We start from the raw sequence: 72,089 nt of genomic DNA, 5'->3' as shown, positions 1-72,089 counted from the left end.
CATCAAAGGAAACAGTCAACAAAACAAAGAGGCAACCCATGGAATGGGAGATGTTTGGAAATGACATATCATATACAGGGCTGGTATCCCAGGTCTATAAAGAACTTTCCAAACTCGGGGCGCCTGGGTGGCTCAGTGGGTTAAGCCGCTGCCTTCGGCTCAGGTCATGATCTCAGGGTCCTGGGATCGAGTCCCGCATCGGGCTCTCTGCTCAGCAGGGAGCCTGCTTCCTTCTCTCTCTCTCTGCCTGCCTCTCTGTGTACTTGTAATTTCTCTCTGTCAAATAAATAAATAAAATCTTTAAAAAAAAAAAAAAAAAAGAACTTTCCAAACTCAACACCCAAAAAAGAAATAATGGCTAACAGATACATGGTAACACGTTCAACACCACTTGCCATCAGGAAAATACAAAACAAAACCACAATGAGATACAACTTTACACCGGTCAGAAAGGCCCAAATTAACAAGTCACGAAATGACAGATGTTGGCGAGGCTGTGGAGAAAGGGGAACCCTCCTTCACTATTGGTGGGAAGGCAAGCTGATGCAGCCACTCTGGAAAACAGTATGGAGGTTCCTCAAGATGTTAAAAATAGAACTACTCTACCACCTAGCAATTTCACTACTGGGTATTTAACTCTAAGATACATAGTGAAAAGAAGGGCACGTGCACCCCAATGTTTACAGCAGCAATGTCCACAATAGCCAAACTGTAGAAGGAGCTGAGATGACCTTCAATACATCAATGGATAAAGAAGATGTGGCTCATATATACAATGGAATATTCCTCAACCATCAGAAAGGATGAATACCATCTGCATTAATATGGATGGAACTGGAGGGGATTATGCTGAAGGAAATAAGACAGGCAGAGAAGAACAATCTCCATATGGCTTCACTCATATGCGGAACGTGAGGAATAGTGTGGAGGACCACAGGCAAAGGGAGGGAAAACTGAATGGGAAGAAATCAGAGAGGAAGACAACCTATGAGAGACTCTGGACTCTGGGAACCAAACTGAGGGTTACAGAGGGGAGGGGAATGGGGTGACAGGGTGAAAGGTATTAAGGAGGACACACGTTGTGATGAGCACTGGATATTACATGCAACTGATGAATCATTGAACACTACATCAAAGACTAATGTTGTACTGTATGACGGCTCACTGAACATAAATAAATAAATATGCTTTCTACATGAAAAACATAAAACAATGGGAACAGAATTTCAGATTTGTATGATGAAATATTCTCAAGATATTTGTCACAGCAGTGTAAATATACTTAACACTATTGGGCTTTATACTGAAAATGTTAAAAATGGCCAAATCAATGCTAGGATTTTTTATAATTTTTTAAAAGTACATTCTGTAAGATTCCCTTTCTTATAAAGATTTTATTAATTTATTTTAGAGAGTGAGAGAGAGCACGGCATGAGAGTGGTGAGAGAGGCAGAAGGGGGAAAAGAGAATCGTGAGCCCACACTGCACTGAATACAGACCCTACATGGAGCTTGATCCCACACTGTGAGATCACATCCTGAGCCAAAATCGAGTCAGCAGCTTAACCGACTGAGCCACTATCCATCTCCTTGGGCATTAGTATTGGTGCACTCCCTGCTCTCTCCACCACCACTGTACTGAACACTCCTGAAAATGTATCTGTGAAAAATCATGCCAGAATTTCCTGGGGTGAGTCTGAGTACAAGCACTGCTAGGTGATGGGGGCACCTGCGGCCTGGGAGGGGTGCTGCTCATTGTTTTCTCAGACAGGTGTACCTGTCACTCTTCTCTCCAGGAGACTCCCATGTCCCCAGGCACCTGAAGGCCACTTGGCCCAGGAATTCACCTTCTCTAGAAGAGGAGAGATGGGACTTCTTCCTCTGGCCAGGACTACGAACCCTGATCCTGGGAAAGGAGAGCCCTCCTGGGACTCCTGGCCCAGCAAGGCAGCTGTGGTCACTGTGCATGTAACAGCGCCACAGAGGCTGGGCCTTTTAGGGAATGAGTGCTTTAAACCAGCCTTGCATGGGGCATGTGAGAGCAGCAGCCCCTGCTTCTTGGGGAGCAGTGATGTGTGCAGAAGGAGGGAGGCAGGGGTGGAGCCTTCTAAGCCACACCACAATCTCTCTCTTGGTCCTGAAACCAGCAGGAAGGATGCTCTAAGGACAGAGACTCCAGATTTCCCATCCAGGGAAAAGGGGCCCTCTGGAGGGCACTGAAGCTGCCAGCCCTGCCAGCCGCAGGCCATTTGCACAGGATCGCCTCCAGTGCTTCCTTAGCACATTGTCCTTGTTCATGTTTGGACAGTGATTGACCCACTCAGTGCTGATTCACTTTTAGAGGTGGACTAGAACCCTTTCAGGGCCTGCTCGTGGGTCAGAGGACCCCACCCAGAGAAGCAGAAGATGTCTCTCTTCCTCCAACTCTGGGGAAGGCAGCCACCATCCTGGGGCAGGACCTGGGCCAGGCGTGTGTTGTTTCTGAAGTCCCTGTGTTCAATGGGCATTGCGTGCCTGAGTAAGGACCCCTCAGCCCCAGAGTCAGGAGTCATGAGGGGCTGTCTCCCATCCTGGCCCACGAGGTTTGCTTTGGGGGTGAGAGCCCCTCAGATCCCCAGAGAAAGCTACCCACCCCATGCCATGTGGGGACATGACCTTGAGCATCCTCAGACAGGTAGAGGAATGTGCACCTACGCACACCACCACCACTCTGACTGCCCAGACCGGGGTCAGAAGGGGCAGAAACCCTGGGAGTGAGGTGGGTGACAAGGGGGAAAGAAGAAGAGGTCAGAGATATCTGGGCAATGGTGCGGGGGCCTCAGGACCCCAGGTCCATAGCATGGGGACAAAAGACAGGCCAGACTGATGGTCAGGGGTCCCCAGGGACCCAGGAGGGTTTCCAGTTTATTGGGAGAGGGCAGGGTCTGGGGTCTGGGGTCCATCACCATCCTGATCTACTGGAAGTAGGAAGAGATACCCACCCACCCCCAAGTCCAGATAGGGCTACAGCACAAAAGGCCTCACCTTACTTGTCTGTCAATTGGATTGTAGAGCCCCACACAGGCTTGTAGCAAAGTCTGTTGGCCTTGGATCTTCACCCCGACCCACCGTGCTCCGAGTCATGGGAAAATGGTTTGTTCTCCCTCAGTCTTTCTGAGCAGAGGACAGCCTGGGGGCTTGTGGGGCTGCTCTATGCCACGGATGTGTGACCAGGATTCAGGAATGCCAGGAACCACTGTGGGGACTGCCCAGCACATGGGCACAGACGAGGCCCTGGGACCTGGGCCCAAAACTAATGGGAGCCCCTGGAAGTCTGTGTGACAAGAGGACAAGGTCAGAATCAGTTCACTGCAACCTTCCCACAGGGGCCGGGAGACACGCAGAAGGCGGATGGCTTTGGCTGGACCCCAGAGCAGACCCAGGCCCCTCCAAGCAGTGTTCTATGCCCCGCCCAGCCCCCCACTTGCATTGCCACATGCGTGTCCCAGCCTCCTGTGATAACAGGAACATATGTAGGGGTCCTATCCCTGATGGTGTCCCTAGAAGTAGAAGCAGAAGACCCCACTGTGCAGATGGGGAGCCTGGGAGGCCCTGAGAGGCACACAGTCTGTCCAGAGTCACAGTCCTGGGCAGGAGCAAGAGCCCGGCCTGAAGCCAGCTCTGTGCCCTCCCAGCGGGGACATCGTCCACACCCAGGCCTTGTGGGGGCCGTGGGGGGGCTGTGTGGATGTCACCATATGGACAGGGCATGAGGTAGAGGGTGAGCACTGAGCAGCTGGGGAAGGGGAGCCCTCAGGGGGCTCTGGTGTGGGGAGGAAGTCAGGTAAGGCATCCCCAGGCAGTGGTGACCTCACTTCCCTGACAACAGAGCCTAACAGAATTTGGAACCCGGGTAACCAGGCATCCACATTCCAGACACAGCCCCCTGCCCAGCTCATTTCCTTAGAGATCCTCAAAAGAAGAACATGTTTGCGTGTTGCATCCCAAACTCCAGAAGCTGCAGGCAGAGGAAAGCACACCTTGCAAATACAATCCCTCGTGGGGGATGTCATATCAGGGCTCCCCGACATCTCTGCTCATTTGGCCAGAAGTATAGAAAGGTGACACCATGAGGCCCAGAGCCAGCCCCAAGTCCCATATGCTCTGATCCGACTGTGCAGTCCCAGGTCCCCTCCCCATGTCTGTGTGTGTGTGTGTGTGTGTGTGTGTGTGTGTGTGTGTGTAAGAAGACTCATGTGGTGTGCACCCCCCCACACTCAAGAGCAGGTGGATGAGGGGTCAGATGCCTGGTGGTCAGGTCACACTCACACCCCAGGTCAAGGCTGGCTGGGTGAGACAGGATGTGGGGGGCTGTGAGCTTCTCCCCAGGGTTTATCTTGGGTCCTGCAGGTATAGATCCCTGTCCCAGGCATGGGACTGTGCACGCACAGGTCTGTGTGATTTGGGAGCAGCAGAGGGACTGGGCAGGAGGGCGGTGAAGATGGCCGGGCAGGGCCATGATGCATCCGGGTGGCTACTGGTCTCTGTCTTTGCAGAACACCAGCGATCATCATCGGAGGAAGGAGGCTGGCAGATACCTGCTCCATTTCCCTGACACAGGGAGTGACCGTAGGGGGCTCTCCAGGAGCAGGGACCGGGGACTGCCTGGGAAGGCCTCTGACACTGCCCAGGCCACTGTCCCTGGTGGTACCACACCGGACTGTGGTCTAGGACCCGGAGCCCATGGAGGCCGAGCCCGAGGGTGAGAAGGCCAGAGCTGGGTGTATGTGGGTGTCTGGGGATGGGCTGGTGCTGGGCCCCACAGGCAGGAGCCCCCAGAGGCTGGTGTGTGACCAAGAGCAAGGACTGGGCTCAGAACATCCAGTTGGAGGATTGCAGTTGGGGAGACGTCCCGGTGAGGCTTCCTTCCTGGCTGTAGCTTCTCTGGGAGGCCCTGGGCTAAGCTCTATCTCCGCAAAGGAACACAAACATGTTCTTCATTCCAGGATCTCCAACAAAATGAGCTGGGCAGGGAGCTGTCTCTGGAATGTGGGGGCCTGGGTACCTCGGTCTAGCTCTGAAGAGCCAGAGCTGGCCCCAACTTCCCCTGCAGCTCCAGATGGGGGGCTGCTGCCTGGGGAGACTTCAGCAGGAGACCAGGAGCCAGCAGGGGACAAGGCACCTGCCTACAGAGAGCCTGATGCTGTCGCTGTCCCAGAGGAGCTGGGGCCTGGGCCTGGGCCTGGGCCTGGGCCTGGGCCTGTCCCTGCCCCTGTCCCTGCCCCTGTCCCTCCACCAGCCCCTGCCCCCGCTCCTGCTCCTGCTATGGTTCTGCTCCTGTCCCTGCCCCTTCCCCTGCCTCTACCAGAGCAGTGCCCCCTTCCCTTGCCCCAGCCTGTGCTACTGCTCTTGCATCTGTCCAGACTCCTGTCCCTGTTCCTATTCCAACCCCTGCCCCTACTCCTGCTCCTGTGGGACTCCCAGAGCCACATCCAGAGCCCACAGCCCTGCTCCTCATACAATTATCACTGTTATCCCCTCCCCGACGGCCTGCAGGAGTGTTTCGTCCCATACCAGTATATCCTTTCTCTCTGGTACATACTGTTATTTTATCTTTCCATGTTCTGTGTACTGTTTATTGTTTGTTTTACATAAAATTACTTGTTGCCACTTGAACACATCATGAGCCTGAAGTACATTCTCAACGCTGTGCCACCACACCACAGAACATCGCGGCAGGATATTTCCCTCCCCAAAGGAGACCCTGAGCCCAAGCCCTCCCTGCCCATTGCTCCTCAGCCTGGCAAGCTGCTTTCTCTTTCTGTTCCTGCACGTGTTCTGGAGGTTTCTGGAAGTGGAATCCCTCAATAGGCGCCTTTGTGTCCGCCCACCTATTTTCAAAGGGGACTCGGCTTTCTGTGTTTATGTGAACTAGAATTTCCCTTATTCGAAATTGATACTCCCCGATGGATTAGAGATGAGATGTAATCATAGAGGCCCCTTTAGGCATTATGGGCACAACCTCAGGTTCGAGACCTGTGTTCCTGCTGGGACACCACAGCCGGACCCCAGACAGGACACAGCTGGTTTCTCCTGTGGCCCACACAGAAACCAGGGAAATGCAGAAATCTGGAAGACACACCACAGAGGGCAAGCACATCAGTCACAACCCAAGGCCAGAGAAAAGTTTCACCTGACTCTTCTCCAAACAGGCTCCAAGTCACAGTGTTCGCAGGGACTAGACCAAACACGTGCAAGTCCAGGAGGGAGGAGAGGCGCACGGGGAGCATGTGTGCGTCTCTGGATGCGGGCGCTCCCAGGGAAGGATGCTGGCAAAGGAAACTTTACGAAGGCCGCGCTGGGCACCCCCAGAGAGGCAGGGGTCTGATCTGGGGACCAGAAGCCCTGGGGAGAATGTGAAGAACCAGAGGTCTAATGCAGGTCCCCTGGAGAGAAAGGTGTCGGGTACCTTTGTCTGGGACAATAGTCAGCAATGCCCAGCCCAGGCCGCTGGGGCTCCCCTCAGCTAGCAGCGCTCGGCCTCAGACTCCGCTCCAGAAACTCCGGCGTGCCGTTTCACAGATGTGTTGTCAGGAGTGTGAGGCACAGCGGCCGGGGAGACAGCAGGGAATGGAACAGCGTTCGTGCCCAAGAAGATGCAGGGGATCCACAGTCCCAGTCCTCGTGACACAGTGTCCTGTAGTTACTGTCCCAATGTCATCTGGGCACAGGACCCAGGAGCCCCTCCTGCCACCCTGCTCCTGGGAACATTCAGGATAGTTTGAGGAGGTGGAGGGGATCCAGGGTCCCAGCGGGGCCAGGGGAAAAGGTCAGCACGGGGAGGACAGATGGGCGTGCCCTGAGCTGTGGTGCCCTCGGAACTCACCCCAAATGATGACTCCGGATGTAGGGACCAGACTTGTGCTCTTCCACTGCCTCCTCCTACTTCATTTATTCACTCTCTCCTTCCCTCCACTCTTCCCCGCCCTCCCCCTCCCTCCTCCCCCCTTCTCCTCACTTCCCCTCTCTCCCTCCCTCCCGCCTTCTCCTCCCTGCCTGCCTCCCAGCCCCCCTCACTCCCTCCCTGCCTCACGCCCTCTTCCCTTCCGCAGGAGATTTGGGGTCCCTGTTCTGTACTGAGCACTGGGGTTTCATCAGTGACCACTTCCCCCAACACACATGGTCATGTCCACTGTGGGAGGTGACAGGGGGCAGTCCTCAGGGCTAGCAGTGGTGATGAGCACCAGGAATCTACTCCTGAAAACAGAGCCCGGTTGCACAGAGAAAAGAATGGAGAGGGACACCTGGGTGGCTCAGTGGGTTAAGCCTCTGCCTTCAGCTCAGGTCATGATCTCAGGGTCCTGGGATTGAGTCCCGCATCGAGCTCACTGCTTAGCAGGGAGCCTGCTTCTCTCTCTCTCTCTCTCTGCCTGCCTCTCTGCCTAGTTGTGAACTCTGTCTGTCAAAAAAATTTTAAAAAAGAATGGAGAGACCCATACTTAGCACTTCCTTAGCACCTCCTCTAGAAAAATCTAGTCCTGAAAAGGGTTGAAAAGTTAATATATCCTAGACTTCTTGCAATGTGAGTGCTAATGGCCCATATGTCCTGATTCCTAGATGCAACAAAGACTAAATCATCCCATGTCGACTGGGGGTTTGTGACACAACTTTTATGACCAAATAAAAGCATTTCAGCCAAGCTCTCCAAGGCCTCCGAGTTTTCCCAAGTGTCTCTGTGATCCCCTGACTCTTTCATCGACCTCCCTGGGAGGTTCTGTCCTATTGTCTTGTCTCCTGCCTTTTCTGCAACCCTTCTGTGGTCTCCCCTGCCCCTACCAGGGCCACCCTCACCAGGATTCCCCATGCCCCTTGGCTGGGTGCCCACACCCCACACTGGGCTCCATGGACCCTATGTTTTGTGCTCCCTCTGGGGTCATCTGGCATCCCCCTTGAAGCGGCCTGCATCTCCCTGCACTGGGTCTCCTCTGACGAATCTGTGAGGCCTGCTTGTGCCGATGTCATGGGCATGGAAGTGCGAGTCCGGAAGGTCCAGACTTGCTCCCAGTCCCAGCGTGTAGAGCCTGGGCCGAGAGTGGTCCCTGAGCAGAGGAGGAGTTGGGCCCGGGGAGGCTGAGGGAGCACGTGACACAGTGAGCCCCCAGGTGGAGAGTGAGCACCGTGGGGGACTGGCGCTCAGACCTGCTGGGAGACCATGTCCCACCTGCACTGATCTGTCCCCTGGGCTGGAGGTCGTCAGGGTACCCACCCTCCCAGGCTGGAGGCTGGCAGTGACTGGTGGGGGAGGCATGACTGGTGCCGGAGAGAGCCCTCGGGCAGGGAGGAGGGTGCAGGTGCTGCCCCCGCAGCACGTGCCCTGGGGCAGACTGGAGGGGGGGGGCACCGGCAGACAGCAGTATCTGCAGCTGGGGTCTCCACACAGGCCCCCTCCTCAGGCTCAGCACAAGCTTGTCTGGATGGCCTATGACCCCAAACACAGAGTCTGGCCCAGGGCCTCCCCTCAAGCTCCTACTCCCAGTCCTTTATACTCAGCTCAAGTGCAAGAAATGGCCTATAGCTCAGGTGGTGGTGGGTGCATAGAGACATGTGATTTTCTGGCTCACGCTGTAACATTGCTGGCATTTTAAGGATCTCAGGACTTTGATTCAAAGACCGTAGGATGCTGGAGACCCCAGACAGCTTTCTGGAAACCTGCCTCTGTGCCTTGCAGCCCTCCCATCCCATAAGCTCTGCTCAGAAGCCCTCCGGGCCACAGACCCATGGTCTAGGGTCCTCAGATGGCCCAGACGACATGCCTTCAAACAGCCATCCAGGTGGGGCAGCAGAACACGCTGCGGATTCCAGCTACACCCCCGCCCCCCAGAAAGTGAGGGTGCCGCTGGACGAGCTGTCCAAAAACAGCCAGGACAGGTTCCGGGAAAACACCACAGGCTCAGAAGTAACTGAGGAGCATCTGAAGGTCAGGTCAGGACAGTAGGAATCTCGGGTGGTTTTACCTTGGGGCAGCTCCCATCGCCCCTAAACCCTCAGTGTGATGGCTCCGCTGGGGGTGTGGGAGGGACCAAGCCTGGAAGACCTGCGGCTCCACTGTCAAAGGTCGTCAACTTGATCTGTGCACAGGTGGGAAAACCCAGCCACATCCCAAAGAATTTCTGGAAACAGTAGCCAGTGTCAGCCGACCTGGGAGGTCAATCTTCCAGCTGCCTGAGGAGGAACCGAGCCACAGACCAGCACACTAGCCAGAAATGGAAGAATGAGAACCAGTTCTTCATTTCAATAGCTTCTGAGCTACCAGTTTGTTCCTATGGTTAGTATACTGTGCAAGGCCTTGAAAATGTTCTCCTCATGTTCTCTGCTGGAGAGGACCTTGAAAAATCTCTGGTTTATAGGTAAAGTCATCCATAATTGACCTTGGTTGGCATAGCCATGCTGGAAAAAGTATGGGTTTCCCCAAAATACTAAAAATAGAAGTTCTGTATGATCCCACTACCAGGTAGACCTTTGCAGGAAATGAAGTCAGGTTCTCGAAGTACAATCTGCACACTCTCCCCAAGGAGGGGCAGCCAACCTTAGCAACAGAGCACCCATGTGGGAAGTCATAGGCAACCTTCCCCTAGAGGCAGGTGCCTCCCTGGACAAGGGACTGCCCCAGGGCTGGGCTGTCTCCACAGCAGTGCATTCAATGTCTTGGATACTAGGAGGAGACAGAGTACAGCACCAGGCCAGTGAGCATCAGGACACACTGTCCAAATATGGCACCTTGGCAAATACAAGACAGAAACTGAAAGAATTGTGCATAGAGCAGAAGCAGGAAGGTCTGTCATTCCCAGCCATCAGCCTTCTTCCCTGAAGCAGATCAGAATACTCTCATGTGGCACTTTCTCTCCCCAGACCTAAGGGAGTGATGTGGAAAACAGAAGCGGAAGAAAAATTATTAAATTTCCTTATCCACTGACAAGCCCTTAAAACAATCATTCCCAAGCATATGGCCTACAGATATACTTCTAAAGGGTCTCATGACAAAGGTTTTATTACCTTTTTTTTTTTAAGATTTTGTTTATTTATTTGACAGAGATCACAAGTAGGCAGAGTCAGGCAAAGAGAGGGAGAGAAGCAGGCTCCCTTCTGAGCAGAGAGCCTGATGCGGGGCTCGATCCCAGGACCCGAGATCATGACCTGAGCCAAAGGCAGAGGTCTCAACCCACTGAGCCACCCAGGCACCCCAGGTTTTATTACTGTTCATGAATAACACTTTTCCCAACAACAGCTAGTCCCTCAAGGTCCTGGAAACCTTGCTTCCAAAATTCCTTAGGGACTTAAAACATCCCTAACCTCCTCCCAACTTGCAAGCATATAATGGACCACTGCTCACAGCCCCGGAGCAGCAGCTCTTTCTGCCCACAGGTCCTATCCCCATGCTTTAATAAACCACCATTTTGCACCAAAGATGTCTTAAGAATTCTTTCTTGGTCATCAGCTCTGGACCTTACCCCACTGAACCTCATTTATATTCTTTTTTTTTTTAAGATTTTATTTATTTATTTGACAGAGAGAGAAAGTACAAGCAAGCAGAGAAGTAGGCAGAGAGAGGGGAGGGGAAGCAGGCTCCCCGCTGAGCAGAGAGCCCGATGTGGGGCTCGATCCCAGGATCCTGGGATTATGACCTGAGCCGAAGGCAGAGGCTTTAACACACTGAGCCACCCAGGCGCCCCATATATTCTAAGACATCATCAGGAGGACATGCAGATCACCAGAGTCAAGGAATTTAGGGCCACAAAGGCTGTAGGAAAAAACCTGGTTAAACTAACATTTGTCTTCTAGTTACTTTTTTACCATATACCAGCCTTAGCTCAAATCCATGTCTCTCAATTCTTCACACATTGATTGCTTCTTTGCCTAAAATGTGGAACTGTCGGCTCCAATCGCCTCTGCTGGTCTCCACGTTCTTGTGAGGCTCCCACCAGAAAAATCAATACACTTTGCCAGCTTTTCTCCTGTTCATCTGTCTTTGTCAAGTTCCAGACCCAGCCAGGGACCTTAAGAGGAGTCAAAGAAAAGTTCCCTCTCTTGCTGCCTTGGGCCGGGAGTTGGGGGCGGGGGCGCTGGAGGAGTCAGTAAAACCCATCCCATCTTCCTGACCTTGGTAAAAACTTCCCTCTGCTGAAAAGCAGCACAGGGCTGTGCATGGCTGGGGGAGCCCCAGAGGGAAGGTGGAACATGTAGGAAGCCACCTGACCCCCAGCCGGGGGAGGTGACCCCACTGAGAAGTCCAGGGTGTGATGCTGAATAGTATCATGGAAGCTTCCCAAATATCAGACCTTCCCCACCCCAGGCTTCATTACTGCTGCTCATTGTGGTTGCTGCTGTTGGCTTAGTGACTTTTCTGAACTTTGTCCAGTCTGTGTTCTGTGCTATGTATGGCCAGCGAAGCACTGTGCTGTTAACTTAGTGGTCAGCCCATGGCTGGGCAGAGGGGTCACCCGTGTTTCCGAGCTATGGCTACAGATTGGAGGGCCCCACAGCCTCCTCCTCAGGTTTGAATAGTCTGCTCGAGCGGCTCACGGAACTCAAGGAAACACGTTACTTACTAGATGACCCGTTCATTAAAAGGACAGAACTCAGGACCAGGCAGCTAGAAGCGATGAGCAGGGCAAGGTGTGTAGCAGAGGCTCAGAGTTCCACCGCTCTCAGAGTGAAAGAGGCCTTTACCCACCTGCACTCTGACCTTCGTCTGTTCTTCCGAACTGATGACGTCCCTCCTTCCGATTCATCTGGTAAGTCAAAGACCTGGCAGGCACCAAAACGACCCCTCAAGCAATAGCCACTGCATGACACCAGCAAGACCCTGCATGATGGACCCCAAGACAATGATTGACTGGAACTTTAATGACACCCTGCACCTGCCCACCAGCCTTTGTCCTAGATTTTCCTCCCATGAAAGCCTAGGAGTGTTTTCAGCACCTTGAGATCATGCCAGTTCTCTGCTTTCCAGTGTCGGCTGTACTGAAATACATTCCTTCTCTGTGTCACCACCACCTGACTCTCTGCCTTTGGATCTGGGACACTGTGAATACTGCAAGGTAGGCCTCCTGCCCTAGGATTCACTGCTGCTGCTCCTCTCACTGTAGTTCTGCTGTTGGCTTAGTGATGTTTCTGAACTGATTTTATCAAATCTGTATCCCTTGTCGTGTGTGGCCACAGAAGTGTATGGTCTGTGAATATAGTGATTAGCAGTCGATTGGGTGAGATTTCCTTAAATATCTGGAAACTACCCTCCTTCTGAAAAAACAAACAAACAATCAAAACCTCAGTCTTTGCAGATGGGGAGGAGGGCTCTGGGTGCGTGGGTGTCAGGATACATCTTCCGCACCAGCCAGGCCTCTTAGCACTCTGCCTTGGCCTTCACTTCCTATTTGCCGGGTCTAACAATCACCAGAGGGTGAGCCTAGGGCCTTCTTTGGTCATCCCTGAGCAGGAATCCAGCCCTCGCAAGCAGTGTCCCAGGGACTCGGGTATAGGTCAGAGCTCCCAGGCCCTTGTTCCCTAAAGCTCATCACTCAGCCTTTCTTCCCATGATTCTGCTTGGTTTCTCTTTGCCCCAACTCTTATCCATTGCCCTAGCAGAGAGTCACATATGCCCTTAAATGGTTTGGACACCGAATGTCCTCCAGTAGCCACCTCACTACTGGGAGAGTTGGTAGAAAGCAGCAAGTCACAGAGGAATCCAAGGGTCTGGACTAGGTGTTTCCCTCTCCTGAGATGGGGACATCTGTGAGAGGAACAGGTGGCCAGCTGGTGGGGCGGGGTGCAGGCACCTGATGTGGACAGTAGGTAGGTGAGGCCGAGCCCCCCAGGGTATGTTCCTGACATCTGGACTGAACTGATCGTCAAAGCTGCAGATTGGCTGGGGAACATCTTCAGGCTGAGGAGGAAAATGAGGGGCGCAGAGGGGACTGAGGAGGCTTGGCTTAGACAGGAAAGGGCTGAGCCATTCCTTTAGCGGAAAAGTGTGTCAGGTCCAGGCTCTTGAGCCCAAGTCCAAAACTTGATCCCATTGTGCTTCATGAAATAAGCCAGTCCCTCACGACTGATACTGGAGGACCCACTAGTGAGGGACAGAGAATACTCCACCTCATAGAGGTGGAAGGAGGTGCTGGGGTTGGGGAGGGGAAATGGGGGATTCAGGTCTCATGGGTAGAGGTTCAGCTTGGGATGATGAAGAAGTGGTGATAATGGACGAAGGTGGCAGGTGCAGAACAGTGAGTGTATTTATTGCCACTGAATTGGACACTGGAACATGCTTAATGGTACCAATTGTACGTCAGTTCCAGCACAATAAGAAAGAAGTGAGGCAGGAGATGGGGTAAGGCAGAAGGATGGGGCCACTGCAAGTCCCAGGAGAGCAGGGATCCTGTATCTTAGTTCTCACTCTCATGCTCTGCACCCTGTTGGAGCTCACAGCAGGCACTCAGTGAATGCTCGCTAAGATGCTGTGCAGGCAGATGAGGGCACAAGTGCAGACCCACCAGGGGGCGCTGGGGAATTCCAATGGGACGTGCATCCAGACTGAGTGAGCGCCCACATTTCACAAGCATCAGCACAAAAATAGCCATTTACAACCAAGGCAGGTGACCATAAGCTGTATTACAAAGCTGTGATCATCAAGATGGTATGGTATCAGCACAAAAACAGACGCATAGATCAATGGAACAGAATAGAGAACCCAGAAATGGACCTTCAACTTTATGGCCAACTAATCTCTGACAAAGCAGGAAAGAATATCCAATGGAAAAAAGAAAGTCTCTTCAATAAATGGTGTTGGGAACACAGGACAGCCACATGCAGAAGAATGAAACTAGACCATTTCCTTATACCATACATAAAAATAGACTCCAAATGAATGAAAGTCCTCAGCTGAGTCAGGAATTCATCCAAATCCTTGAGAAGAACAGAGGTAGCAACCTCTTTGACCTCAGCCACAGCAATTTCTTGCTAGACAGGTCTCCAAAGGCAAGGGAAACAAAAGCAAAAATAAACTGTTGGTATTTCATCAAGATAGAAAGCTTTTGCACAGCAAAGGAAACTGTCAACAAAACAAAAAGACAACCAACAGAATGAGAGAAGATATTTGGAAATGACCTATCAGATAAAGAGCTAGTATCTAAAATCTAGATAGAACCTACCTAACTCAACACCCACAGAACAAATAATCCAATCAAGAAATAAGCAGAAGAAATGAACAGATGTTTCTCCAAAGAAGACATCCAAATGGACAACAGACACATAAAAAGCCACCGTGGGTCTCACAGGTCCTCCAGGAATATCACCTTGGTGGGCTTGTGGTACCGGCGGATACCTGTTCAAGTGGCTCTTGTCACACCACACAATCTTGATCCCATTGGCCAGGTCGACCCTCATCGCCTGGTGACAGGCCGAGGTCAGTCAGTGAACCTCCACCCCCAAACCCCCAAAAAAGGTCCCTATGTAGTGAATGTCGCCCTGGTCTCTGAGGATGTGGGCCTGGGACTGTGGCCACTGCTGGTAGCTGAAGTCTTCATGGGACATCCAGGAGAAACTGGGGTGCAGGATGCCAAAGAGAAAGGACAGGATTTTCATGCCCATGTGATCACAGAACATCATGTCCACATCTGCACACAGCAAGTCATCCACCTCACGGAGGAAGTGCTGCTCACAGAAGCGGCTGACCATCACCATGTGCTGCATGGACACATCCCGCCACTGAGAGGCATGGGGATCACGATGACCACCACCCTCCAGCACTCCCGGCGGGGCACACAGGCCCGGCAGTCCACTGGCCAATGAAGACCTAGTGACCCTGTGTCCCACCATGATGGGCTTCTGTGCCCTCTGCAGGAACAGCTCCAGGAAGAGCACCTATCTACAGGGACTAGGGTCAAGGCGGGAGCAGGGTCACTGTCAGAGGCTGGAGGCAGGACCCCAAACCTGGGGCCCGTGGACATGTGCACCTTCTTCAGGGGGACAGGCCCTGGGCTGCTTTAAGCAACAGCCACTCTCCCAGTCTGTCCTGAGCAAGTCTGCTCATGGGGCCTCCCTACATTCCGCTTCCGAGATTGGGGCCATCAGCAACCCATCATGCAAAGGAGAGCTTGAGGCTTCAGAGGCGGGAAACCAACCCCACGGTCAGCATGCTGGAGCCAGGAACAGTCCCTCTGCCGAGTTCCCAGGCAAACCCTGCAGGTGCCCTCTTCTGGCAGACCCCCTGCAGCTCTGTCCCCACCTGCCAGGAGAGGAGCACCTTGCGGCACAGTCTTCCTTTCTATGGCCTACAGACTGGCTAGAATCAGCACAGCTGGCCTCCTGCCCTAGCTTGCTTGGAGTGAGCTGTTGCTGGCCCCCCTGGAGCTGTCTCTACTCCCATAGGGTCCTCCTGTGAAGGCTACAGGGCCTCTTGCTGACCAGGTCCATCAGTCAACCACTGCTATTCCTAGGAGGGTCACCCTTGAACTCCCCCAGATCAGAAATAAGGCCCAGCCCATGTGCAGGGTAGGGGAAAGAGGACTCTGGAAGAAGAGGCAGCTTGCTTAGGCCTCAGCTATGTATCCAAGAGTGGAAGCTTCCAGGTCCAGGTCTCCATCTCCCCAACCCCAAGAAGTTGGAAGTTTTGTCTCTCTGAGGGGACTGCCTGTGGGGAAAGCAGGTTCCCCATTATCAGCAAGGGTGGCGAGCCCCTCTGAGACTGATTATTTTTAAGGTTTTATTTATTTGTTTGACAGAGAGAGAGAGACAGCTAGAGAGGGAACACAAGCAGGGTGAGTAGGAGAGGGAGAAGCATGCTCCCCGCTGAGCAGGGAGCCCAAAACTGTGGGATTTGATCTGAGGACCCCAGGATCACAACCTGAGCCAAAGGCAGATGCTTAATGACTGAGCTACCCAGGCACCTTGAGACTGATTTTTCACACAGGCACTAAGGTTACTTCCCTGTGCCTGCCCCATACCTGGCAGGTTAGTAAACTGCTCACACAGACAAAGTAGGGCACAACATTTAAATAGGGATAAGGCCACACACACCCCGCAGACATGAGTTAGGTCAACAAGGGGCAAGTCCAGGTCCAGCCAATGGTGGAACACCCAGACATGAAGCAGAGGGAGAAAAAAGTGCCCCTGGCAGCGGACAGAGAGAATGTAAAGGCTTGGAATCACATCCGAGGCACATGTACGATGACCACACGCCTAGGAGGCCCGGGGGGTGGGGATATGGTGGGAGAGGTGAGGCTGGAGAGGACAGGCAACTGGGGAGTGGATCACAGAGAGTCTCCAAGGTTATGTTCTGAAAAGATCGCTCTGGTTAATTGAGAAGAATGGGCTCTGTACAGGGAGACACTAACCCTAAGCCCTAACCCTAACCCCATCCTAACCCTAACCAAACATCATGCTCAATTCTGAGGACTGATAGCTCTACTCTGAAATCACAAACAAGTCCATTATGCTGGCTTTCACTCCTTGCTCAGTATTGTACTGAAAGTTCTACCCAGAACAAGAAGGCAGAAATAAGGAACCCACATGTGAAAGGAAACAGTAGAACTAGGTCTATTCAGAGAGCAGAGACAGCATCATCTTATACAGAGAGCTTCCTAAAGAATCAACAAAAAATGATTACAGCCAGTTCCCTAATTCTGCAAAGTTATAGGACAAAATATCAATACACAAAAATCTCTCTTATTTGTATACACTAGAAAGGAATCATCCAAAAAGGAATTTAAGAAAACAATTCCATTTTAGGGAACATCAACATTGACCAAATACTTAGGAATAGATGTAATCAAGGTGTACATCTTGTACACCAAAAATTATAAACCATTGCTGAAAGAAAGTAAGGGAACCCTAAATAAACCTGAGGACCCCCCATGGTGATAAAAGGACATACTATTGATAAGATGACAACAGTACACAATACAGTGTGGAAATTGAATGTGTTCCCAAGGAGTTTCACAAAGGCCTTTGGGAAGAAATGCACAAACTAATCGTAACAGTCATATGGAATTTTAAGGAACCACAAGATAACCAAAACCATTTTGAAAAAAAAAAAAAAAAAACAAAGGTGAAAGGTCACACTTCCAAAGTTTAAATCTTAATATGAAGCAACAGCAAATAAAACATTGTGATACTGTCATAAAGGTATGCCCACACCCTGAAACAAGTAATACATTATATGCTAATTAATTGAATTTCAATTTTAAAAAATTTAAATAAATAAAATGTTTTAAGTATACATACCAATTAGTGGGATTTAACTGAGAGCCCAGAAGTAAAACCCTTCATCTATGGTCCTCTGAATTTTGACAAGTGGACAACATTACACTGGGGGACAGTATGGTCTTTTCAACAAAGGGTGCTAGACAATTGGCTACCCATGTACAGAGGAATGGAACGGGACCCTTACCTCACACCACATATAAATATTAACTCAAAATAAGTTAAAGGCTTAAATGCAAGCAGGAAAATGATAAACTCTAGAGGAAACAAATGGGGATCAGTCTTCATAACCTTGGATCAAGCAATGCTTCTAGATCTGACACCAAAGCGTAAGAAGGGAAAGAAAAAAACAGATAAAATAATATCCTCAAAATTAAATAACTGTCCTGGAAGCCTGAGTGGTTCAGTTGGTTAATGGTCTAACTCTTAATTTTGGGTCACATCTGATCTCAGAGTCATGAGACTGAGCCCATCAGGCTCCACACTGAGTGTGGGACCTGCTTAAGAGTCTTTCCTTCTCTCTCTGCCCCTGTCCACTTGCACACTCTCTCCCACTCACTCTTTAAAAAGCAATGTAAAAAACATTAAAAATATTTGTACATCAGAAGATACTATCCAGAAAGTGAAAAGACAGCCCAGAATGGAAGGAAATATTTGTACATTATTTATCTAATAAGAGACTGTTGCCCAGAATATGTAAAGAGCTTTAACACCTCCTCAACAAAAAGACAACCCCATTTTTTAAATGGACGAAGGACTTGGATAGACCCTTCTCCAGGGAAATCATACAAATGGTGAATAGCACATGAATAGATGTTAAACATCATTAGTCTTTATGGAAAGGAAGATTCAAACCAGTTAGATTTCCTTTAACACAAGTAGAGTCACTATGATCAATAAAACTAAAAATAATAAAATGATGTTGAGAAACTAAAACCCTTAAACCTCGCTTGTGAAAAATGCTGCAATCTATAATCCATATAAAAATGATGCAATGTATAAAACGGTTTGTGGGGCGCCTGAGTGGCTCAGTCGCTGGGGGCCTGCCTTCAGCTCAGGTAATGATCTCAGGGTCCTGGGATAGAGCCCTGCATCGGGCTCTCTGCTCTGCAGGCCTGCTTCCCCCTCTCTCTCTGCCTGCCTCTCTGCCTACTTGTGATCTCTCTCTCTCTCTCTCTGTCAAATGAATAAATAAAATCTTTAAGAAAAAACGGTTTTTAATTTACTCAAATAGATCAAAGCAGAATTACCAGATGGTTCAACAATTGCACTCCTAGATGTATACCCCCAATATTGAAAACACTGGTTCAAACAAAAATGTACAGGAATATTTGTAGCAGTGGTGTTCACAATGGGCAAAACCCAGAAACTATGGAAATGTTCATCCATGGGGAAAAGGATAAACAAAATGAGGTAGATTCATAAATGGCTGTCTTGTTCTGTCCTATGAAGGAATGAAGTAAAATGGTTCATTTGGCGGGGGGGGGGGGGGATATGGTGATTTCTTAAAATATTAAACACAGAATTCCACTGCAGCCTATATGGCCCCCAAAATTGAAAGTAGAAGTACCCTCACAACAGCCAAAAGGTGGAAGCCACCCAAGTGTCCACTGACAGATGAACGGTTGAACAAACGGTGCATTATGTACCATGGAACATGATTCATCCTTTAAAACGAAGGGATTCTGACACAGGCTACAACACAGGTTGAATCTGGAAGTCATCATGCTGAGTGGAATCAGCCAGTCATGGCAGGGCAGATCTTGTATGATCCCACTTAACGGAGGTGTCTGGGGTGCAAAGCTGGATGTGGCTGCAGGGGCCGAGGGGAAAGGACGATGGGGAGTTGGTGTTTCATGCACGCAGACTCCCTCGTGGAGAATGAGAAAGTTCTGGAGAATGATGTACAACCGTGGGAACTCAGCTAAGGCCAGAGAACTGTGTAACTGAAATGTTTTAAGGGGTCAACGTTCTTATGTTCAGTCACTGTGGAAAAAGTAGAAAAGTGAATGAAAGTCACCGTGGAAAAGTGAATGAAGGACTGATGCACGTCACAGCAAGGGCAGACGCTGAAGCCAGCCCCTGCAACATAAGCGATATAGAAATAGCCCTTAGGGGGCGCCTGGGTGGCTCAGTGGGTTAAGCCTCTGCCTTCAGCTCAGGTCAAGGTCCCAGGGTCCTGGGATCGAGTCCCGCATCAGGCTCTCTGCTTGGCAGGGAGCCTGCTTCCTCCTCTCTCTCTGCCTGCCTCTCTGCTGCTTGTGATCTCTGTCTGTCAAATAAATGAATAAAATCTTAAAAAAAAAAAAAAGGAAAATAAATAGCCCTCAGATTGGAGCCATCTGTGCTCCTTAAATCCATCAGGGTTACCCAAATAAGGGAAAGTCCTGGAAAAAGTTCCAGGAGAAAAACACTGAATCCAAATGGAGAAGACATTTCAGACCATCAGGCAGGGGGTGACAGCTGAAGCGGGCCTGTGGTCTGGGTTCAAACATGGGAACCATCATGATGTCCTCATGTGGGGTTACATGGTGGTTCTATGGGACAGTGTCCCTGTTTTGGGCAAAATACACCGAAGTAACCCACAAGACATGGCAAACATGGTAAAGAAATGACAGGTGGGGAGTCTGCGTGTGGAGACCAAGTGTATTTGGGCTGTGACAAGTTACTGCGGATCTGAAATCACTGCAGAGTAAATGACTCCTCCAAACATCCACATTCGCACCACATCACAGAAGCAGAGAGGACATCAGACTTCGGGATGGAGACCGAGCCCTCCCAGATCCAGGTCACACACTGTGGAGAGGCTACTTGCCCTTGGGAGAGGCCATATGTTAGCAAGAGACTCGTGGGAGGGTTAAATCAGGGGCCCCCATGTCTCGGGTGCTGTAGAAGCAGGAGGGTTTGGGTTCCATTTTCCATAATGCTCCCCCACAACCTGGTTAGAACTATGCAGAAGCAGGAAGGGAGGCCTCAGTAAAGTGGACTGGGGACGCCAGAAGGGGGGGCTGGAAGGGGGCGCTTGGTGCTCAGTGTGCATTAGAGACCCCACATTACAATCCCCCACAGGAGAGACTTATCTGTTCCAGGCCCCACAGGGGAAGCTGGAGGTTCATCTCCTACAAGAAATCACCATCCCCACAGCTCAGCCAGTGAGAATCCTCTGTCACCCCATACCCCTGCCTTTCTCCAGGGGACTTTCCTTCCCAGCACCCCTCCCAGCTTCTTTCTCCTTCTCCATGAAGTAACGGTCCTCCTTTTTTTCTTGCACGTGCCTATGACAGGACCGTAGCTTGCTCAGCCAGATCGTCATTCTCTGCTCTTCCCAAATAAACCCATGTTGCTGGTCAAATATACTGGTCAAAAATGCAGTTTGAGTTTAAGGCGAACGGAACTAATAAACTCAAGAAACTTGCAAGGAAAAACTCAATATACACAAATCAATGACATTTCTACATGCTTAGAAGGAACCTTCAGAAAGAGACTATGGAGAACAATTTCATTTTCTTGCTCCAAAAGAACAAGACTCCTAGGAGTCCCCTGAACCCAGGAGGTGACAGACCTGTCTCTTAACAGCCTTGCGACACTGATGACAGACATGGAGGGAGACAAACAGAGACAGGGAGACACTCTGTGCTCAGGGAAGAACCGGCACCAGGAAAATACCTCCTGTCCCCACAGCCATCTACAGAGTCTGCGCTGTTGCTCCCTAACTCCCAGACTCTGGACTAGCCCTGGAGCAGGGGTGGACGCAGGAAGAACCCTGCAGGGTAGGGAGAGGCGGGGAGCATGAGCCCCAAGGGAAGCAGCCGCTCCCTGACTGCAGACCATCTGAGGAGCCCCAGGAACTCAGTCTGCGAGTGCACAGACACAAACATGGGACCGGGGTGCATCCGAGCTCAGAAAGAAGGGACCCCACAGCCCTGCACACTGCCCAGCGGGAGGCCACGTCACTGCACACAAAACCACGGAAGCCCAGTGTCTACATGGTGCACCCTTCCTCCGTGCGGTCCTGAGAACACTCACCCCCTCACCAGTCCCTGCTCAGGCGGCTTCTCCTCACCTTCTCCTCCAGTAGCAGGTCCTGAGGGGGCGAGACTGCTGTCAGTGTGGACGCGTCCCCACACCCTCCACAGTGGGTTCTGTCAGTGTGGATGCAGACCCACGTCCTCCCCAGCTTGTCCTGTTAGCGTGGGAGCAGCCCCACGTCCTCCAGAAATCTCCAGAGTGTGTCCAAAGGAGGCCAGGCTCCTGTCCCAGCTGCAGCTGCGCAGGCCACACTCAGGCAGCAGCTGGGGTCTAGTGCCTTCTGCAGGCTGTGGAACCAGTGCAGGACTCGGGGAGCTCACCCTTCAAAGGGAGCACCCAGCTCCCTTTTCATTCATTCAGAATTTTCATTCTGGAAATCAAAACTGCATGGAGCCCGATATCCCCCAATGTCTCCAAAAATAGCTAAGGAACAATGAATTCGAAATAATATGGAATGACAACAGTCCCTGACCCAGACGGTGGCACTGAACATGACCCTGGCTCTGATGCACACCCACACACTGACCTCAACTTGCTCTCAAGCCTGGCCCTGACCTAATCCAAGACCCTAACCCTAGCCCCCAACAGTGTTCACAAGAATCAAAAGGTAGAAACTACAAACATCCATCAGTGGTGAACGCATAAACAAAATGCAGTGAAGGGTTTGAATTTAGGTTCAGGGTCAGGCTTCAGTCAGAGTTCTAGATCAGGCTTTCAGTGTAGGATCAGGGTGAGTATTTAGAGTGAGGGGCAAGGGAACAGTTAGAGATCAGGACTTTAGTTTACAATTTAGGGTTTAAGACACAGGGCTTCTGGGCCAAAGTTCAAGGTCAAATTTGGGATTTCGCTTCATGCTGGGATTATCTTCAGGGTTAATGACTCAGAGTTCTGGTTTATGGTTTGGGTTGGTGGTTCAAGGCTTGGATCCAGGGCTCAGGTTCAGAGTCCAGGCTTCAGGTTCAATTTCAAGTCTGGGATTCAGGGTTCCAGGTTGGGCTTTAAGGTCAAGTTAGGTTTCAGTGTTAAAGTTAAGGATTAAAGTTAGGTTTAGGGATGACACATTTTCTTCAGTGGTCATCATGGACACAAAATTTCTATTGGAAGTTTCTAAATCTGAAATGTATTTCGTCTGGTATCAGGAGCTGGTTTAGAATTTAAGATCACAGTAACTCCCTACCGACAGCATTCCGATCCTAGGGTCTCCCAGTCACCCAGGATTCACTTTTGTCTTGGCTCAAACATACCCTTGGCAGAGAAGGGCGAGCTGCTGCCGAATTTGGGATGACTTCACAATGGTAGTGGTGGGAAACCAAATATTGGGGAAATGTTTATGGAAAATGAAACAAGAGACAAATAATTGGTCGACTCTTGATTCTTCCACAATAACAGAGACCAAGTTTCCAACAGAATCTGATAATGTTCCCTAGGAAGGCCTACGGCGCTCATTACCAGTACGGAAGGAGGGCTCCCTCCCCTGCTTTAAACTAGGAATCACAGCAGGATATTTCCTATTTTGTGCCAAAAATAAAATTTTATTATTTGGTTGTTCCAGTGTACATTTGTGGAAGCACTGACATGTTCCTTTCTCAAATCCTCATCAACACAAGAGTAAAATACAGACAATGTTGAAATGCACTGCTCATTGGAATACCAAGTACAAGGAGGACTATTAGTAGTAATAAAAAGATATCAAATATGAAACTCAGAAAAAGCTCCCTTTATGGGCACTTAAGGAGGATCTCTAACCATAAGATCTAACATCTCATCCTATGGAATTTACCCATAAAAATCATCAATAACAATAGCCTGCTGACCGCTGTAACCACCTCACCATTGACCTCGAAGCTTATAATACACACTCCAGCCACTAGGGACACAACTTCTCAGCAGCAGAACAGGACTTGTTCACTCCCAGTGGACCAGCAATTACAGTGAAGCCAAAAAAAATCCCACTCCTTGGAAATCCCACCCATTAGGAAAAAGTCACAAAAAGCACACCCAGAACTCAATAAAGGACAGACATCTCATGAAGCAGAGGCTGCAGATCACGACCACTCCCACAACGTAACTCTACAGTGGACACCAGGTCTGTCCCCTTCTGGGATCACATGGGGCACCTCATTCTTCCAAGACTCCATCTTCAGAGCAAAACTGTGAACTGTCCTCGTCAGTCCTGTGCACAGGCTCACAGTGAGCCCTGCGAAAGCCAGACACCTTCTTAAGAACACTCAGCCTCTCACGCTGATCCTAGCGGATGGAGGGCGCTGCTCTCCGCAACTTCCGCACCAGCTAGAGAAGACTTGGAACGAATCTTGCCAAACTCCATGCAAAAGCATGTTCTTTATCTGCAAAATGATGGGTGTTGAAACATCATGGATTCCCCGCACCTTCTTGAACCTAGATAAATTGGAGGTACAGTTTGGCCTATTATCCCCAACCGCCCCACCACCACACACACACCCTTCCCTTGTGCATTCCAGATCAGTTTCCATCCACTTTGCTCATTCTCAGACATTGTCCCTGCAGATAAGTACAGTAGCACCGAGGTGCTGGGACTGAGGTATCAGGTGCTAAGCCAGCACCTTGGACCTACTTACTATCAGAAATTAATATTCATTGTATTAACAGATGCATCCCAGAAGATCTTGCCACCACGGCCATTAGAAAAGTCATTACAACAGAGGTCCTAACAACGTGTGCCCATCTCCATGGCTCCACTCCTTGGTTCCAGCAATTAGCTCATCCATGGGCAGGTGACCTGGTCCCAGTCAATGAGGTGGGAGGCACCTCGGGTCTCAGCCTGCAGAGCCAAGGATGGGGTGGACCATCCAGGCCAGGGGCTTTTCCATCACGAGTGCAAAAGTGGCCCAGGCCAGACCCGTGTCAGTGTCACAGGGGGCCCAGGAAGCCACGTGCTCCATAACATTGCTGAGAGCTGAATCAGACACGTCCTGAAGCCCACACATGCTAGATCTCTGTTAACTCAGGAGAACCCTAACTGTGCTCATAGTCTTGGCCTGAATGAGATGACCATCTGTGTGGTATATGACCCACCAAATATAGCCACCAGGCAACAGGGACATACTCACCCAAACAATACCCACATGGAATTCAACCACACACAAACATCTTGTGACAAGCCCCAGGCCTACAGAGAAAGGCAGGGGAATTCCTGAGGCCTTAATTGTTGGCCAGTCTCACTATCATCTTTTTTCCCTTTCAAGTGGAGGGGCCAGAGTCAGACAGGATAGACCCCAGTGTACTCCCACTCTGCCACTGGAAAAGAAGAGCCCTCTCCCCCATCATCCATCATGTTGCAGATCCAGGGTGTGGGAAACTACCACCCATGGGCCAAATGGGGCCTCCCCCTGTATTCTGTCAATTAAGTGTGGCTAGAACATTAGTTATGGATGGTCTGTGGCTGCTATCAAGCCACAGTGCAAGAGTGGAGTCATTGTCAGAGACACCACATGGACTGCAACACCTAACAGAAAATCTTTACAGGTGACTTTATAGAAAAGTCTGCCGATCCCTGATCTCAAAGATCCTAGGGTCATGTCCCTTCTTTGAGTAGAACATAGCACCTTCTACGTCAAATCTAATTTCTTCACCCCCAGAGGCAAGGACTTCTATCCTTTTAGCCATAACTCCATCTCCGTCCTCCTCTATTTATACCTGGAAAGGCACGTCTGCAGGTCTGCAGCCCAACGGAAATTCACTGTCGTATCCATGGTAGTGACGCTCAGAAATGGAGGTATAACTGTGAATGTGTGAGTGTGCGCATGTGTTTCCTCTTTGGTAGCCACAGTGTACAAGGAGAACACAATACCGTAGCATGCTTTCTGTCCTCCAGGAATGGCCACCCAGTGTGGTTCCATGATGATCTCAGAAGGAAACCAACTTCACAGAACAAACTTCATCTGGGAGGAGTCCCAAATTCCTTGTCCTGGAAACTATGTTCCACTGAGGTTGGGGGCACACAGAGGGGCAGAAACTCCCCATGCCCATCAGGGTTTTGAGGGATGCCTGCTGTTCCAGGAAAAAAGATCCTGAAACCATTCATTGGCCTGTCATCCAGCCAGATATCTGTGAGAGAGATCTACTCCAAGCAGAAAGGACAGACCGAGAGAAAGCAAATGACAGTTTTGTGTGACAAGTGCCATGACATGATACTCAAGAGGACGGGGCGTGTGCAGGGTTGGCCAGATGGGGGGACAGGGGGACCAGGAGTGCTCCAGGAGGATGTCACTGTTGTGTCTTGTGTGGCTACACTTGTCAGTGTGATCAGGCACTGGCCAGATGGGAAATGACAGGGCGGGAGAGGGGCAGTGTCCCTAAACTGACTTCTGCAAGGCAGAATTTCAGTAACGAGATTTCCTTCAGTACGTTTTCATGTCACATGCATCTGTGCGTCCCTAAGGCTGATTGTGTAGAACATCAAGTGGTAGTTGGCCATTGTTTTCAAGCCTGAGGTGCCAGGGCCAGAGTACACTTGGTATTTATTTTTGCTGCTTTCTGAGTATGATGACTTTTCCTTCATCTCTGACCCAAGGACAGGGAACAAAGGCAACACAGATCTACACTCGGAAATGTCAACAGAAATCTGCAAACCCAAGTTCTCCCAGGAGCTAAAGGTCCACAACCAGGGTGACAGAAAGGGGAGGCAGAGACCAAGGAACCAACAGAACAGGTCATGTGTCTGTGAGCTGGCCCACTTCTCTACCTGTCGAAAGCCAGCCGTGTGTGACAGGAGGGAGTCCCACCTGCACCTGGTCCATCTGTTTGCTGCCCTTGAGCAGAGCAGAGGATGGGCTGAGCTGGGTGTGGTTGTCGAGGGGGGGTGGCCAGCTGGCCACAGAAACTACATGCCAAGTACCTATGGGACCAGCTCCTGGTCCTCAGCTAAGATGAAACAATAATTATGTTTAGTGACCTATTTATGGGGACAGGGAATGTGCTCAGTGCTTTGGTACTATATCCTGCATTTTTTAAAAAATACTTTGGGCAGGTAAGATTGACATGCACAAAACTGTCCATAGTTAATGTATGCAACTTGACCCTGACCCTAACCCTAATATATAGTTAAGAGATACTCAAGGAGCACCTGGGTAGCTCAATCGTTAAGCTTCTGCCTGTGGCTCAGGAATGGAGCCACGCATCAGGCTCCCTGCTCAGCAGGAAGCCTGCGTCTCCCTCTCCTACTCCCCCTGCTTGTGTTCTCTCTCTCTCTGTGTATTCTATCAAATAAATATATAAAATCTTTTAAAAGAGAGAGAGATACTCAATTTAGAATATTGCTCGCAAAAGATGGTTTTTAGGAGCTAAAGAATTCAGGGGCCAACATTCTGTCTTCTCCCTGGAATCAGGGAAATTCACATCCGGCCACGTGCTATCCGGAGAGTGGTCACACGGGGGCAACAGTGAGTAAACAGTGTCTCAAACCCCGCTACTGAGGCATTTCTTCTTCATTCTGTCAAACTTTGTTCCTTCAATGTTTAAACATCACTTTATAGATTATGAAAAGTGTGACTTTGTTGAACTTTTAAAAAACCAAACTAATGCTTTCAACATGTTAAAAATGGAAGATGTTTTTCTAAAATCTCAGAGTTGGTGAGCAGATGAAGGCCCAGGGGCCTGGGAAAAGGCTATTACTATTGAATATATTCAGGTCTACTTAGGAAACAAGGGAGACTTCTATTCCCCTTCTTTGCAGGAAGAATCTGGGTCCACTCACAGCCCTGGATCCACACAAAATAGTGCATCTCAAAGGAAAACAAAGTAGAAATCAACAGCCTTCAGAGGCAGAGAAAGAGCCACACCCAGGAACCAAGGAGACAGACCAGGAAGGCTCTGCTTAGGCCAATTTGCATTTCTGTAGATCTTCTGGAGCTAGAATGTCCCCAGTGCCCCCTGGGGATTGTTGGTCAGGCCCAGCGCCTACCCTGATGCTGCACTGTTGGAACCTGTGACTAGTCTCCTGGCCCCTTCCTCCACGAGACCCTCCTACCCCGACTACCCCAGCCTGCTCCCTGGACCTCCCATTCCCCTTTCTGAACCTGTCATCCACTCTTCCCATCACTGACTGCCATAGTATAGAGTATGTTTAACTATTGACTATTCTGTCATTTATATGTATTTGTTATGTTTGCTGTAAAACGATACCTTGTATCATCGACCCTGATGGAGAATCCCTTGTCGCATTGCCTGACATCGCTGTGCCCTCCCAGTGTCATGGCGCCAATGTCCCAGGCAAGGTCCTCACTACACCAGCTCAGCTTCTGCAGTGGGCCTGACCCACGCACTGCTATTTTCATGCAAGAAGGCAGCACAGCCAAAACCTGGGTTTGGGCTCAGAATTGCTCACAGCCCTTCAGCCCTATCAAAGGGCATGGGGGCACACCCTGAAGACCCTTGCTAGTCCAGTGTTGCCCTGGGGAATTTCCATGGAACAGCCACTGTGTCCAGTGATGGAACTCGATAGGAGCTCCTGAGATAGACGCCACCTTGGAGACTGCCCAGAACTTCCTAGGCATTCATTCCATCATCTTGAATGAATCCATTAACCTAAAAACATTTCCTCACTTTAGAAATGGTGAACCTGAAGCTCTGAGGAAGTGACTCTCCTGAGTCATGTTGGAAATCAGCGGAAGAGCCAGACTGAGGTGGGAGACGGCCTCCAGCAGGATCCCCCACAGTGACTTTAGCTAGAGCCACCACCACTCATGTGTCTTCCCTGCACTCCCAGACTCTCATGGGACTGTTTACGGGGCCTATTCTGGGAACAAACGTCATGTCAGTGCCACAGAAACTTCTGACACTGGTTATGAGACTTTGTGATGTCAGTGGAGTCCCAAGCCATAGGTCATCTCAGAGTTTGTCTGAAAAGATTTGTCTAGGAACCCACATGATGACAGAGGGTAGAGGAAAATGCAAAAAGCTAGGGAAAGAGGGGGTGCTCATGTCACATCTGGCCCCAGATGACACAGTGGTGTCCAGCAGGACAAGCCCCCCATATGCCCCCCAGCACCTTCACAGAACTCACCGTAAAGTCTGAAGCTGAGTTTCAAATATGGGACATGAGTGCTCTGGCCAGCTCAGGGAAGCATGACACAGGACATAATGAAGCCTTGACAGATATATATTCATGGAGCAATAGTTTTCTCCAAATATATTCTGAAACGGTAAAAAAAAATTCATTGACAAAACATGCATATTTTTATTAAAAAGAAAGTCGTACTTGTTTATTAATAAATATTTATGGAGTATCTACTTAATGCAAATGTACTGCTCTAGTCCTACCGGGGAGCTTGCAAACAGCAAAGGATATAATAAATGGATCAACAGAGGGGAAGGAATGCTGGCTAAAAAGAGAACAGTGTGGACTAAGGGGGCCATGAATTCAGAGAGGCCCACTAGGAAACCCCTCTGCGACGGTGGCATTTGAGCCAAGACCAGAATGAAACAGGGAGCAAATCCATCTGTGAGGAGAGCAACAAAGCAAATACGTTTCTTATTAACTTTAAAGATAAAACACAAAAGTTAAGATTTATTTTTTGACATAGCACAAACGATTTTATTAAAAACGTTGTAGAACTTGACCACTCAATAAGTACTGTGCTTTCTAACAATAAAAGCTATCCCCGTGATTAATGTGTATTTTGGAGTTAATGTGGTTTTTTGAAATTTTTTATTTTTTAAAAACATATATTTTTATCCCCAGGGGTACAGGTCCGTGAATCGCCAGGTCCACACACCCCACAGCACTCACCAAAGCACACACACCCCCAATGTCCATAACCCCACCCCCCCTTCTCCCGAGCCCCCTCCCCCCAACAACCCTCAGTTTGTTTTGTGAGATTAAGAGTCACTTATGGTTTGTCTCCCTCCCAATCCCATCTTGTTTCATTTATTCTTCTCGTACCCACTTAAGCGCCCATGTTGCATCAACACTTCCTCATATCAGGGAGATCATATGATAGTTGTCTTTCTCCACTTGACTTATTTCACTAAGCGTGATATGCTCTACTTCCATCCATGTTGTCGCAAAAGGCAAGATTTCATTTCTTTTGATGGCTGCATAGGATTCCATTGTGTATATATACCACGTCTTCTTTATCCATTCATCTGTGGATGGACATCTAGGTTCTTTCCATAGTTTGGCTATTGTGGACATTGCTGCTATAAACATTCGGGTGCACGTGCCCCTTCGGATCACTGTGTTTGTATCTTTAGGGTAAATACCCAGTAGTGCAATTGCTGGGTCATAGGGTAGTTCTATTTTCAACATTTTAAGGAACCTCCATGCTGTTTTCCAGAGTGGTTGCACCAGCTTGCATTCCCACCAACAGTGTAGGAGGGTTCCCCTTTCTCTGCATCCTCGCCAGCATCTGTCATTTCCTGACTTGTTGATTTTAGCCATTCTGACTGGTGTGATCTGGTATCTCATTGTGGTTTTGATTTGTATTTCCCTGATGCCGAGTGATATGGAGCACTTTTTCATGTGTCTATTGGCCATCTGGATGTCTTCTTTGCAGAAATGTCTGTTCATGTCCTCTGCCCATTTCTTGATTGGATTATTTGTTCTTTGGGTGTTGAGTTTGCTAAGTTCTTTATAGATTTTGGACACTAGTCCTTTATCTGATATGTCATTTGCAAATATCTTCTCCCATTCTGTCAGTTGTCTTTTGGTTTTGTTATCTATTTCCTTTGCTGTGCAAAAGCTTTTGATCTTGATGAAATCCCAATAGTTCATTTTTGCCCTTGCTTCCCTTGCCTTTGGCGATGTTCCTAGGAAGATGTTGCTGCGGCTGAGGTCGAAGAGGTTGCTGCCTGTGCTCTCCTCAAGGATTTTGATGGATTCCTTTTTCACATTGAGGTCCTTCATCCATTTTGAGTCTATTTTTGTGTGTGGTGTAAGGAAATGGTCCAATTCCATTTTCCTGCATGTGGCTGTCCAATTTTCCCAACAACGTTTATTGAAGAGACTGTCTTTGTTCCATTGGACATTCTTTCTTGCTTTGTCGAAGATTAGTTGACCATAGAGTTGAGGGTCTATTTCTGGGCTCTTTATTCTGTTCCATTGATCTATGTGTCTGTTTTTGTGCCAGTACTATGCTGTCATGATGAGGACAGCTTTGTAATAGAGCTTGAAGTCCGGAATTGTGATGCCACCAACTTTGGCTTTCTTTTTTCAATATCCCTTTGGCTATTCGAGGTCTTTTCTGGTTCCATATAAATTTTAGAATTATTTGTTTCATTTCTTTGAAAAAGATGGATGGTATGTTGATAGGAATTGCATTAAATGTGTAGATTGCTTTAGGTAGCATAGACATTTTCACAATATTTCTACTTCCAATCCAGGAGAATGGAACATTTTTCCATTTCTTTGTGTTTTCCTCAATTTCTTTCATGAGTACTTTATAGTACTTTATAGGTTGTGTGCCTCTTTGGTTAGGTTTATTCCTAGGTATCTTATGGTTTAGGGTACAATTGTAAATGGGATTGATTCCTTAATTTCTCTTTCTTCTGTCTTGTTGTTGGTGTAGAGAAATGCAACTGATTTCTGTGCATTGATTTTATATCCTGACCCTTCACTGAATTCCTGTACAAGTTCTAGCAGTTTTGGAGTGGAGTCTTTTGGGTTTTCCACATATAGTATCATATCATCTGCGAAGAGTGATAGTTTGACTTCTTCTTTGCCGATTTGGATGCCTTTCATTTCCTTTTGTTGTCTGATTGCTGAGGCTAGGACCTCTAGTACTGTGTTGAATAGCAGTGATGATAATGGACATCCCTGCTGTGTACCTGACCTTAGTAGAAAAGCTTTTAGTTTTTCTCCATGGAGAATGATATTTGCGGTGGGTTTTTCATAGATGGCTTTGATGATATTGAGGCATGTGCCCTCTATCCCTACACTTTGAAGAGTTTTGATCAGGAAGGGATGTTGTACTTTGTCAAATGCTTTTTCAGCATCTATTGAGAGTATCATATGGTTCTGGTTCTTTCTTTTATTGATGTGTTGTATCACATTGACTGATTTCCGGATGTTAAACCAACCTTGCAGCCCTGGAATAAACCCCACTTGGTCGTGGTGAATAATCCTTTTAATGTACTGTTGAATCCTATTGGCTAGTATTTTGGTGAGAATTTTCGCATCTGTGTTCATCAAGGATATTGGTCTATAGCTCTCTTTTTTGATGGGATCCTTGTCTGGTTTTGGGATCAAGGTGATGCTGGCCTCATAAAATGAGTTTGGAAGTTTTTCTTCCATTTCTATTTTTTGGAACAGTTTCAGGAGAATAGGAATTAGTTCTTCTTTAAATGTTTGGTAGAATTCCCCTGGGAAGCCATCTGGCCCTGGGCTTTTGTTTGTTTGGAGATTCTTAATGACTATTTCAATCTCCTTACTGGTTTTGGGTCTGTTCGGGCTTTCTATTTCTTCCTGGTTCAGTTGTGGTAGTTTATATGTTTCTAGGAATGCATCCATTTCTTCCAGATTGTCAAATTTCTTTGTGTAGAGTTGCTCATAGAATGTTCTTATAATAGTTTGTATTTCTTTGGTGTTAGTTGTGATCTCTCCTCTTTCCTTCACGATTTTATTTGTTAGAGTCCTTTCTCTTTTCTTTTTGATAAGTCTGGCCAGCGGTTTATCAATTTTATTAATTCTTTCAAAGAACCAGCTCCTAGTTTCATTGATTTGCTCTATTGTTTTTTTGGTTTCTATTTCATTGATTTCTGCTCTGATCTTTATGATTTCTCTTCTCCTGCTGGGCTTAGGGTTTCTTTCTTCTTCTTTCCCCAGCTCCGTTAGGTGTAGGGTTAGGTTGTGTACCTGAGACCTTTCTTGTTTCTTGAGAAAGGCCTGTACCGCTATATATTTTCCTCTCAGGACTGCCTTTGTTGTGTCCCAAAGATTTTGAACCGTTGTATTTTCATTATCATTTGTTCCATGATTTTTTTCAATTCTTCTTTAATTTCCCGGTTGACCCATTCATTCTTAGAAGGATGCTGTTTAGTCTCCATGTATTTGGGTTCTTTCCAAACTTCCTCTTGTGGTTGAGTTCTAGCTTCAGAGCATTGTGGTCTGAAAATATGCAGGGAATGATCCCAAACTTTTGATACTGGCGGAGTCCTGATTTAGGACCGAGGATGTGATCTATTTTGGAGAATGTTCCATGTGCACTAGAGAAGAATGTGTATTCTGTTGCTTTGGGATGAAATGTTCTGAATATAACTGTGATGTCCGTCTGGTCCAGTGTGCTGTTTAAGGCTTTATTTCCTTGTTGATCTTTTGCTTGGATGATCTGTCCATTTCAGTGAGGGAAGTGTTAAAGTCCCCTACTATTATTGTATTATTGTTGATGTGTTTCTTTGATTTTGTTATTAATTGGTTTATATAGTTGGCTGCTCCCACGTTGGGGGCATAGATATTTAAAATTGTTAGATCTTCTTTTTGGACAGACCCTTTGAGTATGATATAGTGTCCTTCCTCATCTCTTATTATAGTCTTTGGCATAAAATCTAATTGATCTGATATAAGGATTGCCACTGCTGCTTTCTTCTGATGTCCATTAGCATGGTAAATTCTTTTCCACCCCCTCACTTTAAATCTGGAGGTGTCTTCGGGCTTAAAATGAGTTTCTTGGAGGCAACATATAGATGGGTTTTGTTTTTTTATCCATTCTGATACCCTGTGTCTTTTGATTGGGGCATTTAGCCCATTAACATTCAGGGTAACTATTGAGAGATATGAATTTAGTGCCATTGTATTGCCTCTAAGGTGACTGTTACTGTATATGGTCTCTGTTCCTTTCTGATCTACCACCTGTAGGCTCTCTCTTTGCTTAGAGGACCCCTTTCAATATTTCCTATAGAGCTGGTTTGGTGTTTGCAAATTCTTTCAGTTGTTGTTTGTCCTGGAAGCTTTTAATCTCTCCTTCTATTTTCAATGATAGCCTAGCTGGATATAGTATTCTTGGCTGCATGTTTTTCTCGTTTAGTGCTCTGAATATATCATGCCAGCTCTTTCTGGCCTGCCAGGTCTCTGTGGATAAGTCAGCTGCCAATCTAATATTTTTACCATTGTATGTTACAGACTTCTTTTCCCAGGCTGCTTTCAGGATTTTCTCTTTGTCACTAAGACTTGTAAATTTTACTATTAGGTGACGGGGTGTGGGCCTATTCTTATTGATTTTGAGGGGCATTCTCTGAACCTCCTGAATTTTGATGCTCGTTCCCTTTGCCATATTAGGGAAATTCTCCCCAATAATTCTCTCAGTATACCTTCTGCTCCCCTCTCTCCTTCTTCTTCTTCTGGATTCCCAATTATTCTAATGTTGTTTTGCCTTATGGTTTCACTTATCTCTTGAATTCTCCCCTCGTGGTCCAGTAGCTGTTTGTCCCTCTTTTGCTCAGCTTCTGTATTCTCTGTCATTTGGTCTTCTATATCGCTAATTCTTCCTTCTGCCTCATTTATCCTAGCAGTGAGAGCCTCCATTTTTTATTGCACCTCATTAATAGCTTTTTTGATTTCAACTTGGTTAGATTTTAGTTCTTTTATTTCTCCAGAAAGGGCTTTTATATCTCCTGAGAGGGTTTCTCTAATATCTTCCATGCCTTTTTTGAGCCTGGCTAGAACCTTGAGAATTGTCATTCTGAACTCTAGATCTGACATATTACCAATGTCTGTATTGATTAGGTCCCTAGCCTTCGGTACTGCCTCTTGTTCTTTTTTTTGTGGTGAATTTTTCCGCCTTGTCATTTTGTCCAGATAAGAGTATATGAAGGAGCAAGTAAAATACTAAAAGGGTGGCAAGAACCCCAGGAAAATATGCTTTAACCAAATCAGAAGAGATCCCAAATCGTGAGGGGGGAGAAAGGGGATAAATAGAGGTTCAAAAAGAAAGAAAGAAAAAAAAAAGATAAGAATTTTAAAAAGAAAACAAATAAAGAAAAGTATAAAAAAGAAAAAATATATATATTAGATAAACTAGTTAAAAACATTAAAAAAGAAAAGGTAAAAGTTAAAAAAATTTTTTAGCAGAAGAGAAAAAAATGAAAAAGAAAAAAATTAAATTAACTGCAAGACTAAAAAATCACAAGGAGAAAGCCATGAGTTCCGTGCTTTTCTTTCTCCTCCTCTGGAATTCTGCTGCTCTCCTTGGTATTGAAACCGCACTCCTTGGTATGTGAACTTGGTCTTGGCTGGATTTCTTTTTGATCTTCTGGGGGAGGGGCCTGGTGTATTGATTCTCAAGTGTCTTTGCCCCAGGCGGAATTGCACCACCCTTACCAGGGGCCGGCTGAGTAATCCGCTTAGTTTTGCTTTCAGGAGCTTTTGTTCCCTGAGCGCTTTCCGTAGAGTTCCGGAGGACGGAAATACAAATGGCGGCTTCCTGGTCTCCGGCTGGAGGAGCCGAGAGCCCGGGGCCCCACTCCTCAGTGCGCCCTCAGAGAACAGTGCCCAGCCACACCCGTCTGCCTGACCTCCGGCCACGCTCTAAGCTCACCGAGCCTGTGGCTGGTTCAAGGTAACCCCGAGCTGTGAGCTTACTGTCAGCTCTGTCTCTGTAGCCGGCTTTCCCGTTCCAATACCTGCAAGCTCTGCGACACTCAGACACCCCCGATCCTTCTATGACCCTGCGGGACCTGAGGCCACGCTGACCCCGCGGGTGCTTCGCCCCAGTTTAGGCTCTGGAGCGATGTCCCTCAGTGGAACAGACTTTTAAAAGTCCCGATTTTGTGCTCTGTTGCTTCGCTGCTTGCTGGGAGCCGGCCCCTCCCCCCGGGGTCTACCTTCCCGTTGCTTTGGATTCACGTCTCCGCCAGTCCTACCTTTCAGAAAGTGGTTGTTTTTCTGTTTCTAGAATTGCTGTTCTTCTTCTCTTCGATCTGCCCATGGATTTGCAGGTGTTTGCAATCTTTAGATAAGCTATCTAGCTGATCTCCTGCTAGCTGAAGTAGTCTCAGCCTGCTACTTCTCCGCCATCTTGACTCCTCCCCTGTTAAGATGTTTTCACTTGGGTGTTGCTTTGGGACCTTGATTCTTCTAACTTTTAGGAATACATGGTTACCTTTCTTCACTGTAAAATGGTCTAAGAAAAATGTCTTATTTAAACATGGACATATTTTAACCCACTGAGCCACCCAGGTGCCCCAGCATTGACATATTTTACTAAAAGGCAAATAAAATAACCCAAGCTAACCCCTAACCCTAATCTAGAGACTGAGTACCATATTAGTTTTCTACTGAAACTCAAACAAATTTCTATAAACTTAGTGGCCTAAACAAAGCAGTTTACTCTCTCACAGCTTGCAGCTCAGGGTCTAGTGCAGGGGGTGGGGAGGGGTAGGGGTCAGGGTTGTGGCTCCAGGGGAGAATCTCTTCCCAGGCCTTTTCCCCCTTGGGGAGGATGAATCCTACATTCCACAGCTCACAAGCCCTTCCTGCATCTCCAAAGCTTCTAGAAAGGAATGTGGCTCTGCTTAAACCTTGCTTTTAACTCAGCAAGACCCAGTTTTGTCTTAAGGCCTATGAAACTATGGTGAATGCATCTGAATTACTTTAAGCCACTACACTGACCCATGCAGGAGTGAAGTGAGGGTCAAATGCAGGGATGAATTCAGCATGGAGGTGAGGGCTATTTGGGTCGGAATCCTGTTGAGGTTAGGTGCAGGGTGAGGGTAGGTTAAGGGTGAAGGTCACCTGAAGGTCAAGGTTAGTGAGAAAGTGAGCATCGGGGTGAGCAGGGTCAGGGTCATAATCAGTGCTTCAGGGTTAACGTCAGGGTCAGTTTTAGGGTGTCAAGTTAGGACTCCGTGTGAACAGCAGCATCAGATTACTGGGAGAGTGGGGTCCAGTTCAGGTTCCGGGTGAGAGCAGGTTTCAGGTCAAAGTCAACATCAGAGTCAGAGTGAAGGTAAGGGTCAGAGCTGGGTCAGCACCATGGTGAATGCCAGATTCAGAATCAGGTTAACCGTACACTGCAAGGCCAGGAACAGGGTGAAGGTCAGAGTCAGGTCATTTCCAAGGTGAGGGTCATGTTCAAGACCCAGGATAAAGTGAGTGTAGGGTCAGGATCAGGCTCAAGTGTGACATCAGCATGGTGGCTGCAAGAGTCTTCCCTCTCTTCCTCTTCCCTTTTATTATAACTACGTCGATGTTCACAATCAAACAAAAGTGCCTCTGATCATCACACCAGGGCACCCAGATTTCTACACACCTGTGCGTCAGACAGCAGGCAGACAGGGCCGTGAAAGGGCTGCGGATCCGAGGAAGAGGACGAGCCTGGCCCAGCCTGACTTGCCGGGTCTGGGGGAAGCACAACTGGGCGACACTCACTGAAGACAGAGAGTTTGCGGAAGCCCAGCCAGCAGGGGAAACCAGGCCCACCACCGAAGCAGGGTAGAGATGGGCTTGGGGTCAGAGGAGAAGGAAGAAGCCGAGTCGGTCCCTCCCCAGGATGCCGCTGGCGAGAGCCTGCCCTTCAGGGCAGGTGGAAAGCCAAAATGGAGAGTGAGTGAGTCCATGACCAGGAAAGTTGGAGAAAAGGGAAAGAGGCAGACAAGAGCAACCCAAGACATTGGAGGAACACATTCCCTGCTATCTGCTTCAGGATTTCTGCGAGAGATGTGCCTGTGGGTGTCTGGGAGGCCCCTCGCTGCAGGACACCCCTCCTGGGGGTGTGAGCACCCCCAAAGCAGAAAGACCTTCTTCAAGGAAGGTCATTCATCATATTTGACATTGTAATGACACTGTCTACTGTCAATCATAAAGAAAGCATCTTAAAGGCCGTCAAGGAACAAGAGGGTAAGCTACAATGGAGCCCCTGTTTGGCTATCAGCAGATTTCTCAGAAGGAACTCCATAGGCCAAGAGAGAGTAGAAAGACCTATTCAGTGTTAAATGATAAAAACTGCCAGCCAAGAAAGTCATCAAGCAAAGCTACCCTTCAGATTGAAAGGAGCAATAGAGGCTTTGCCAGACACATCAAAGCGGAGGGAGCTCACCACCACCAGACCAACCTTGAAGGAAATGCTCAAAGAGGTTCTTCAGCTGAAATGAAAAAGCACTAATTCGTGACATAAACACAAATGAAAGTACATAAAACACTAGCAAAGGCAAAAAGATTAACACAATTACAAATGGAAACTCTGTATTAGAAGTGTGTGTTAACCACTTAATGAGAGTTTGGAGGCTAAAGGAAAAGAGCATGAAAAATAACCAAAGTCACTATCACTTCTCAGTGAATTTGCAGCATAAAAAGAGGTCCATTTTAACATCAAAACTACAGGAAAAGAGTAAAAGTGTGGAAACTTTACAGGGAATGAAAATAAGGAGCTATCAGCATAAAAAGGACTATCTTACCTGACAGGTGTTGTCTGTAATCCCATGGTAACAATAAAGCAGAACTTCAGACAAAACAAGGAAAGGGTAAACCAAAGGCACTGTGGAAAACCAGCACCTTACCAAGGTAGGCAGAAACCGGGAAAAGAACCATCACAAGGCGAGACATAAGGTGGCAGTGCTCATTCTTACAGTATCAATAATCACTCTAAATATTAACAAGTTGAATTCACCAAATCAACAGGCAGAGTGGCTCCATGGATTAAAACAGGGGCGCCCGGGTGGCTCAGGGGGTTAAAGCCTCTGCTTTCGGCTCAGGTCATGATCTCAGGGTCCTGGGATCGGGCCCCGCATTGGGCTCCCTGTTCAGCAGGAAGCCTGTTTCCCCCTCTCTTTCTGCCTACCTCTCTGCCTACTTGTGATCTCTGTCTGTCAAATAAATAAATAAAATCTTTTTTTAAAAAAAGAGAGAAACAACAACAGCAGCAGAATGCACATTCTCCTCAAGTGCCCATGCGACTTTGTCCAGAAAGGACCACAGGTAGGACCACAGCAAATCTTAGCTCATTTAACAAGATGAAATCACACCAACTATCTTTTCTGACCACAATGGTATGGAACTAGAAATCAGTTAAAGAAAAGCTGGAAGATCCACTAATATGTGGAAACTAAACAAATCACTTCTGAACAATCAATGGGTCAGTGAAGAAATCAAAAGAAAATTTAAAAATTATCTCAAAAGAAATGAAACTAGAAAGACAACATATCAAAACTTACAGAAGGCAGCAAAAGCAGCTCTGAAAGTTCAAAGAGATAAGTGCATGTATTAAGAAACTGGAAAGACCTCAAATAAGCAACCTATCTTCACACCTCAAGGAACTAGAAAACAACATCAAATTAAACCCAAAGTTAGCAGAAGGAAGGACACAATAAAGCTCAGAGCAGAAATGAATTACCCAGGAAGGACTGACGAAACTGAGAACTGGTTCTACAAATAAGATAAACAAAATCAACAAATCTTTAGCTCGACTAAAAAAAAAATAAAATAAAATAAAATAAAAAGTCTCAAATAAAATAAAGAGTGAAAAAGGAGACATTAGGGGCACCTGGGTGGCTCAGACAGTTAAGCATCTGCCTTCAGCTCGGGTCTGTATCTCCCAGCCCTGGGATAGAGCCCCACGTCAGGCTCCCTGCTCAGCATGGAGTTTGCTTGTCTCTCTCCCTCTCCTTTTGTTACTCCCCCTGCTTGTGCTCACTCTCTCTCCCTTAAATAAATAAATAAAATATTTTTTAAAAAGAGAAAAGAAAAAGGAGACGTTACAACTGAGACTGCAGAAAAACAGGATTGTGAGACTAAAAATTACATGCCAAAACCTCAGGTAACTTAGAAGAAAGAGATCCGTTCCTAGAAACAAGTAACCTACCAGAGTGAATCAGGAAAAAATCAGAAATCTGAACAGACCAACTGAGACTAAAGAGATTGAATCAGGAACCAAAACCCTCCCAGCACAGAACCTCCCCCAGGACCAGAAAGCTTCACTGGAGATTCTACCAGACAGTCGAAGAAGAATTAACACCAACTCTTCTCAAACTCTTCCAAAAAACTGAGGAGGAGGGACTACCTCCAAGAATCATCTTATGAGGCTGCCATTGCCCTGATACAAAAGCCAGAGAAGGACACCACAAGAAAAGAAACCTACAGACCAGTATCTCTGATGAATCCAGTTGCGAAACTGGATTCATAAGAACACATAAAAAGGATTACACATCAGGACGCCTGGGTGGCTCAGTCGGATAAGTGCCTTCAGCTCAGGTCATGATCCCAGGGTCTGGGGATCAAGTCCCATATCAGGCTCCTTGCTCAGTGGGGAGCCTGCTTCTCCCTCTGCCTGCCACTCCCCATGTTTGTGTTCTATCTGACAAATAAATAAATAAAAATTTTTTAAAAGAAGGATTATGTATCATGAGCAAGTAAGCTTTATCCCTATAATGCAAGGATCATTAACCATGCACAAATTAATAAATGTAATCCATCACATTAATAAAGTGAAAGGGAAAAAAATCACATGACCATCTGAATAGGTGCAGAAAAAGCATTGACAAAATACATAATTTCATAAAAACCCTCAGCCGATCAGGTATGGAAGGAACACACCTCAATATATTAAGAGGCCTACGTTATGAGTATAACAGTATATACTCACTGGTGAAACATTGAAAGCCTTTCTTCAAAGAGCAGGAAATGCTCACACACACACAACTCTTACTCAGTTTGGTATTAGAAGTCCTGGCTAAAGCAATTAGGCAAGACAAAGAAACAGGCACCCAAATCAGGGAGGAAGAAGTGAATCTGTCACTTCTTGCAAATAATATGATTTACAAATAGTATGATTTGCAAATAATATGATTCAGTATATAGAAAATCTGAAAGGCTGTTAGATTTCAGTCCAGTTGCAGGATACAGAATCAACTTACAGAAATCATTAACATTCCTATACAGTAAGAATAAACGTCTGAAAAAGAAATAAAGAAAACTATCCCATTCACAGTAGCATCAGAAACAATAAAATAGGGGCGCCTGGGTGGCTCTGTGGGTAAAGCCTCTGCCTTCTGCTTGGATCATGATCTCAGGGTCCTGGGATCGAGCCCTGCCTCGGGCTCTCTGCTCAGCGGGGAGCCTGCTTCCCCCTCTTTCTCTGCCTGTCTCTCTGCCTACTTGTGATCTCTCTGTCAAATAAATAAATGAAATCTTAAAAAACATAAAATAAAATACTAGGAATAAATTTAACCAAGGATGTGAAAGTCCTGTACAATGAACTACAAGACTTTGCTGAAAGAAATCAAAGAAATGAAAAAAATAAACAAATGGAAAGATATCCCCTTGTGTTCATGGATCAGAAGATTTTATATTGTTAAAATGTCCTTCTTAAGGAAAAAAAAGAACAAAGCCAGATATCATACTTCCTCACTTCAAACGGTACTACAAAGCTTCAGTAATAAAAACAGTATGCTACTACATGGACAGACAAAAACAGACCCACAGACCAGTGGAACAAGATAGAAGTTCTCACTTCTCTCAGAGAAGTGAGAACACCTGCTTATACAGTCAAAAAAATATTCAACAAGGAAGCCAAACACACAATGGGCAAAGGACAGTCTTTTCAACCAGTGAGTGGGGAAAATTGGATGAGTCCATGCAGTGAAATTAGACCCCCATCTTACACGAGTCACAAAAATGCACTCTAACAGATTAAAGACTGAAACAGAAGGACCTGGAACAATAAAACTCCTAGAAGTAAGTGTCAGGAAGTAGCTCCTTAACCTTGAATATGACACCAGCAGCACCAAAGACAAACATGAAAATGAACAAATATGGCTCCATGAAACTTAACACCTTCTGCACAGCAAAGGGAACCATTAACAAAATGAAAAAGCTCTCAACAGAATGGAAGAAAATTTTGCAAGCCATACATTGGATAAGGAGTTTATACTGAAAACATATAAAGAACTCACAGAACTCAAAATCAAAAACAATCTGACTGAAAAAACAGATAAACTAGACTTTTCTCCAAAGACTTTGCAACGGCCAGCAGACCCATGACAAGACGCTCCACACCACCGACTGTCAAAGAAAAGCGAATCAAGACCACAATGAGATCACGTCACACCTGTCAGAGGGCCGATTATCAAGAAGACAAGAGATAGGAATTGCTGGCAAGGGTCCGGAAAAAAGGGAACTCTTCCACACTGTTGATGTGCGTGTACACTGATTCAACCGCAATGGGAAACAATACGAAGGCTTCTCAAAAAATTAAAAATAGACCCACCAATGATCCAGTGCAATTCCACTTCTGGATTTATACACAAAAGAAATAAAAACAGGATTTGAAGAGAGAGACGCACTCTGGTATTTACAGCAGCGTCGTTCACAATAGCCAGGAAGGGCCAATCAACAGATGAATGGATAAAGATGTGGTAAATAAATACAAGGGAATATGATACAGTCATGAGAAAAGAGGACTCCTGCCACTTCCAACAACATGATGGGCCTTGTGGAAGTTGTGCTAAGTGAAAATAAGTCAGAGAAAGACAAATACCGTATGACGTCACTTACAGATGTAATCTGCAAAAGCAAAACTCCCAAAAACGGAGAGAGAAATGGTGATTACTAGGGATTGGGGAGTGGCGGGAACAGGGCAGATGTCACCTAAGGGTACAAATTTATAATGAATAGTGAGCACAGACAACAATACTGTATTATAATCAATAAAATTTTTGGAACCTAGAACTTAATTATTCTAAGGACTAAAAAGACAGAATAATCATATAATATGATAAAGGTGCTATCTGCTACAGTCATATTATGATATATCATGGATTAAGATACATAAATGTATCAACATGTACACAATGTTACATGTCAAATATATCTCAATTAAAAAAATGGGTCAAGGTCAAGATCTAGGTGGCAAGGCTGTGCAAGAGGGTCACAGTCTGGGACAGGATAAGCACCTGTGTCAGTTAGGGATTCGAGTAAGGTTCAGGGTGGAGGTCAGGGTTAAGTGAAGTTTCATGATCAGTATGTGGGTGGATCAGGGTCAGGAGGTTCAGGAACAGGATCAAGTCCAGCTGAGTTTCAGTCGGATCACTGTGGTGGAAGGGTGAAGGTTAGGGTTAGGGTGCGAATCAGGAAGAGGGTGAGGGTCAAATTCACTTAAGTCCAGGGTCTGGGTCCTTGCCAAAGTGAAGGTTGGGTCAAGGTCAGGGGCAGAGTGAGGTTAAGGTTGAGCGTTGTCAGCAGGGTGTGAGGGTGTCTCAGCGTTGTTCAATCCAAGCTTGTTGAGTGTTAGAATCAGGGTCACGACCAGGGTTGAGTAGGCTCAGATCTGTGGGAGGGACAGAGTCTGGGTGATGATTGGGTTTCATGGTCAAAGTCAGAGTCCAGTTTATCAATAAGAGAAGATCAGGGCTATGGTCACATTTAAATGACGGTCAGGTTTATGGTCAAGGTCATGATCAGAGTCTGGAGGAGGATTATGGTCAGTGTTAGAATTAGGATAAGGTCACAGTCAAGGTCGTGATAAGGGTCAGATACCATCAGGGTATTTTCAGAGTGAAGTCCTGACTGAAGATCAGGGTTATGTGAGGACACAGTCAGTGTCAAGTGTCAGAATCCGACATGATCAGGGGAGGGTCTGGGTGAGACCCTCAGGTAAAAGTGAGGTTGAGTGAAGCCCAAGTTGTGGGTAGGATTAGGGAAAGCATGTCTTTTAGAGTGAGAGTAAAGCTTAGGGTAGAATCAGAGTCGGAATAGAAAGTCAAGGTCAGGGTTGGGATTAGGGTGTGTGAGGTTGAGGTTCAGGGTTAAGTGTAACAGGGTCATCATCAGGGTGAGGGTCAAGGTCAGTGTCACAGTGGATTTGGTCAGCAATCCCTGCTCCACTGCACCATGTTCAGCTTCTGCAAATGCTACCTCCTGAGACGCTCTCCCGCTGAGCTGGGGTCTACCTCCCTCCCTGTCCAGAGTCCTCGATGCTACCGGACCCTCCCTGTCCACCTCCATGGGGACACATGTGTCATGAAGGCAGGGATCTCAGAACAGAACATTCTGTACATGGACGGACTCCAAGCCCTCCGAAGATCCTGCGGCACAGGGCAGGAGCTCCACTGAAGCTTGTTTAGTAAGCGGTGAGTGTCCATTAAGGCATTTCTGAAGGGAAAAAGAACATCTGGAAATAAACTGTCCACAGTAGTTCTCTCTGTGGAAGCATTACAAGAAACTTACATGGCTCACTTGATGAATGTCCATACTGCTTAAAATTTTAAAAATTAACATTAATTACTTTATAATTACCAAAGATGGACTTTTCCACTCTGGAGAAAACAAAGAGCTCCAGGAAAAGTTCCTGGTAAAGTGACAAGACACTCATGGCACCGTCGCTATTACCCAAACCGCAAACAACTGGCAGCCTTTGGGGGAGCCTTGGAGCATCCTCGAAGGAACCCAGCTCTAGCGCTCTTCTCTAAGGAAGAAAGACAAACCAAGAGGCAAGACAACAAGGAAGGCCCATTTATTCAACAGCAACTTCGGAAAGGGATCCTGGAGACAGGGAGGGGTGTACTCCCCGCCTCTGCTTCACTCCTCCCCACACGCCTCTGTCCTTCGCAGCTAGAGCCTGATGCAGACAAGGGGACTGTCTTAGAGGTACTTACACACGGCCTTGGCAGGCACAGTCTGGAGGTGCAGACAGACGGGACGTTTGTAAAAGTGGGACAGCAGAGTCTCACTGCTGCCCTCCAGGAAGTAGAACTTGCGTGCAGGCAGCTGCCCAGGCCCAGGGCACAGATCTGCAGCTGGTTAGCCTGGCGCTTCAGGACCAGCGTGTGAGCCCGTCACCCTGGGAAGGTGCCCAGCATGAACTTCGGGAGGAAAACATCCTCTGCTGTTCGCTCTGCAGCGTGGTCCCCCCCCCACCCAGGGTCCTCCCCACCCTGAAAGAAGAAGGGCACCTTGAAGCCCAAACTCCAGCGGGACCATCCAAGACCTGGGCACTCACTTCTGCTCCCAGCCTGGCTTCTTCTCTCTTCTTCTACAAATGGTGGAATAAAAAGAATAACACTTAAAAGTTCAAAGTACATGATTTCATTACATTCACAAACAAATCCTGTGATGTAGGTATTACCATTTATCCTGGTTTTACAAAAGGGAAGACTGAAGCCTTAGCAGGGCAAAAAACGCAGATGATCCTTCCCTGCCTAGCCCTTGCTCACCGCGTCCCTTGGCCACCAGCTACTTCTGAGACTCGGACATGAGCTCTCTCACCAGCCAGGGTCATGGCCTCAACCAGCGGATTCTCAGTGTAGATCCTGAAACTCCTACACCTCAAAAGTTCAGTATGTGTGAAGAGTCTCCCCACCCATCCCCACATCCCCGGATCCTGAAGCCCCTATGCCTCCTCGTACTGTATGCCTGAAGAGTCTCCACACTGAGCCCCAGACCTTAGAACCAGAATCTGGAAAGGGTGGGGGACAGGAATCAGTATTTTAAATTTTCTAGACAGATGGATCTCAAAACACCCAAGCTGAGAAGCCTCATGCCGAACAAAACACAGCTGATCCCCATTAGTTCCCAGTACTTGTGTTCTATGAAGTCAGCATGAGCAATGAGCTAGGGAACAGTGAACCCTCGCTCCTAGGGGACCTAAGGGGTTAGGTTTCTGCATGCCCTTGGTTAAGACACATCAATATATAAGCTTGTCTCTTGTGTCTTTCTGCTTCAAGACCCCTTATTCAATACACATGACTGCTTAACCCTGAACCCTCTGCCCACGGCATTAGAACTCATGCCTGTAGGAAGCTTACCTAACATGCATATTTTCTCCCCAATGTATGTCACACCCTTCTTGTGCTTCACACTTCAGCATTGGGGCTATTTTAAGGCAGCAAAATCACCAACAAAAAGCACAAAACTGTTGCGGTGCCTGGGTGGCTCAGCTGGTTGGATGACTGCTTTCAGCTCAGGTCATGACCCTGGAGTGCCAGGACAGAGTCCCACCTCAGGTTCCTCCTGGGAAGAGGGTCTGCTTCTCCCTCTGACCTTCCTTCCTCTCACGCTCTCTCTCTCTCTTTCTCCCTCTTTCAAATAAATAAATAAAATCTTAAAAAAAAAAATAAAAGCAAAAAACTGGAAACATGGGGCACTCGTGGATCTCACAATAACACTTGTTTACAGCGTAAGTGGAAACAAAAAGGCAGCGCCCTTGGCAGGGAAGGTATGTGTGGGCGCCTGCTCTGTCCATGCACCCCAGGGTGATTCGGGAATATGAAATCAGAGAACAAAACCCTCTGAATACGCAGGAGGGAGACAAACCTCTCACACGTGTTTACCTGGTGTTTGTGTAACAGCCACCACCGAGAACTGCAACCGCTGGGTCCCCGCGCCTTTGCGCAGTGACAGCCAGCCCCTGTGGCAGGCGACGTGGTGGGATGTGTGGGCTTCCTTGTCAGTCACTGGCTTGTCCCCTTGCCCACTCTGACTCTGGCCCCTGGGCTCCAGGAGCACAGAGGGGCTGCGACTGCCTGCCCACCACCCATGCCACGTCACCACCACCTTCATGCCCCCTGGTCCCTGCGACCCACTGCCCAGGGTGCTCCATACCCGTCCCACAAGCCCCAGGCCCTCCAACCCCGGACCCTCCACCACCACCCACCTATCCCTCCGACCCCCACCCCCGGCCTGCTCTGGCCCTCCCCTCACCTTCCCAGCCCCCCAAGCCCAATCCCACCACCCCCAGGCCTCAGACCACCAGCCCCTCTGCCCTCAGTTTCCACACGCCCACCTCCCTGGCCCAGCCCCTCCACCCCAGCCGCTGGGTCCCTGCCCCCCCATCCCCCATGCCTTCCCCGCAGCACCTCTGCCTCCAGGATTCGCCACCACATGCCCATTCCACAAATCCCAAAGGTCACTGCGCTCTGGCCATCGGCCCCCCAAAACTAACACAAACCTAACGCACACATTCAGTACCCCTAAACACAACCCCAGGCCCGGCCCTTACCGTAGCTTTTGCCCTCAAGTCAGTCCTCTGTGATGGTGGCCACAAGCCAGCAGTGTGGACCTTCCGTACTCCGGTGCCTTCGGCCGAGCCCTGGGCTGGGTTCCGATCCCACCGGCCCCATAACCTTAACTCCTGCCCCGGCCCCAACTCTCGCCCCCCAGAAGAAGTGGAGAACGGTGGTCGCTCAGACCGGGCGGCAGGCCGTGGGGTGGACACAGCCGAAGTGGCCTGCGGTCTGGGGGCCACTGCGGGCGCCCTCAGGGTTTCCTCACCTGGGGTTCCGTGGGGGTTCCGCGGGACCATGTCCCTATTTAGGGTAACACGCCCCGAAGCAGCCCGTGTCACACGGCGGACGTGGCTGGGAAGCGACGGCGGGGGGTCTCCGTACGGGGATGACGCGCGTCTGTGCTGCGGCGACCCAGCCCCGCAGATCCGAGGTCACCGCAGAGGACGTAGCGCTTCCCGACCCCCGCGGCCCCGCGTCGCAGAGCAGAGACGACGTCGGGCTCCGGGACGGAGGCGGCGCCCGCCGGGTGCAGGTCCCCCGCGCGGACAGGCCACTCGCCCTCGCAGGAGGCCGCGGCCGGCCCGAGACTCGCGGGAGGACTCGGGTCCCAGGTCCCCGCGGCGCCCGCACAGCCCGGGGCGAGCCTGAGGAAGCGGGTCGGGCCTCTGGCCGGCGGCCGGGGAGCCGGAGCGGCGGCGGGAAGGCGGCGGCTCCGCGTCGGTCCCGGGAGCGACCGTCCGTCCCGAACCCGCGGCAGGAGCCGCCGCGGGAGAGACGCCCCCGTCCCGGCCCGCGGGGAAGCGGCGGGTCACGTCCCGCAGGGCGTCGCCGTCCCGCCGCCGGTGAGCGTCCCCGGCCCCCGAGCCCGGCCTGTCGCCCTCCCGGGACCCGCCTTCCCGCTCCCCGCGCCGCCCGCGGGGACGTGGTTCGCGGCCCGGACACCGCCCCCCGCCCCCGGACGCGCCCGCGGAGCCGCCCAGAGCCGGGGCCGCCGCGCGAGGCGACGAGCGGACACAATCCCGCCTCAGCGTCCGCGACCCACGTCCGCGGCCCGGAGCGACCGGCGGGGAGAACCTCGAGGCAGCCTCGTCCGCCGCCGCGTCCGCAAGATCGAGACACGGGGAGCCCCGACCCGGGGGGGACAGGCCGGTCCTCTCACAGCCGCCGCCGCTGACCACGGACACGGAGGGGACGCGCGCGGACGGAGACGCTCGGGGCTCAGGAAACAGCCGCCGCCGCCGCCGCCGTCGACACAGTCCGCCCTCGCTCCCGGACGCTCGGACTCCGGCCGGTCCCGCGGCGGGTGTGGACGCGGGAAGGACGCGCGGGGCCGGGCGGGCGGGGCGCGGGGAGCGCGAGCCCCGAGGGGGCGGCCGCGCCGGGACCACGGACCGTCTGCGGAGCCACAGGAGCCGCAGGAGCCGCAGGAGCCGCAGGAGCCGCAGGAGCCGCGTCCGCGGCGCACGGACACAGCCGCGACGCGGAACGCATCCGAGCCCGGACAGGGGGGACCCCACAGCCCCGCGCTCAGCCCCGGGGAGGCCGCCGCGCGGCGCACAAAGCCGCGGAAGCCCACGGTCTACACGGGGCGCCCTTCCTCCGGGGCCCTGCGAGCCCCGCACCCTCGGCAGTGCCCGCTCCGGCGGCTTCCGCTCACCTTCTCCTCCCGCCGCGGGCCCTGAGGGGGTGAGACCTGTCAGCGTGGACGCGGCCCCGCGGCCCCCACAGCGGTCGGGGAGCGAGCGCGGGCACAAACATCCACTCGAAGCCTCAGGGTCGGTCCCGAAGCCTCGGGGTCGGTCCTGCGGAGGCCGCCTCGGTGCTGAGCGGCGGCGCAGCTCCGGAGCGCGGCGCGCGGAGGCGGAGGATCGCGCACGCCCGAGCCCTGCGGCCGAGCGGGCCGTGGGCGCCCCTGCCGGCGGTGGGGAGCGCGGGTGCGGCGCGCAGGGTGCGGCGCGCGGGCTCCGCGGGAGCGTCCTGGCTTCCAGGACCCATTAAATTTTGGAAACTCAAACTGAAATGGAGACGACTATCCCCTGACTTCTCCAGAAATAGTTAAGAAATAATTCATTGGAAACCATATGGAATGAAATGTGGGCACAAAGTTTGCAACTTCACCAAAATTAACTCAAAACTGTAGATAAATTTAGAATGTAAAACCATCAAAATACCCAGAAGGTTAAGGCAGGAAAGAAAATCCACATGGCTTGGTGTTAAGAAAATCCACATGGCTTGGCTTTGGTGTTAAGTTTTAACACACAACACTACGAACAAAGGAGAAAAGCTGATACCGTGTCCTCTGTAAAACTAAGACTTCTGCGCTGTGAAAGACCCGCAAGACGAGCCCCCGCAAACGGAGAGAACGTCCGCAAAACACGCATCTGAACAAGCCTTTGTATCCAAACTATATCCAAAACTCTCAGAACTAAACAATGAGAAAACAACCTAGGTGAAAATGGGTAAGAATCTCAACAGACACCTGGACAAAGATGTACAGGTAGTAAATAGGAATAAAAAATCTATTCAATATCCTCTGTTATTAAGAAATTACATATTTAAACAACACTGACATCGCACGGCACACCAGTTAGAAATGCTAAACTCCCCAAAAAACGAGGATGACAGTTGCTGGAGGGCCAGGGATGACAGGGGTCTCCTTCATGTTGGGGGAATGCACCTGCTGAGGGAACAGAAGGCAAACTGAGGACAAACCAGCAGCTGACACTCCCCCACCCCCATTCCTGGGTGGGACACGTGTGACATTCTTCCAGTAATCTCACAACTGTCTTAAAGTTAATGCCTTGCCAGGGGCGTAAACAACCTTAACTTGACAATGGCAGGCCCTACAGTATCTGGTAGGTCCTCTTTAGCATATGAAAGTTTTTCCAAAGTCCCCAACCCCATAGTATAAAATCAACCACCGCTCACAACCCAGGGGTCTGCAGCCGCTTTCTGCCCACAGGCGCTGTTCCCCTGCTTTAATAAATCACCATTTTGCCAAACCACCATTTTGCACCAAGGACATCCCAAGAATTCTTTCTTCGTTGTCAGCTCCAGACCTCACCCCACTGAACCTCACTTGTATTCTAAAACCACATCACATACATGGCCACTATTACAGTTCAGCAGGTTTTTCCAAAGTCCCTAAATGAGTCCCAACTTAGGATCCAAAAACCAGACTTACAGTATTTAAGAAACTGTTTCCAAACAAAAACTCACACAGAGTTTTGCATAGCATCTCCATTCATGGTGTTTAAAAACTTAAAGAAATCAGAATGTCCTTCAGTAGAAGGATCTGTAAGCAAACAAGGTGAATCCATGTGAGGGAAGCAGTATAAGTCACCCCAAAATACTCCTCTTTGGCACAAGGATTATTTTAAGAAACAGCAGACACAGGAGAATCTCCAAAAACTGAGTAGAAAATGCCCTTTCGTGAGCCAAGTGTATATTTGTAAAGGAAAGCTCCATTTGTGAGGTGTCCCCAGAACAGAAGGACTAAATCTCAAGAATTCTTACCAAAGGAGAAGGCGCAGACTTAAATCTGCATAACAACCATGCCCTATTCTACTGGGCTCCCCCTGAATTCTTTTTGACTTTAACCAAAATGGCATGTAGGGTGATGGCTGAGTTATTTGGGGGAAGTTATTCAGCGCTCCTGAGTCTCTCCTGTGTTTACAGGACATATACATAAAATTAAGCTTCTGTTTGTTTTTCTCCTGCTAATCTGATGTTGCAAGGAGGGGTCTCGGCCAAGAGCCTAATAGAGTAGAGGGAACAGTATTTTACAAAGTTCTTTCTTATCAGGATGGTAGCTAACAGTTTTAAAGACACAGTATCTGTAACTGAGCACATGCAGTTCCTACACCAAGACTTTAAACCATTCTCTAACAAAAGGAACCAGGGCTCTTTGAAGAAATTGCTGACACTATGACTCAGACAGTAAATACAGGAAGCAGGATAATCTGGAAGTAACAGAAAGTAAGGAGGTATCAAGAAAAAAAAACCATAAAGATAGAAATATGTCAAAGGAAAACAGGAGCCAATGGAGAGTGCTCTCAAACGCCAAAGCAGGAATGAACTAGGGGCCACACACTGAGGTAGCAGAGAAAACCAGAGGCCTAAAATAACTACACTGGTATCCACCGTGGTTAAAAAAAATTTTTGATTTAGTTAAAAGGAACCATAAGCCCAAAATGGAGTTCCTTGTGTTAAGAGACCGAAGCCAGCAAACCAAGACTTAACTAAATAATCTAACTCCAGTTTCACACACACATACCCTGTGTAACATTTAAGCAGTCAACCTGGAAAATATATTGAATGGCCCCTTCTGGTCCCCTGAGGAGGGTGACCTTGCCAAAAACAATGCTTCCTTGGCTAACAATTTCCTTTGTTCAATTCCCTGTCTCCCTTTAAAAACTTTTCCTTCCCTGAAGCTCAAGGGAGCTCTTTTTTTTTTTTTAAGATTTTATTTATTTATTTGACAGAGAGAGATGACAAGGAGGTAGAGAAGCAGGCAGAGAGAGAGGGAAGCAGGCTCCCTGCTGAGCAGAGAGCCCAATGTGGGACTCGATCCCAGGACCCTGGGATCATGATCTGAGCCGAAGTAAGAGGTTTTAACCACTGAGCCACCCAGGCCCTTGGGAGCCCTTTTTTATTTGCTAGGTGGGATCCTGCTGATTCATAAATTGTTCAATAAAGCCATGTAATCTTTTAAATGACTCAGTTGCATTTTTAACAAATTACATAGGTGTTTGTTTGTTTGGTTGGTTGGTTGGTTGGTTTTTGTTTTGTTTGTTTGTTTTAGAAATGGGGTTGAAAAGACCTGTCCTACGCAGAATTCCAAATAACAGATGTAGACACTCAGCTCTCCGTCAGGGAGGGGGAGATAACTCCCTCTCCCACAGTGTGGGCTCAGCACTGTGTCTTCCTGCTCAAGAAGACACACCGTGGGGTGCCTGGGTGGCTCAGTGGGTTGAGCCGCTGCCTTCGGCTCAGGTCATGATCTCAGGGTCCTGGGATCGAGTCCCGCATCGGGCTCTCTGCTCAGCAGGGAGCCTGCTTCCTTCTCTCTCTCTGCCTGCCTCTCAGTGTACTTGTAATTTCTCTCTGTCAAATAAATAAATAAAATCTTTAAAAAAAAAAAAAAGAAGAAGAAGAAGACACACCGTACACTCATTAGGAAGAGTAACTTCATGGTGGGAAAGTCTGACTAACGAGCCAGGCGACCAATGTTAAAACAAACAATATTGTTTCATACCCACTAGGATGGTAACATTAAAAAATCAGATAATAACAAATTTTGATGAAGGTGTAGGGAAATCAGAGCCTCTTACCCTGGGAATGTAAAATTGTGCAGCTGCTTTGGAGAACAGTCTAGCAATTCCTCAATTAAAAATTAAAGATTGAGTTTTCATAGGATTCAGCAACTCCACTCTAGATATGTACTAGAGGAATGAAAACATATGTCTACACAAAAACTTGTACATGAATGTTTATAGCAACATTAATCATAGTATCCAAAAAGTGGAAACAACCCAAATGTTTATCAGTGGATGAATAGGTAAATGAAATGTATATCCAAGCAAAGGAATATTATTTAAGCACAAAAAGGAATGAACTACCAATACATGCTACATCTTGGATGAACCACAAAAACACTATATTAAGTGGGAAAAAAACAGTCGCGAAGTCCATTTATCATGATTCCAATCATATGAAACTCTAGTACATAAACCTATGTAGATAGAAAGTAAATTAGTAGTTTCTTAGGGCTGGGGAGGGAGGAGGAATGGGGCTTGATAGCTAACGTGTACAGGGTTTTGGGTTTGTTTTTTTTTTGGTATTAAAAATATTCAAAAATTGATCTCGGTGTTTGCACATATTTGTGAATATACTAAAATCCATTGAATTGCATACTTTAAATGAATGAATTGTATGATATGTGAATTACATCTCAATAAAGCTGTTAAAAAATTCTGGAAAAAAAAAAGTGTCAAATGCCCTCCAGGCCACGTTCCCTTGATATAAAGTGATGAGAGATATAAAGTAATGATATAAAGTGATGGCAGGTTATCAAAACCCATAACCCCAGTCTAATCATGAGGAAGACGCGCCATAAATCCAAATGCAGGACTTTCTACAAAACATGTGACCACTCCTCTACACTATCAAGGACACTGAAATAAGACAAGTATAAGGGACTGTCCTAGCCAAGGAGAGCCTAAAGAGACATGATGACTGCATGTCATGGAGCGCACTGCATGGGATCCTGGAGCAGGAAAAGAAAGAGTAGAGGAAACGGAATAAAATATGAACTTTAGGGGCACCTGGGAGGCTCAGTGGGTTAAGCCTCTGCCTTCCGCTCAGGTCATGATCTAAGGATCCTGGGATCGAGTCCCACATCGGGCTCTCTGCTCAGCGGGGAGCCTGCTTCCTCCTCTCTCTCTGCCTGCCTCTCTGCCTACTTGTGATCTCTCTCTCTGTCAAATAAATAAATTAATTTTTTTTTTAAAAATGGACTTTAACTAAAAATAACTTATCAATATTTATTTATGAACTGTGACTGTAAAGTTGCTCCCGCCGGCAATGGTAAGAAATGAGGCTAGGAGGCATTGGATCCGGTAGATGAACTTTATTGCAAGCACCCTCGGGGGGGTTCCGCGACTCACAGAAAGGGGTGCGGGGGGGATAGTGAGTTGGGGGAGTCGCACTGGGAGGGAGTTGGTGGGGGCTTTTATCAGGTTGAGGTGGGGCATAGCCTTTCGCCCATTGGGTATGCAGTGATCGGAGGGTATGGGGCAAGGGTGGTCTTGATGGGCAGTTCTCAATTCGGAAGCTCCTGGGCAGAGAGTTTCAGTCTCCTGACGGTGACCTGGAGGCCCCAGTGAGGGTGGCGGGAAAGTCCGCCATCTTGGAGAGGGCTGGCAGGAAGATCCGCCATCTTGGAGAGGGCTGGCAGGAAGATCCGCCATTTTGGAGAGGGTTGGCGGGAAGACCCGCCATTTTGGAGCCCGGGTTTCCCAGCCGGCCCATCAGTGACAATTCTGAAGAAAAATTTTAAAAGAGCAGAAATCAAAGGTCAAATAAGAGAAACCTATTGCATCAGACTGAAAACCTAGAGGAAATGGATGATTTTGTAGTAAATATACACATGAATAAAATGAACCCTTAAATAAGGGAAAAAACAGCAGACCAATTAGCCATCCGGGGACCTCTTCCCTTCCTCCTGCTAGTTCTCCTCTCGCTGTTCTGAGATTTTCCTCTCCAGGGACAGAGAAGGAACAGGGACAGAGCTGTTCTGGATCTCCCCTGAGACCCGACCCACCCACTGTCTTGTTTCCCCCACCCATGCTCCTCCCAGTGAGGACACCGTGCACGGGGAGTCTCAGGGATTGTCAATCCTGATAGCTCAGCTCGCACATTCCGGATGGAAAGAGACAGGATGTGGTGAGGGAGCAGAAGACTCCCTGAGGACAAAGCAGAAGCTGGCACCCTACACCACCCACTCCCCACCATGGGATATTTGTGACCTTCCTCAAGCACTCCCAGCTGCCCTAAAGGACAAACAAATACTTAACTTGCAGAAATCACAATCCTGCAAGACCTGAGTCTCCCTCAGTTTACAAATGTCCTGGTGATTCACAAGAAAGAAGCTTTCTTATCAATAGCCCAACTTTCAAAGACCCATACCTCAATTTCTTGAGTTATCCTATCACCCTCCCTCCATAAAACTGAGGGAAGCTGAGGCAGAAGGCAATGTACAATTGAATTCCTTTTAAACCTACAGCCCGTTGATAAGGACGGGTGATAGGAGAAATGTCATTTTCCTCCAGGAAGCTCCCAACTCCCTTGCAGTTAATGCCTCACTAGAAGGAAAAACAACCTTAACTTGACAAACAGCAAAGTCTCCAGGATCCTGTGTGTCTTCTTTAATACATGAAAGTTCTTTGAAAACTTCCCTTTTCTGGGCGCCTGGGTGACTCAGTGGATTGAGGCCTCTGCTCAGCTGGGAGCCTGCTTCCTCCTCTCACTGCCTGCCTCTCTGCCTACTTGTGATCTGTTAAATAAATTTAAAAAAAATTTTTTTAAAACAACTTCTCTTTTCCTTACCTCCCCAACCCCACAGTATATAATCACCACTCCTCACAACCCCACCACAGCTCTTTCTACCCACGAGTCATGTTGCCACATTTTAATAAAATCACCTTATTGTGGGGTGCCTGGGTGGCTCCGTGGGTTAAGCCTCTGCCTTTGGCTCAGGTCATGACCTCAGGTCCTTGGATCGAGCCCCACATGGGGGTCTCTGCTTGGCGGGGAGCCTGCTTCCCCCTCCCCCACCACCCCCACCTGCCTCTCTGCCTACTTGTTATCTCTGTTTGTCAAATAAATAAATAAAATATTTTTTTTAAATCACCTTTTTGCACCAGTGATGTCTCGAGAATTCTTTCTTGACTGTTGGCTTCAAACCCTAACATCTTTCCTAGAGCAGACAGATGTACTGAAGTAAAATAAATAAATATGTACATATTGTGTGTGTGTATATATATACACACATACATTTAGCAGGGGGAAGGGCGGAGGGAAAGGGAGAGAGAGAATCTTAAGCAGGTTCCACACTGGTGTGGGGCTGGACCTCACAACCCTGAGATCATGGCCTTTGCTGAAATCAAAATCAAAAGTTGGGCTTAACCAACTCAGCCACCTAGGCGCCCCATACTGGGTGTCCTTTTTAAAAGGAGAAAATGTTGGGAAGCCTGGATGGCTCAGTCGGTTAAACCTCACATCATGATCCCAAGTCGGACTCCCTGATCAGTGGAGAGTCGGCTCATCCCTCTCGCTCTGCCTACCTCGCCACCACCCGTGCTCATTCTCCCTCTCTCGTGCTTGCCTTCTCTCTCTCTCATGCTCACTCTCCCTCTCTCAGATAAATAAATAAAATCTTTTTTTTTTTTAAAGATAGCATAATGAAATAAAAGGAGAAGATCTTGGTATAGAGACAGAGAGGGAGAACACAGTGTGAAGACGGCCGCAGACATTCAAACAATGCTTCTGCAGGAAGGCATCACAAAGGTTGCCAGAAAACCACCAGAAGCCACAGGAAAGGCTTGGAACAGATTTTTCTTCTCATGCCCTTCACAACGGAACCCATTCTTCTGACACTTTGATCGTATACTTCTAGACTCGGAAACTACACAATATATTTTCATTGCCTAAATCATACAATTTGCAGAACTTTGTTATGGTAGACCTACCAAACTAATACAGGGACTATCACTAAATCTGGAGAATTCTCAACTTTGAAATAATTACCATAAAATATTTGACTTCTTTTTCTCTTCTTTTTCTGGTATTTCCACTGGGCATATATTATACCTTTTGAAATTGTCCCATGGCTCTTGGATATTCTCTTCTGTCTTTTTAATTCTTTAGTTTTTGCACCCCAGTTTTGAAATTTTCTATTAACCATTCTTCTAACTCACTGATTCTCTCCTTAGCTCAGTTCAGTCTGTTGGTTAGGCAGTCAAAAGACATTCTTCATTTCTGGTATAGTGATCCCTTGCTTCTACTAGCTAAGTCTTAAAGGTGAACAGTTAGGTTATTGCTTTGAGATCTTTCTCATAATTTTAAGGTAGATGTTTACAACTATAAATTTTTATCTAGGAATTGCTTTCACTCCATCCCATAAATTGGGAGATGTTGCATTTTCATTATGATTTATCCCTATCACAGGGAAGATTCCAAAGTATCAAGAGAGCACAAGCCACCTTCTTCTGTTAGCTTTCAAGTCCTTATGCATGTTTCCCCTCAGACAGATGTTTAACTCTACCATTCCATGAGAAGTATAATCGTCATTTAATTCCACTGAGTAAAGAACTTCCTGGAGGAGGGGAAAATATAAAGCTCTTTAAAAGAGTCATGTTATGTTAAGGGCATTCCAAAATAATTAAGTGCCTGCTTCACGGAATGGACTGAATAAGTGGGGATGAAAGTGGAAGTATTATACAAGTTTGACATACCATGATATCCAGCCCAGTCCTCCACAAAGGACCAAAGGTAAGCCGAGGGCTTGAATGCTCAGCAGAGAAGCCCACACGGTCTGCTTGTTCTTCACAGTTAGGAACATGGTCATAGCACAAGCAAAGTGTCCCTCTGAGAGCAGGGCTTTCCAGTAGATGTGTCTGTGTCACAGTCTCTCAGGAGGAGGTTTGCTGAGTTCTTTGCTTTGAATGACTTACTACCAGAGCAAATCAAAGCTGGCAAATACAGGGATTTCTGAGGCATGGGAAAGCCAAGAGGTATCACTGGGATGCAACGCCAGGCCTTAGCGGTAACTGACTGAAGGCTAGCGTGGGCAGGACTGTGGAGGGGCATGCCTCCACAGAGGAGAGAATGCAGTCTTCTACAACACTGTCTGACTACAGGAAATTAATAGGATTTTGAAGAATGACCGCCCAGCGAATGGTCACTATACATAAATATTTATCACATACATATGTATTAATTGAAGTACAAAGTAACCAATTCTCATCCCTGCTATGACGATGGGTACAGTACAATTTATAATCGCCCCTCTAAAGTCAACACTCAGTTGAAACTAATGGAATAAATGGAATAAAGGGCTACTGGAAAATAGTGGTGCTGCCCAGGGTCAAAGTAAGTCTTCCTTTATGACTGGGTATCTCTATCCATTAGCATTGATAAAGATGACAATGAAAGTCGGGGGGGGGGGCGAGAAGTGACATTGTTGTTTTACTTCACTTAAGCATAGGATTTTAATATTTTAATATTTTCAAATTTTCCCTATATGTCATCTCATTTATGACTTACGTGCTTACAGATCCATCTTCCAAGAAAATTTTAATTCATCAAGGCAAATGTCACACATCAGAGAAAAAGCTGTTGTCAGAGTCATGGTAAATCAAAGCAAGGAGGTCTAAAGAGTGTTCTCGGGAAGGTGAGGCCTCTACTGACAGCACTGATTTCCACAGTGTTTCAGTATCACCTTGTGCAGTATCACTTCTTAGCCCACTTTACTGGACTATCTTATTTTCTTCACCTCATTTACCACTATCTCAAGCCACATTTCCTGTCTTTCTTCCTGGTTATTGTCTGTCTTCCCACGCTAGAACCCAGGCTCCAGCAGTACAGACAGCTTGTCTCTTCCGTTCAGCACCCTCCTTAAATAACCTAGGACAGCCATGGTCACATAGACGGTCGTTTCCAAAACAAGCCACAGATTTTCGGGTCATGGGTATGGCTTTTGGAGTGCCCTCTCCCTGTCATGAAGATGGTAAATCAACAAGGCAGAGAATCACTGGAAAATCCAAGCATTCTCATTGTCTGCACTCTCCCCATGCAACGTGTGTTCCAGAGTTTCTGCGTAAGAATCGGCACGTGCCGGAGTAAGCACTGGACTGAGGTCAGAAAAGGTGATCACCTCCCGGATCTGGCACCTCCTTATATGGAAATCCGGAAAAATCAGTGACAGCTTCTGTACCTCAGTTCCCTGGGGGCACCAATACCTCTGTGAAAGGGCTGCTAGATCATCTGGTGCAAAATAAGCATCTTTTTTAAAGTGGGTTTTTTTTTTTAACTTGGTCCTATCTACTCAGTAGGCTTATCAAGACCATTGACATAACAGATTGAAGCTTTATAAAAACACAAAAATGCTTGTGATTTACAAGTTTAAATGGAAACAATTTTTCTTTTGATTTTTGAATTCTCACCGCATAGTATCTGCTCAGGATACTGTGACAGACAACTCGGGTGCCCCACATCATTTATTTCTTGAAATGTTTAATGTGCCCCACATCATTTATTTCTTGAAATGTTTAATGTGAAGAAACACTTTATCTTGGACACAGGTTTATGAGAGAGCAGTAGCTTTAAAATAAAATTACATGAAGACATCAATAGCAACAGCAGCTCCCTTTCAGGTGACCTCAGAATGGTGGCTTTGCATGTAATATGCAAGTAGGTGGTTCGTATCCCTGCTGTTCGTGTCAGACGCACACGGGGCTGAACGTATCGATGCGTGACCTGCAGGTCTTTACAGAAAGTACATTAACGGCTACTTTCCTGGATTTTTCATCTTTGAAAGCAATTACAAAGATCACCACTGTTTTCTGGACTTATGGTCTCCCACTAAATAAGTCGGCTGTGTCTAGGTCTCTAAACCAGTGTTTTTGCATTTAGATATTGTGTTCTAAATATCCATCCCTTCACTCCTTTATTCACCAAGAAATACATTTGGCATTTACTGTTCGCCAGAAACAGAGAGATGACTAAGATACAGTCCGTGCCCTGAAGGAGATTTCAGACTCAACATAAAGACAGGCATATAAACAAATAACTTTAAGACATTAGTTAAAGTCATGCAGCAGACTCCTATGTCTCCCACCCACACTGATTGCATCAGCTCACCAGTTTGTAATTTCATAGGTGTCTGTTGTTATTCACCCTTCACAGATATCTAGTCAGTGATGTTATATTACAATAAGAATCAGTTAATTCACAGATGAACCCTAATCTAACCTAAAAACAAAAAGAACCTTAAAAAATCTCTAACCTAAAAAATTGAGCTTTGAGCAATTATTATTAATTAGTTTAAACATACACGGGTTTTAAATGTTCTCTCCAATCTAAAGATGGAGATTGACAATATAGGAAAAGACCAGATGATGCAGTACATGCTGGCTACAAAGGGCTCACTTAGAGCTGAAGACAGAAATAGGTTGAAATAGAAGTATGAGAAAAGATATTCCAAGAAAATAGTAACCGAGAGAGCATCCAACTTGATAAGCAAGAATTAAAACTGTCACAAGATGACATAATACTAAATATAGAAAACCCTAAAGACTTCTCCAAAAAATTATATTAGAACTAATAAACTCAGTAAAAATTCCAAAACACAAAATTAATATACAGAAATCTGTTGCATTTCCCTATACTAATAATGACCTAGCAAAAAGAGAAATTAAGGAAGCAATCTCATTTACAGTCATATCAAAAAGAATAAAATGCATAAGAATAAGTTTCAAAAATAGTCAAAGCAATCCTGAGAAAGACAAAGCTGGAAGTGTGACAGTCCCAGATTTCAAATTATTCTAAAAAGCTATAGTAATCAAAAATATAGACAGAAGGATCAATGGAACAGGACAGAGTGCAGAAATAAACCCAAGCTCTATGATCAGTTCTTCTACAACAAAACAGGTAAGACTATGTCGTGGGGAAAGATAGTCTGTTCAAGTAATTGGAAAAACAATGAAATGTGACCACTTTTTCAACAGCACATAATATAATTCTCAAAATGAGTTAAAGATCTGTATGTTAGGCCTGAAACCATAAAAATCCTAAAATACAAACTTAGGAAGTAAACTCTTGGACATTGATCTTAGCAATTTCTTTTGGATTTGTCTCCTCAGACCAAGGGCAACAAAAGCAAAAATTAAACAATTGGGAGTCTGTCAAACTATAAAGTCTTTGCCCAGCAAATGAAACTAACAACAAAATGAAAAGGCAATCTAATGAATGGGAGAAGATATTTGCAAATGGTTTATCTGATAAGTGAGTAGTATCCAAAATACACAAAGAACTCATACAACCAGACACACACATTTACAAAAATTTGATTACAATGAGCAAAGGACCTAAACCAATATTTTTCCAGAGAAGACATACAAATGGCCAATAGGCATATGAAAAGATGTCTGATATTACTAATCATCAATGAAGATGCTCTTAAAGGTGAACAGGTGGGGGCACCTGGGTGGCTCAGTTGTTAAGCATCTGCCTTCAGCTCGAGCCCTGATTCGAGAGTCCTGGGATCGAGCCCCACATGGGCTCCCTGCTCAGCGGGAAGCTTGCTTCTCCCTCTCCTGCTGCCCCTGCTTGTGTTCCTTCTCTCGCGGTCTCTCTCTGTGTCAAATAAGTAAATAAATAAAAAAAAATTTTTTTAAGGTGGGTAGATAAATAAACTGTGGTCCATAGGGACACTGGGGTATGATTCAGGACTAAAAATAAATGAGCTGTCAAGCCGTGAAAAGACAAGGGCGAGCTTTAAATTCATGTCCCTGAGTGAAAGAAGCCAACCCGAAAGGCCACATTTTATATGATTTCAAGAGCACAACCTTCTGGAGAATGCAAGACTACACAGACAACAAAAAAGGTCAGGAATTGCCCAGGACTGTTTGGGAAGGAGAGTAAATACGCGGGACCCAGAGGGTTTTAAGGGTCGCGAAAATCCTGTGTGATACTATAATGATGGAGACATGTCATTGTGCCTTTGCCCAAACACGTGGAACGTACAGCGCCAAGAGTGACCCCTAAGGGAACAAGGACTCGCTACAAGGTGCCCGTGCGGGTCAGGTGTGAGAAATGTGGGATCCTGATGACGGCCAGGGACTGTGCGGAGGCTGGGGCCGGGGCGTCCGGGAGGTCCTCTCCGTGTTGCTGTGTTCCTAACACTCATCTTAAAAATGACTTTAAAGAAAGAGAAAAGGGTGCCTGGCTGGCTTGGTCAGTGGAACATGGGGCCCATGATAAGGGTCAAGAGTTCAAGCCCCACACTGGTCATAGAGATGATTTAAAAATAAAATAGAGACACAGTCCCAGGAAGTTGCTAAATGTGAAAGAAAAATTAGATAGCTCAGCTTAAGGATACGAAAGTTTATAGGAATGTATAGAATGTATTTAGATAGGATACTATTTTAAATTTGTTCTGGCTTCTATTACCTAGTTTAAAGTGATCACGTCACTAGCTCCTTGTAGGAAACGCTAGCAAGTGACCGAGGTCTGCTTCTGTGCACACCCTTGATTCCTCCACAACGACTCTGGGAACTTGACAGGACAAGAAAGGAAGCACTGATAGAAATGGAGACAGCCAGGCCCCTCCCACGGTGCGTGAGGCTCAGGCTCGACTTCCCTGCTCCTCTCAGACGCACATGAGAACACAGAGGAGCTGGAGACTCAACCATTGCCCACACATTCTAAATGGTCGGCTTCAACCTTCACTGAACTCGGTCGTACTATTTTTAGTGCACTTCTGGTGTCAGTCAACCGGTTTAACCAGTTTTTCACTATTGGTAATCCAGGAAGGCCCAAACAGAAAAGGCCCTTTGCTGACACGTGTGTGCATACACGTCCTAGTGCTTATGGTCAAATGTGGATGACGACCGCAGGGACAGAACCAGGGAACACAGGTACTGCGAAAACCAGCAGGAGAAGAGCTGTTCAAGCAACTAGGGCAAGGTATTAAATACAATAGCAGATAAAGGCAGTGTCTTTAGGAAATACAAGAAAAAAACCCAGAAGAATAGGGCAAAAATACACAAAATGTAACAAGACTGGCCATGTGTAAGTAATTAATTGTTAAAGTTGGGTAATAAAACATAGCAACGAATCATTCCATTCCCTTGACTTTTGTTTTTGTTTTCAATTTTACATAATGAAAAAAAGAGAGAGAGAAAAAATCAGAAAAAAAAGTGCCCCAACTTGTGTTCTATTTTTTAAACCTTCTTTAAACAATGAAATAAAAATTTATAAAAGTGGTTAGAATGCATATGAAGACAAGATGCATTTGTGGTAAAGCTTCCTCAGGAAACATAATGCAACACGAAGACCGGATTAATGCCCGTGAAGGAAAGGCCACCGGTTAACTGAGAACAGGTTGTGAGTTTAACAAAATGGATCAGCTCAGCCATGTTTGCGTGTCGTTTTAAGCTTTTCACCAGAGAGATGAGAAACCTCACTTGGGCAAGTTAGCATGTTGGTGCAAACACACACACAAACACGCACACATTGTCCATTCCCCGAAATGAGAGAGGAGATTCTTAGGAGATTGTAACACATGAGCAAGTAGTTGGAGAGAAATGGTTTGAGAAAGTTGGTTTGAGTACTGAGTCCGTTATTTCTTAAATCACTGAGTGCTAGGAAACAGTAAATGTTTCTAAAAAAACAAATATGGTACCAATTCAGGGAGATTTTTGTGAGAATGATACATTGAATCCAATCTTTTGCAAATAGAATCAAATTGAAAACAACAGTGAAGTTTTGAAGAGCCAACCAGGCTTAATATTTATTTTTGTCAGTAAAATCACAGTTTGGTGGAGGGGCTCAGAAACCTATTACACAGTATCCACTATTTGGTTAACATAAAATGCGTACTGTGCCTCAGGAAATTTTGCTTGGAAATTGAATCTGCATTAGGGACTAGCTCCTCAGTGAAAGACCCTAACCTGAATAATAAGTGTGAGTTGTTACAGAAATTATGAAGGGGCACGCGGGTGGCTCAGTTGGTGAAGCGTCTGCCGTCAGCTCAGGTCATGATCTCAGGGCGCTGGGGAGCCCCACATCGGGCTCCCTGCTCAGTGGGAGCTGCTTCTCCTCCTCCCCACGGCCCTCTCCCGGCTCTCTCTCTCTTTCAAATGAGTAAATAAAAATCTCTAAAAAAAAAAATTATGATGAAGTTTTAGGCCTTGGGAAAACAATAAAAATCACAAGCATGCGTATTTTGTTCTCATGAGTCCCCTTCCGAATGACAAAAGCACAAATTCCCCAGCATAGGTCCACCTGGTCCGAGTTACTATGGTCCCAGTTTCCGACCGCCTCATCTGCCCTTCGCCCCCCCCCCCAGGCCCTGTCTTTACCCTAACATCCAGTTCCTATCTGAATTTTTTCCTCCTGAATCAACCCTGTCAACTCCTTAAATCTAGTTTTGCATAGAACAAAAGGTTTATTTAAACCATGTGTCTGACAAATTTTTTAAAGACCCCTAATTTAGAAGGAAGAAAAGCCCACTTGAGAAGCAACTAATAATTTGTGATTTTCACAGAAAGGCCTAAGGAGAACTTAGGAGTGTGCCTGAGCTTTTTTTTGTTTGTTTGTTCGTTTTTTTTTTCCAGCTTTACTGAGGTACAACTGAGACATAAAATTGCGGGGTGTTTAAAGTGTAGAGCTTGCTGGTGAGCGAGGCCTGCACCCTATGGAAGGTCCGGGGGCTGACACAGCCCAGCACCCCACATACTCACTTTGGTTCTTGTTTTGATGAGAACATTTAGGTTCTTCCTCTTAGCGAATTCCAGCTGTGCAGTACAGTGTTTGCTGACTTACAGTCACTGTGTTACATCCGCAGACCTTGCTTATCTCACAACTGACTTTTTACCTTTTTACCAATCTCTCCCTCTGTCACCCGCCCCACAGCCCCAAGCAACCATGGTTTTACCCTCTATGTCTGTGAGATCGACTTTTTCTTAATCCTCATATAAGTGCCAACATACTGCATTTGTCTCTGTCTGATTTAGTTCACTTAGTATAATGCCCTCTGGGTTCATCTATGTTGCTACAAACGGTAGGGTTTCCTTCTTTTTTATTTTATTTATTTATTTTTTAAGGATTTTATTTATTTATTTGATCGAGAGAGAGCACATGAGCAGGGGTGTGGAGAGGGAGAGGGAAAAGCAGGCTCCCTGCTGAGGAGGGGGCCCAACATGGGCTTCTTCTGTTTCATAAAGCTGAATAACATCTCATTACACACACTCTATTTCTTCTCTCTTTTGTAGTACGTTCGGTGAGCCACTGCAGAGTCCACCATTCGTCTGGGATGTAGTGTTCCATGATTCATTCGTTGTGTATGACGCCCAGTGCTCATCCCAACACGTGCCCTCCTCAATACCTGTCGCCCCCTCACGCCATCGCCCGCCCCTCTGTAACCTCAGATTGTTTCCTGGGGTCCAGGGTCTGTCCTGTTCATCTCCCTCGACTCTTTCTCCCCCTGCGTGTTCCCCTCCCTTTCCCTGCGGTCCTCTGCTCTAGCCTTCTGTTCCCCTATAAGTGACACCGTGTGATGATGGTCTTTCTCGGCCTGGTTCTCCTCTAGGACCCTGATGGACTCCTATCTCACATGCAGGTCCTTCACCCATTTTGAGTTCGTCTTTGCCTGTGGTGTCAGAGAAGGGTCCACACACACTACGCCCTTCATCCATTCACCCATTGAGACTTAAGTTGTTTCTGTTCTTTGGTTATTAAGAATAATGCTGCAATGAACATGGGAGTAGTTTTTGTTTGTTTTTTTTTTGAGATAATGGTTTCATTTCCTTTCGATACATTTTCAGAAGTAGGCTTGCTGGATTATGTGGTAGCTCCATGTTTAACTTTCTGAGGACCCTCCGCCCTGTTCTCCAGAGCGACTGCACCAGCCTGCGTTCCCACCTCCAGTGCGCGAGGACTACCCTTTCTCCACGTCCTCACCAATACCTGTGGTTGCTTGTCTTTTTTGTTTGTTTCTTGTAATTAAAAGCCATCCTAAAGGTGTGAGGTGACATCTCATTGTGGTTTTGATTTGCATTTCTTGGATGATGAATGATGGCAAGAAGATGTTCGACATCATTCATCATCCAAGAAATGCAAAATGTTGATATTATAACAACTCTAAATTGAAAGGTATGAAGCAAAAAAAATATATATAGAATAAATAGATTCTTGAAATATCCTTGGAAGGGAAAAACTTTCTGTAATAAAAGATATACTTCTGACTTCTAGCCACATTCTAATGGGAATTTCAGAAACTGAAATGTTTCTTATCAACTTTCACTAGTTTTCTGCAGAAGATTTAACTTTGTTTTCCTAGAACCTTGATGATAATATCCCAGACATGCATAATCAACAAATGACACTATGCCCCATTTTTTCAAATTGCATTTACTATTTACCAAAAAAGGAAAAAAATATAAATTTACAAAATATTTCCTAAAACAAGTCTTGGAGTTTGACAAGGCAATTTTTAGTTTTTAAAAAAATTTATTTTTGTGGATTGTCTTATTCTCTCACAGGGTCAGAGGATGAGCTTTTTAGTTTGACATAAACCTGCTTGTTTATTTTTGCTCTTGTTGCCTTTGCTTTTGGTATCATATCCAGAAAATACTTGCCAGGATCACTGTGGAGGACTTTAACCCTATGTTTCTTCAAGGAGTCGTATTGTTTCAGGTCTTAGGATCAAGTCTTTAATCCATTCTGAATTGACCTTTGTGTATGGTGTAAGACAGTGGTCCAGTTTCACTCCTTTGCAAGTTATGAGTCAGTTTTCCCAATACCATTTATTGAAAAGATTGTCCTATTGAGTTAATCATATACTTGTAGTTCTTCATTTTGTTAATATACTATATCACTTTGATTTGTGAATGTTGAACCATCCTTGCATCCGTGGAATAAATGCCACTTGATCACTGTGAATGATTGTTTTAATGCACTGTTGAATATGGCTTGCTAGTATTTTGTTGAGGATTTTTGCACTGATATTCATCAGTGATAATGGCCTGTCATTTTTTTTATAGTGTCTTTCTCTGGCTTGGTTATCATGGTAATGTTAACCTTGTAAAATAAGTTTGGAAAACTTCTCACCTCTTCTATTTTTTGGTAAAGTTTGAGGATTGTCATTAATTCTTCTCTACATGTTTGGTAGAATTCACCAGTATAAACTATATAGTCCTGGACTTTTCTCTGTTAGGAGGTTCTTAATTACTAGTCATTGGTCTGTTCAGATTTTCTATTTCTTCATAATTTTGATAGGTTCTATTTTTATACAATTTCTCTGTTCTAGGTGGTCCAATTTTTTGGTGTGTAATTGTTCATAGTAGAGTCTTATAATCCTTTGTATTGGCATGGTTTCAGTCATAATGTCTCCTTTTTCATTTCTAATTTTATTTATTTGAGTCCTCTTTTCTGGGTAAGTCTAGCTAAAGGTTTATCTATCTTGTTTATCTTTTTTAAAAACTCCTTTTCATTATCATTGATTTTTTTTTAGTGTCTATTTCATTGATTTATTCTCTCTTTTTTTTTTCCTACTAACTTTGGGCTTAGTTCTTCTTTTTCTAGTTCCTTGAGATGTAAAGTTGGGTTGTTTGAAATATGTTTTTCTTTCTCATTAAATATTTTTATTTTTAAGTAATCTCCATACCCAATGTCAGGTTTGAACTCATAACTCTGAGATCAAGAGTCACATGCTCCACTGACTGAGCCATCCAGGCTCCACAATATATATATTTTTTCTTAATGTAGGTGTTTATGACTATAAACTTCATTCTTAGAACTGCTTTTCCTGCATTCCCTAATCTTTGTGTTTATTAAAAGCAATTTGATTGGGGCACCTGGGTTGCCCAGTAGGTTAAGCATCTACCTTCAGTTCAGGTCATGATCTCGGGGTCCTGAGATCAAGCCCAGGCATTGAGGTCCCTGCCTCAGCAGCTTCTCTCTCTTTCTCTCTCCCTCTGTCCCTACCCACCACTCATTCTCTCTCTCTCAAATAAATAAATAAATAAATAAAATTTTAAAACCCAGAAGTAGATAATGTTAAATGAGATCATAAGGGAAGGGCCCTGATCTGATAGTATTAGTCTCTTTAGACAAGTGACGGGAGAGCTCCCTCCCTCCCTCTCTCTCTCTCACTCTGTCATCCTAGCTCCCTCCCTCCCTGCCTCTCACTTCCTCTCCCTCCCTCCCTCTCCCCACCCCCTCCCTTCCTGCTATATGAAGACACAGTAAGGAAGTACCCATTTGCAAGCCAGGAAGACAGTCCTTGTCAAGAACTAATAAACTATCACTCTGATATGGACCTCCCTGACTCCAGAAGTGTGAGAAAATAAATTTCTGTCACTTTGCTAATAAATTCTAGTCTATGGTATTTTGTTATGGCAGCCCAGATGGACTAAAACAATGAGCAAATTAAAAGTGCTTGGAAAATAGGACAGCTATATGCAAAACAGGGAAACTGGACCACTTTCTTATACCACACACAAACATAAAGTCAAAATGAATTAAAGACCTAAACGTGGAACATGAAGCCATAAAACTACTAAAAGAAAACAGGCAATAATCTCTTGGATGTCAGCCTTAGAAATATATTTATGGCTACGTCTCTTAAGGCAAGGGAAACAAAAGCAAAAATTAACTATTGGGACTGCATCAAAATGAACAGCTTTTGCACAGCAAAGGAAACCATCCAGAAGGCTAAAAGACAACCCACTGAATGGGAGAAGATATTTGGAAATGACATATCTGATAAAGATAAATGTATAAAGAACCTGTACAACTCAACACCAAAAAAAAAAAAAAAAAAGAATTTAAAAGTAGACAGTAGACATGAATAGACATTTCTCCAAAAAAGAAATCCAGATGGCCAAGAGACACAAGAAAAGATGGCCAAACATCAGGAAAACGCGAATCACAACCAAAATGAGATTTCACCCCACACCTGTCTGAAGGGCTAAAATCAACAGCCCAAAAAATGACAACTGTTGAAAAAGATGTGGAGAAAGGGGAAACTCACGCACTGTGGTGGGAATGCAAACTGGTGCAGCCACTCTGGAGAACAGTGTGTTGGTGGTTAAAAATTTAAAGTTGAACTGTTGTATAATCCAGTAATTCCACTATTGGGAATTATCTACCTGAAGAATATGGAAATACTAACTTGAAAAGATATGTACATCCCAATGAAGATGGCAGAGGAGTAGCAGACTGAGATGACATCGCGTTGCAGGAGTTCAGCTAGAGAGTTATCAAACCATTCCTAACACCTACAAACCCAATAGGAGATCAAAGAGAAGAATGGCAGAAATTCTAGAAAGAGAAAATCGACCACTTTCTGGAAGGTAGGACGTGTGAAGAAGCGAATCCAAGACAACAGGAAGATAGACCGTGGGGAGAGGGGCCGGCTCCCAGCAAGCGGTGAAGCAACAAAGCAGAAAATCTGAACTTCTAAAAGTCTGCTCCCCTGAGGGACGTGGCTCCAGAGGCTAACTGGTGGGTGGACCCCCGTTGGGGACACTGTGGTCTCGGGTCCCCTGGGGTCAGAGAAAGACCGGGGGTGTCTGAGGATTGCAGAGCTGCCAGGTATCGGTGCAGGTAAGCCAACCACAGAGAAGGAGTTCTCGGCACAGGGTTACCTTAAACTGTGATCCGTGGCACAGTCAGACCACTGCTTTTTGAGCAGGCACCCCACAAGTGGCAGATCCAGGGAGACCCACATTCTTTGGCCGAAGAGCAGAGTTGCAGGAATCTACTGGGTTTGGAGACTCCAAATGAGGCTGTGCACCAGAGACAGAAGCACTCGGTCACAGGCCAGGTGAGCTCGGACCCTGGCCGGAGACCAGGGAGACAGAAGGGACTGACCGCTTTTCTCCGAGGGTGCACTGAGGAGTGTGGCCCTGAGTTCTTGGCTCCTCTGGCCGGGGATTAGGAGGCTGCCCTGTTCATTCCCGTCCTCCAGAGCTCTACGGAAAGTGTTCAGGGAACAAAAGCTCTGAGCACGAAACTGAGCAGATTGCTTAGCCTGGCTGCTGGCAAGGGCAGTGCGATTCTGCTTCAGGCAAAGATATTTAGAATCACAGCAACAGGCCCTTCCCCCAGGAGATCAGCAAGAACATCCAGCCGACCAAGCTCACTGATCAAGGAAAACAGTGGAAATCCAGAGGAGGGGAAAGCAAAGCATAGAATTCATGGCTTTCTCCCCAAGATTCCTGAGTCTTGCAAAGTTGATTAAATTTTTAAAATTTTATTTTTTTCTTATTCTAATTTTTTTAACTTTTCCTCTTTCCTCTTATAACATTTTTTAACTAGTTTATCTTAACAATAGCTTTCTGAGAAAATCTTTTTAAACCTTCATTATTATAGTCATATTTTATCCTTCATTGTATCTAATTTTATTTTTTGTAAACTTTAGGGTTTTGTCTTCTAAAAAATTTTGGGATACAATTTCTTCTACTAGATCAAAATATACCCTAAATCTAGCACAGGGCTTTGTTCTAGTCTCCAGCCTAAGCAAGTTCTTTCCACTTTCTTTTTCATTCTTTTTCCAACCAACTTATCAATTCTTTTTTTAGAATTTTTTAGAATTTTCATTTTTACAGTCATGTTCCATCCCTTCATCGTGTTTACCCTTATTTTTGTGTATATATATATATATATATATATGTTTTTCTTTCTTTAAAATTTTGGGAAGTAGTTTCTTGTAAGTGACCAAAATATACCCCAAATCAAATGGGTGGTTCTGTTCTACTCCCCAGTCTAAGATATGTATATATCTTAATTTTTAAATTTTTTAAAATTTCTTTTTACCCCCTATCTTCTCCCCCTGATTTGGGGTCTCTTCTGATTTGGTTAGTGTACATTTTTCTGGGGCCTTTGTCACTCTTTTAGTATTTTATTCTGTTATTCATATATTCTTACCTGGATAAAATGACAAGGTGGAAAAACCAACAAAAAAAAAAAAAAAAGAAAGAACAAGAGGCAGTACCATCGGCTAGGGACCTAATCAATACAGACATTGGTAATATGCAAGATCTAGAGTTCAGAATGACAATTCTCAAGGTGCTAGCCAGGCTCAAAAAAGGCATGGAAGATATTAGAGAAACCCTTTCTGGAGAGATAAAATTCCTTTCTGGAGAAAGAAAAGAACAAAAACCTAACCAAGTTGATATTTTAAAAAAGCTATTAATGAGGTGCAATAAAAAGTGGAGGCTCTTACTGCTAGCATAAAGGAGGCAGAAAAAAAGATTAATGGTACAGAAGACCAAATGATGGAGAATAAAGAAGCTGAGCAAGAGAGACAAACAACTCCTGGACCATGAAGGGAGAATTTGAGAGATAACTGATACCATAAGATGAAACAGTATTAGAATAATTGGGATTCCATAAAAAGAAGAAAGAGATAGGGGGCAGAAGGTATATTTGAGCGAATTATAGTAGAGAATTTCCCTAATACGGCAAAGGAAACAAGCATCAAAATCCAGGAGGCACAGAAGAACACACACCCCCCGCAAAATCAATAAAAATAGGTCCATAACCCATCATCTAATAATAAAATTTACATATCTTAGTGACAAAGAGAAAATCCTGAAAGCAGCTCAGGACAAGAAGTCTATAACATACAATGGTAGAAATATTAGGTTGGCAGCAGATTCATCCACAGAGACCTGGCAAGCCAGAAAGAACTGGCATGATATATTCAGAGCACAATATGAGAAAAACATGCAGCCAAGAATACTATATCCAGTATAGATATATACTGGATAGAAGGAGAGATAAAAAGCTTCCAGGACAAACAAAAACTAAAAGAGTTTGTAAACACTAAACCAGCTCTACAGGAAATAGTGAAAGGGGTCCTCTAAGCAAAGAGAGAGCCTACAAGTGGTAGATCAGAAAAGAACTGAGACAATATACAGTAACAGTCACCTTACAGGCAATACAATGGCACTAAATTCACATCTCTCAATAGTTACCCTGATAGTAAATGGCCTAAAAGCCCAAAGCAAGAGCCACAGGGTATCAGAATGGATAAAAAACCAAACCCCATCAATATGCTGTCTACAAGAAATTCATTTTAAACCCAAAGACACCTCCAGATTTAGAGTGAGGGGATGGAAAACAATTTACAATGCTAATGTGCCGCTTCCAGTTGGGAGAAAAATTAGGCACAAACAAGTCAGCTGCAAGAGATTGGGAGCAGGGGACAACAGTCAAAAGACTGCTGCCACGAGCAACTCCACAGTCTCACTTTTATTACATAGAAACAATAGCCAACAGAAGAACCGATGAAGGTCAAACATTAGTCACATGTCTTGTGGACAAGCAAGGAGGAGGATCAAGTTAACAGTTAAACAAACACATTCAGAGGACTCATCTAACTAACAACGGGCACTTCTGGGAAGAAAAAGGAGCGATAACAGAAAAGGGAAGCAGGCGGTATTTCGTTCCACCCTGAGTTGACCGGGTGTTCCGGGCTGCCCAGCTTCATGATCGTATATCGTCCTTCTCCCCAAAGACCTGTTGCCAGTATATGTTTTTCCAAAGGCCATATCTAAATGTGCTTGGCAACTAGTAAAATCCTCCAGGGGCTATAGTTTAAGTAACAAATTGTTCTGAGGGGCAGTAGCACTAATGGACAAGAAAAAAAGGCTGTGGTGGCAATCCTTATATCAGATCAATTAGATTTTAAGCCAAAGACTATAATAAGAGATGAGGAAGGACACTATATCATACTCAAGGGGTCTGTCCAACAAGAAGATCTAACAATTTTAAAAATCTATGCCTCTAAAATGGGAGCAGCCAACTATATAAACCAATTAATAACAAAATCAAAGAAACACATCGACAATAATACAATAATAGTAGGGGAGTTTAACACTCCCCTCACTGAAATGGACAGGTCATCTAAGCAAAAGATCAACAAGGAAATAAAGGCCTTAAACGACACACTGGACCAGATGGACATCACAGATATATTCAGAACATTCCATCCCAAAGCAACAGAATACACATTCTTCTCTAGTGCACATGGAACATTCTCCAGAATAGATCACATCCTCGGTCCTAAATCAGGACTCAACCGGTATCAAAAGATTGGGATCATTCCCTGCATATTTTCAAACCATGATGCTCTGAGGCTAGAACTCAATCACAAGAGGAAACTTGGAAAAAACTCAAATATATGGAGGCTAAAGAGCATCCTTCTAAAGACTGAATGGGTCAACCAGGAAATCAAAGAAGAATTGAAAAAATTCATGGAAACAAATAATAATAAAAACACAACTGTTCAAAACCTGTGGGATAAAACAAAGGCAGTCCTGAGAGGAAAGTATATAGTGATATAAGCCTTTCTCAAGAAACAAGAAAGATCTCAAATACACAACCTAACCCTACACCTAAAGGAGTTGGAGAAAGAACAACAAAGAAAGCCTGAACTCAGCAGGAGAAGAGAAATAATAGACATCCGAGCAGAAATCAATGAAATAGAAACCAAAAACAAACAAACAGTAGAACAAATCAATGAAAATAGGAGCTAGTTCTTTGAAAGAATTAGTAAGATTGAAAAACTCTTGGTCAGACTTATCAAAAAGAAAAGAGAAAAGACCCAAATAAATAAAATCATGAATG

General features: G+C 46.4%; 1 long non-coding RNA gene across 2 annotated transcripts; it reads right to left on the bottom strand.

The window, feature by feature from the left end:
• Positions 1–22,764: 22,764 nt before the first annotated feature.
• On the bottom strand, positions 22,765–48,035 carry LOC309869171. Of its 2 annotated transcripts, none has more exons than XR_014314026.1 (3): positions 47,824–48,035; positions 28,303–28,433; positions 22,765–23,605 (listed from the first exon to the last, which is right to left on the bottom strand). It is a non-coding gene; the product is annotated as an uncharacterized lncRNA (long non-coding RNA). The 2 variants fall into 2 exon arrangements; XR_014314027.1 differs by having other exon boundaries at positions 22,774–23,657.
• Between the last annotated feature and the right edge of the window lie 24,054 nt (positions 48,036–72,089).

Source organism: Mustela nivalis (genome assembly GCF_964662115.1).
Source record: "Mustela nivalis genome assembly, chromosome: 7".
NCBI classification, from domain to species: domain Eukaryota; kingdom Metazoa; phylum Chordata; class Mammalia; order Carnivora; family Mustelidae; genus Mustela; species Mustela nivalis.
The sequence above is the reverse complement of the archived record's forward strand: the minus strand, read 5'-3'. Positions and strand labels throughout refer to the sequence as shown.